Raw genomic sequence first — 72,089 nt, 5'->3', positions numbered from 1 at the left:
GGTTGTTGTAACATTAGCGATGACATTTGGAGTTGACTTGGCTGGATAAGAAGTCGGTAAATTTATATTGGTGTCTGATATGATGGGTCTCGTAAGAGATCTTTTATTATCCAAAATTACTTCCCTTAATCGGCTGTTATCTATGTATTCCAATACAATAGAAGGTGGGAAATGAAGAAACCATGAAAATAAAACATACGATTCAGTTAAAATAAATATAGATACCAATATTGTAAAATGCAAGTTTAGTATTATATGTTAGTTTAAAGGCGGCTATTAAAAAGAAGCATAGTAATTAACATTCTGATAAAACCGATAAGTCTTTTGTAACAATGCGCGTACCAGACGGAATTATTATCGAATCATTGGTTGTGACATTAGTATTGACAAATTCTGATGGACATCCATGTAAATTACACCTCTTGTTATCCAATAATAATTTCCTTATTTTCCGACTCTGTTTTGCCTGATCTTGAGTAACAATGGGGATAACAGCTACAACACCAGCAACAGATATCACAATTAATAATTTAACACATAAGTGCATAACAATGATGTTTTTTAAATAAAAAAGCATACATAAATTGCAAAATATACTTTAAGAGAAAGTTAAAATTAAAGTTAAAAACACATCAAAGTAAAACATATTGTTAAGTAGTACCGTTTGTAATGGTCGATAGTGGTCTTCTTCATCGACGAACTGTAATGGAAGAAAAAGGATGTTAACTTTAGTAAAACACGCTAATTTTTAAGACATGGCTGATAATCATAATAGTAATCGTAGTATAATATATTAAATTTACTTTATTTTCTTTGGGAAATGGCAAAGCTAAATTATGTATAAAATACTAAAATCTATCATTAAATAATAACTTATATTATTGCGTAGTTAGATTCATACCGGATGTAACATTGGAGGTTGGATTAGTAGGTAGAAAAGTTGTAGCATCTGTAATTAAAATGATTATATAAAAGTTAAAGATGTTCATATACAAATATTATGAAATATGAATGAAGTGTTAAATTTACGACATTACCGCTTGAAATGTTTTCCTTTCCGGTGTTATTAGATACAGATGAAGAGACGTAAATTTTTCTTTTAGACATTCCTAAAATTCTGGTACGATGTAAGAGTACGACAATCCAAATTTTCACTCCATTTTAATTTAAACTAAGGATCAGATTGTCGAAATTAAGCTTAAGATACTAATTCATATGTAGCTTTTGTTATCCTAAAATACCATTATACAATGAAACAAAAGTAGCATGACAAAAGTTTGAAATAATATCATTCCATAAGACCAACATGAAAATATGAGTTACTGCATAGATTTTTTATTCATATGGAAAAATGCAATAGAGTAATAAGTCATTTTATTATTAACCATCCAAAAGCAAATAGCATCAGATACTTGAAACAAATAATAAAGTTCGAGAACCAAAACACAAAAAAGTATAAAATACAATCATAATTTCGATTCGATAGGCGAAACAGTGGTCTCGATAAATAAGGCTCCTTTCGGACCGTTGTAGTTGTCGACATGTTGAAGGTATTTGAAAGATTCATTGCACAAGTCAACTTCGACAATATCACCCCAAATACTTGTTATCAGCCACTTGTTGTCTTGAATTATATTTGTCCTTTGCTGCCTTGCCTGATAATCAACTATGTGAGGCTTATCGGAAGAAAAAACCTTGACCCAGTCATCATGTTCAAATTTGAACAAATCAGCAATTAGTTCATTAGCCCGTCTGACGACAATCACATGGAGCTTGTTCGAAATGGTTAGAAAATGTCCTTGGCAAGGATTGACTTCCATACGCTCGGGAAAACGAAGTACACTAAAAGATTCAGAAAGAACATCGAAAATAACTATGTTCCTCTCGCCCGGTGGAAACCAATAATTTGAAACCATGAAATATATGGTTTTGCCGGAATAAGTCCCAGGAGACCATGAATAAGACGATGAAGCAAATTTAGATCCGTTGTTGAAATTTATTTTTCTCCATGAATCAAGACGTCGTGAATAAACACGGGGCAGTAGCGACGTTACGGTAACATTTGATGTGAAGTACTTTGAGATTGTTGAACTCGTCAAAGTACATTCCACCGGTATCGGATTTTCGATCAAAACGATGATTAAAGTAGTCGTCGGATATCAAATTAAAGCGCCTCGTTGTTGGGTTCCAAAGGATAAGCTCACATAAAATCCTTTCATTGCAAACTAACAGCAGTCCGTTAAAAGATGATATAATACGTAAGAAGGAAGGATCGATATTGTATGGAAAAGTTATGGTTTTGCTTGTATCGACTTCCAAATTCCCACGTACTATGTCGTCGACGACTATCGACGTATGTTTCAAGGAGAGTAGTTTCTTTTGTAGTGAATTTCCAGTCCGCCGAGAATGCTTCAACTCAAAATTATGAGTTGATAGTTCCTTACGAAAATATTTCGAAACACTTTTGAAACGATCTATAGCTTTGGCAGGGAGCCTTGTGAAAATCTCGTCGACAACCATTTCCATGCCAATCTTTTCCATTTTACGATCTATTGTGCTAGATTAGAAAACCTAACAAATGAAATACAATTGATGTATGTTGATGTTTGTAAAAAAGAAATAAGTATTACTATATAAGAATATATTGAAAATTAAAAATACAGTTGTGATATTTGAAAAAATAAGTTCACATAAGGTTGATAGCATACACACCAAGATAAATTAAAAATTGTATTAAGATTGAAATCAATTTAATATTACACAATTAGTTAAAATTAAAAGGATGTATATATTTATATTGTAACAATAGGATGTAGCAATAATAAATTGTATATATATTTTAATGATATAGAATTATACAGCGAGTATTTCTTTATTTTAGATTCTATATAAAAATTAACGATTTACTACGTTAAATAATGAAAACATTTATATTATTGTCTAACAATGTAAAAACATAACATCTAAAATCTATCAACGTATAACGTAATTGATTATAATGGATCAACATAAAATAAAAATATATATATTTGTATATATAAACGATATTAGTATACGTATAGTAATTTTAGATTAGGTGACTAAGACAATTCAGCATATCTACATCTACATATTGAATAAAAAATAAGTGACGTTGAAATATATTTATTTTATATAAACTGATTACCACACTATCATTTAATTTTATATTAACATTAAATAAGATTAACATATACAACTTTGAATTAGCAATTCTATGAACATATAAGATTAACATATGCAACAGAAAAGAATACAACTATGAACATTCAATACTATAAAATCAGTAGAAACAATTTCATTATTATCAAAACAAAATGCAATATCAATGATAAAGAAATACATATTATATTACTTAGACAATAATATATAATGACGAATTATAATAACATCCATAATACTCATACCTCTGTGTGTGTATCGATGAAAGAAGGTAAGAAGGTTGGATCTTTATGAAATAAAAGGTAGGAGAAGGGTATTTATAATATATGTGGCCATGTAAGTTTGGCAATGATTCACCTAATTATAATTTCAAATTCGACATTTATTAAAATAGATAAATTTCCATATTGTATGTGATTGACCAATTTTCATATTTACATATAAACTATAAACTATATAATATAAAGTAAGAAAGTTTGCAACATGATGTAATTAATTATAATTTTAAATTCGACATTCGTTAAAATTAAAATAAATAAATATGTTAAGTCCAACTGTATATGTATAATCTATCGTTTCTTGAATATATTTTTCTGAATTAATGATATCAATCTATAGAAATCGTTTAAGTGATAAAATAAATTATAAAATTAACTAATTGTATCCATATATTATTTTCCTGAATTAATGATATCAATAGAAATAAATAAATTCGACATTCATTCAAATAAAATAAATAAATTCGACTTAACATATATATATATATCGTATAACAGTTTATACAAATCATTTGTCACTAATTGTATGTCATTGTGCAATTTCCATATAAACTATATATTTTAAATTAAGAAAGTTTGCCTAAATTTAAACATATGAATAGAAAGTTTGAAAATATTTACATTTACAAAATTTAATAAACTAAAATAGTTGAACTTAGTTAGAATATTATTTTGAAATTGTTTGTTTTAATAATTATATAGATTTGATCTTCTACTCGTTTGCTAATAAATTTTGAATTGTTTTTTTATATTTAACATGTCCATATGTATAGTATATGTATTAAATTTATTTACAAAAACAACCCAAGTTAATATGTTATTCTAGATTAAATGGAATACTAATATGCGTTTAATTTAATGTTTATTTTGATAAATAAGATACTGCATGAAATTAAGTAGCACACAAATGTCTATATAAAAGTTGACACTAAATTTTATCTTTAGACATAAAGTCAACTGCAATTTTGATAGAAATTTTTAGTCGTACTAATAAACATAAACATTCACGATATACACAAAAGTTAAGTAGCATACAAAAGTCTATTATCAAAAAGGTCGATGTCACACCCCGACGACGTAAAACAACAAAACGTGGCGGAATCGTCGGGGAGTGTTGTAACAGAATCATTGTTTCATAACACATGGGAAATTGAAATGCTGTTTTATTGATTTAAGAGTTACAATGTCTTAACAAACAAAGAAGTAATACAAAATTTAACTAGTCTTGCATCTTTTAATGTCACTAAGGCCTCGTCCAATCCTATGTGAGCATACGTCAAAATTATCATCAAATATAGTACCTGAAACACATGTGAAAATACATCAGCATAAAAATGCCGGCGAGTACATAGGTTTTATTGATTTAGGATTCATGACTTATAAGTTTAGAAAAAGTTGTTTAACAAAAGTCAGTCATGATCCTTGTAAAATGTTTTGTTTTATAAATCATTTGAAAAGCGATGATAGATATGTATATTTAAAAGAATAATGTAAGGTTAAATGAATAACCCAGTAAAATGAATTTGCATAAATCAAACTGTTTTGTAAAACAATGTCTTGTGAAAAATATGTTATTTGTATAAAATGTATAAGTCCAAATTGAATGATTTAAATAACGCTACGACATGTAATATAATACAAGCACTTATATATAGGAAGTACCAGCGGCGTATCCACCATGCTTGTATCACATTACACACGTCTCGTTACTCAAATCACTTACCCAAACAAACCATCAATGTAAATTGCCCATGTCTAAACCATTTGTCAAATGTCATAGTAAAAACCATGTCAAAAATGTCTATGTCAAATGTAATCATGAAATGTGTAAACAAAAAGTCATGTATGGCAAGTGAAATATGTATCAACTAAACCATAGGTGAAAATTCACAAAACAAAGTATTGAAGTAAAACTCAGTTTAAATCAATGTCATGTTTTGTGGATGTGCATGCTATATTGATATAAACACTTATGCGGTATGTTAAACGCAATACATTCAAGCCTTGAGACAGCAGGATAACCTTAGAGTAAAGGTTATCAAAGTGAAAATGTTCACGGATTCAGTCATTCCTTACACCCAAACAAACCTAGGATGTCAGGAACGGGATTTGTCAAGTCCTATGGTACCATTACTTACTACCGGGCGGCGTAGCTAATGTTAATGAATGTAGTAAAAGAACCGTTTAAACAAACCAAATGTTTTACCGAATGTAAGCATGTGATGTGATGTGAATGTACTAAGTATGGACTAAATGAACATACATAGCATGAAAAAGGTAAATGTAAATCAAATGTACTAAGTATGCTAAGTAAACATACAAAGTAGAAAAGTCATGTAAATCAATGTGCTAGCATGCTCAGTAAACATACATAGCAGAAAAAGTAGTGAAAACAATGTGCTAGCATGTTAAGTAAACATACATAGCAAAAGAAATGTGATGTAAAACAATGTGCTAGCATGTTAAGTAAACATACATAGCAAAAGAAATGTGATGTAAAACAATGTGCTAGCATGTTAAGTAAACATGCATAGCAAAACATAATGAAATCGTGTACTAATAGTGTACTAATGAATATAGCAAGTATATGATATAAAAGCATGAAATCATGAAAGTAACAAGTAGGCACATGTGTTTCACCCCAAAATGTTTGAAAAACAGTAAAAGAGGGGGACTATGTACTCACCTGAGGGTGCTTAGAAGTCTTGAACAACAACCAAGCAAAGCTAGAGGGATCACGGAAATCAAACGGCACCCTATATAGATAACTACATAAATAACCGGACCTAAATCGGGGGATTGGATAGTATGAGGTTTCGTAAACCAAATGAGTATTGGAACTCATATGATATGGTTAATCAAAGCCCACATACTAGAATGAAACCTAACCTAAGTGCTTACGACCCATTACGACCCGTTTAGGTAGCTTATGCTACTTTAACGCGTCGTTCGCGTAAAACGCGTTCGGACCGCTTAACTAGTCCTATGACAAGTAAAATATGCCTTAACATGTCTAATATAGTTACCTAATTAGTTTAGATGTCAAAATTTAGGTTACATATGCTTTAAATAAATTTTGGTGCAAAAAGGGCATTTTGGTAATTTACCTAAGGCATAAGAACTACTTATCATACAACTACTTAAACGACGTGACCATAAGGTATAACCTTAAAAGGTTATTTCATATACAACTATGGTCATCTGAAGTGTTTGGTCGGATCCTAATGATCGACCAAGTGGGTCGGGTTCGAAAGTATAAGCGATTGATTAGATCGCTTACCTTTACGACCCTAAACAAGCACAAATCTAAAAGCGACGAGCTAAACATGCTAGAACATGTTTAGTAAAGTTAGAAAACAGGTTTGGTATCAAAACAAACGGTTTTGATACCCTAGAGTAGTTTGGTTACAAAATACGCAAGAAAACGCATTTTGGCCGAAACTACGACTCGTCACTGAGCCTAGATAACGTGGTAATTAGTAGGTGTAGTCACTATGGACTATAACCATCGTGATTACGCTCACGTTATGAAGTTCAAACGAACTTCGCGTTGACCATAAACTGGTCAAAGCAGAAAGTCAAACACAGTTTGACTTTAACGATAGAGACGAACGAAAAGAATGAAGGAATACTTACAAATGGTCCCCGCAAGCTTTGACCCGATTCACTCTCAGGTAGGAAGCAATTACTTCCACTTAGAGAGCAAGAATCAGATCAAATGTGAGGAAACCAAGTGAAAGCAAGTGGGTATTTATAGGAAATCCACAACCGTTAGGATCGTTCCTCGAAAATCGAGCTTGAATCTCAACCTTACACTTGGGCCCAAGGTATTAGAATACAATGGGAACATGAAAACCATCAAATGGTATTGAAAACAAGGGATTAAAACCATCAAAACAGCTGGAACAGGCCAGATTCAATGTTTCTGCAATTCTGCTGATCTGGGGACTGCTTACGGACCGTAAGCACATGTCCATACGGTCCGTAAGGGACCTGCAGACCAGCAACTTTCAAAAATGACAATTTAGCCCCTGAACTTGCAAAACTTGCATTTCGGCTCATTTTTGACACGTTTAAGCCCCGTTAACCCCATTTCAAAGCTCTAAAATGAAGTTAAAGTATAGGGAACTTAAAATGTGCTCAAAAATATTCCGGATGTCGGTTCGTTTGGCCGTATGATTGCGTTGTTCGGTTAATTACGACGGAAGTCGTAACGAACGCAAAAACGATCCAAATTGCGCGACGAATGGATTTTTGACAAGCCAATCACTAAAACATAATATTTTAATGATTACATAAATTTTTGGATGTCCGGATGTATTCAGAACGTAAGATATGCGCGAAAATGCAAACTTATGCATTTTTTGACGCTTTTAGTCCCTGAGTGTCCCAAAAGTTTATTTTAGCACACCGAACACCTCAAAGCCTATTTCTAAGCTATTTCAAGGATATTTAGGGTATGTTTAACTTATGGTCAAGTTCCGGAATGTTCGTTAAGTACGAATCGGCATACTTTCGTAGTTTGTCAATTTTAGTCCCTGTAAGCGAATAAACTTGATTTCGGCACACCAAACCTTCCAAAACTTATTTCTAAGTTATGTAAAGGTTATTTAAGGTATGTTAAGCCTATGTCACTATTCCGGAGTGTTTGTAGCATTAAACTGGTTATATTTACGTATCAGTGCGCGTATAACCCTCTAGAAAGCGATCTAAAGCCCGAAATCGAACAAGAATTGATACGTGCAAAAGATACACATATTTATACAGATCCCAAGTATGAAATACAATATTTCATTGGTTTGGTATTTGTTTGATGGTTGAAGTGACACAGGTGTCACAGTCTCCCCTACTTCAGGAAATTTCGTCCCGAAATTTATTTAGAGGAAACTTGCGAGAGCTTGAAACATGAAGTTGAAAAGATCGAACAATACTGGTTAGAGTCCTGAACTTCTAGTAACTTTAAATAACATCATGCTTGCAATGTGAGAGGGTTACTTATATACAAGTATATAAAGCGTTATTGGTGCGTCCACCGTACCTCTATTACATTGTTCACATTTTGTTATGGTTGCCACTATTGGTTCTTACACATAACAAGTCTTACCGTGGTTTCCGTGCACTGAACTTCGTAATTACGTATGCATCCATAATTACGTAATTCCTTGCATAGTCACGTGGTGCATCTTATAATGTGTAGGGGAAGGAAACAATGGATGAGCCGGTGATGATTGTGCCTAGACCACCATAGGGTCTTTTAATTAATCAATGAATGATTTAAATAGACTACCAAGGAGTCTGTTCAGCTATATCACCATATGTCATTCTTAACCAGATTCTGAATCAATCTTTTGACTAGACCACTAAAAAGGGGTCTCTTTGAATTATGGAATGGTACTATATAATCCAAGGGTCTTAACGATTACGTAGAAGCCCATTAAGGATTTAAGGTAGTATCTTATGAATATCCTACTACGAATCCCTCATATGAAGATATGAAAGGTTCTACGAGGATTTGGATAACGAATATCCAGAGTATAAAACACAAAATATGCATAAAAGAAAACGCAAAATGCATAAACACATAGTCACATAACCACAAAATTGTTTATCTTGATTTTAAACTTGTCATGATTTTGTTAATTTGTTCTGCTAACTGAGCACATGTATTTAAAGCACACCAGGTATCCAATCAGTGGATTTTGATTGGTGCTTTAAACATTATCAAGAATCTAACTATGAAGATAGAAAGATCTTAAATAGGAAATTCGATTTCGATTATAAGGAACCGAAATGTTCAAATTAAGGTACACAAGGAATCCAATTAAGGATCCTGATTTGAATGACAATAATCCACAAGGATCTAATCGTGAAGATAAAAGATCCATATGGATTTTGGGAATTGAAGATGTTTTGAAATCTTGCACTGGGTGTGCTTAAGTCAAAACATGAAGTATAAATGCTTATGAAGTTGAGATGCTAGATATGCCAAGGTGACATATGAAGCGGAATTTGAAGGTTAAGTCAATGTATGAGGAAAAAAATATTTTTGAAAACTGTGCATGGGGTTCAAAAAAAATTGTGTGCAATGTTTTTGAAACCTTATATATAATACTTTTGAAATCATAAAGTAGGTGTATTAGGTAGGTAGATTTATAAAAATGTTTAAAAATTATGCGGGATGAATTTTGAAATTATGTATAAGGTTTTTGAAAATATGAATGATGCTTTTGAAATCATGCACTTGATATAAGTAACATTTTGAAATCATGAAGGTTGTTTTTGAAAACATAAAAAATGTTTTTGAAATCATGGAGGTTGTTTTGAAAACTTATGTTATGCATGTTTGAAAAAAATCAGAACGTAATGGGTATGAGATTTGAAAATACCCTTAGTTATCTAACCAGGGATTTAAAGGCACAGATGTGCAAAAGCACAATTACTCATAATGTCACTTTATTTCATGTACTTCGTCTCCTAGAATGAAACGAGTACTTAAAATTTTTGAGGAAATCATGAGCGATCACTTGAAAGGGAGAATCACAAGAGTAGTTTGTAAAGAGCATAGCTCCTTGATGTAGATATCATAGGGAAATGCCTACACACATGTAACTACATTTGTATATCAGAATTTCAAACAATGAATTTTATTTATGAACAAAACAGATTGTTTTACAATACAAGAAAACAGAAGAAACAAAAGCATAAGACAGCAACATCTTTTGCTCGGCCATAAGCTTATCCAAGGCTTGGATTTGCATCGACAACCTTCGGGCAATTCTTTCGGAAATGGCCCATCTCGCCACAGTTGTAGCAAGAACGAGCTTGTGTAGGATTGTTGCCAGCTTGATTTGGTGCTGCTGCAGCTGATCAAACTCTTGCTGTATGGCCAATAAGTCCACAAATTAGGCATTTGCGGCACTTTACACTGGCATGATGATGAAGGGTACATCGGTTGCACAAGGGTACAGTTCCTTGTAGGGCTTCCTAGCTAGTGGCGTTGCCACTTGGCTAGGTCCTGCTTGATTTGATGTGACAGCAGCGGGTTTCCTTGAAGCTTTACGCTTCCTTGATTTTGGTGCAGGCTTGACTTCTGCTTCCTTTGGTGACTCTTGAGTGGCTGCATTTTTGAGACGAGACATGGCAATGCCTAGATCCACAGTCTTCAAAATCACTTCGCCTATTTGCTGGGCAAATTTGGCTGTTTGCTCGGACATTTGACCGTTGCTGAGGTAAAGAGACATTCTAGGAGAAAATGAAAGACATAGGAAGCAACAAATGAAATGTTATCGGATAAACAAAACAGAAAGGCAATGCATACGAATTGCGATCATTTGTTTGTTACCTAAGGCGAACAAATGAGACGGTGACAAATCAAAGCAAACGGGTCATAATAATGCATCGCTGAAGACATGCTCGCCTATAAGTGAACACTCACCCCAAGAGTTCCCAGGTAAGAGTGACTGGTCCGATACTGCGGATTTGTACGAACACTCTAGCCTTAGACAGAAAACTCAGAGTACAGGCATTCACTCTTCCAGTTTGCACGTGTTCACATTATTTAGACCCAAACTTTGACGAGTTTGAAAACTCAAAAGGCACTAAGCCAAATATGAGTCAAACTGGAAGGGTTCAAAACCTTGTAATAAATCATCCTAGAACAGATGATTAGTTTTCAAGGCAGATCAAACTTATGTTCTTATTGTGGTTGTCACCTAAGGATAAGTGACGGTATTGTTTTATGACTAAACGCAAGTAAACTCGCGTTAAGGTCCTAGGAAGGTTATAGACTAGGTCAAAGCATTACTAATAACCTAATTCCCTATAACCATGAGCTCTGATACCAACTTTTCTGTCACACCCCGACGATGTAAAACAACAAAACGTGGCGGAATCGTCGGGGAGTGTTGTAACAGAATCATTGTTTCATAACACATGGGAAATTGAAATGCTGTTTTATTGATTTAAGAGTTACAATGTCTTAACAAACAAAGAAGTAATACAAAATTTAACTAGTCTTGCATCTTTTAATGTCACTAAGGCCTCGTCCAATCCTATGTGAGCATGCGTCAAAATTATCATCAAATATAGTACCTGAAACACATGTGAAAATACATCAGCATAAAAATGCCGGCGAGTACATAGGTTTTATTGATTTAGGATTCATGACTTATAAGTTTAGAAAAAGTTGTTTAACAAAAGTCAGTCATGATCCTTGTAAAATGTTTTGTTTTATAAATCATTTGAAAAGCGATGATAGATATGTATATTTAAAAGAATAATGTAAGGTTAAATGAATAACCCAGTAAAATGAATTTGTATAAATCAAACTGTTTTGTAAAACAATGTCTTGTGAAAAATATGTTATTTGTATAAAATGTATAAGTCCAAATTGAATGATTTAAATAACGCTACGACATGTAATATAATACAAGCACTTATATATAGGAAGTACCAGCGGCGTATCCACCATGCTTGTATCACATTACACACGTCTCGTTACTCAAATCACTTACCCAAACAAACCATCAATGTAAATTGCCCATGTCTAAACCATTTGTCAAATGTCATAGTAAAAACCATGTCAAAAATGTCTATGTCAAATGTAATCATGAAATGTGTAAACAAAAAGTAATGTATGGCAAGTGAAATATGTATCAACTAAACCATAGGTGAAAATTCACAAAACAAAGTATTGAAGTAAAACTCAGTTTAAATCAATGTTATGTTTTGTGGATGTGCATGCTATACTGATATAAACACTTATGTGGTATGTTAAACGCAATACATTCAAGCCTTGAGACAGTAGGATAACCTTAGAGTAAAGGTTATCAAAGTGAAAATGTTCACGGATTCAGTCATTCCTTACACCCAAACAAACCTAGGATGTCAGGAATGGGATTTGTCAAGTCCTATGGTACCATTACTTACTACCGAGCGGCGTAGCTAATGTTAATGAATGTAGTAAAAGAACCGTTTAAACAAACCAAATGTTTTACCGAATGTAAGCATGTGATGTGATGTGAATGTACTAAGTATGGACTAAATGAACATACATAGCATGAAAAAGGTAAATGTAAATCAAATGTACTAAGTATGCTAAGTAAACATACAAAGTAGAAAAGTCATGTAAATCAATGTGCTAGCATGCTCAGTAAACATACATAGCAGAAAAAGTAGTGAAAACAATGTGCTAGCATGTTAAGTAAACATACATAGCAAAAGAAATGTGATGTAAAACAATGTGCTAGCATGTTAAGTAAACATACATAGCAAAAGAAATGTGATGTAAAACAATGTGCTAGCATGTTAAGTAAACATGCATAGCAAAACATAATGAAATCGTGTACTAATAGTGTACTAATGAATATAGCAAGTATATGATATAAAAGCATGAAATCATGAAAGTAACAAGTAGGCACATGTGTTTCACCCCAAAATGTTTGAAAAACAGTAAAAGAGGGGGACTATGTACTCACCTGAGGGTGCTTAGAAGTCTTGAACAACAACCAAGCAAAGCTAGAGGGATCACGGAAATCAAACGGCACCCTATATAGATAACTACATAAATAACCGGACCTAAATCGGGGGATTGGATAGTATGAGGTTTCGTAAACCAAATGAGTATTGGAACTCATATGATATGGTTAATCAAAGCCCACATACTAGAATGAAACCTAACCTAAGTGCTTACGACCCATTACGACCCGTTTAGGTAGCTTATGCTACTTTAACGCGTCGTTCGCGTAAAACGCGTTCGGACCGCTTAACTAGTCCTATGACAAGTAAAATATGCCTTAACATGTCTAATATAGTTACCTAATTAGTTTAGATGTCAAAATTTAGGTTACATATGCTTTAAATAAATTTTGGTGCAAAAAGGGCATTTTGGTAATTTACCTAAGGCATAAGAACTACTTATCATACAACTACTTAAACGACGTGACCATAAGGTATAACCTTAAAAGGTTATTTCATATACAACTATGGTCATCTGAAGTGTTTGGTCGGATCCTAATGATCGACCAAGTGGGTCGGGTTCGAAAGTATAAGCGATTGATTAGATCGCTTACCTTTACGACCCTAAACAAGCACAAATCTAAAAGCGACGAGCTAAACATGCTAGAACATGTTTAGTAAAGTTAGAAAACAGGTTTGGTATCAAAACAAACGGTTTTGATACCCTAGAGTAGTTTGGTTACAAAATACGCAAGAAAACGCATTTTGGCCGAAACTAAGACTCGTCACTGAGCCTAGATAACGTGGTAATCAGTAGGTGTAGTCACTATGGACTATAACCATCGTGATTACGCTCACGTTATGAAGTTCAAACGAACTTCGCGTTGACCATAAACTGGTCAAAGCAGAAAGTCAAACACAGTTTGACTTTAACGATAGAGACGAACGAAAAGAATGAAGGAATACTTACAAATGGTCCCCGCAAGCTTTGACCCGATTCACTCTCAGGTAGGAAGCAATTACTTCCACTTAGAGAGCAAGAATCAGATCAAATGTGAGGAAACCAAGTGAAAGCAAGTGGGTATTTATAGGAAATCCACAACCGTTAGGATCGTTCCTCGAAAATCGAGCTTGAATCTCAACCTTACACTTGGGCCCAAGGTATTAGAATACAATGGGAACATGAAAACCATCAAATGGTATTGAAAACAAGGGATTAAAACCATCAAAACAGCTGGAACAGGCCAGATTCAATGTTTCTGCAATTCTGCTGATCTGGGGACTGCTTACGGACCGTAAGCACATGTCCATACGGTCCGTAAGGGACCTGCAGACCAGCAACTTTCAAAAATGACAATTTAGCCCCTGAACTTGCAAAACTTGCATTTCGGCTCATTTTTGACACGTTTAAGCCCCGTTAACCCCATTTCAAAGCTCTAAAATGAAGTTAAAGTATAGGGAACTTAAAATGTGCTCAAAAATATTCCGGATGTCGGTTCGTTTGGCCGTATGATTGCGTTGTTCGGTTAATTACGACGAAAGTCGTAACGAACGCAAAAACGATCCAAATTGCGCGACGAATGGATTTTTGACAAGCCAATCACTAAAACATAATATTTTAATGATTACATAAATTTTTGGATGTCCGGATGTATTCAGAACGTAAGATATGCGCGAAAATGCAAACTTATGCATTTTTGACGCTTTTAGTCCCTGAGTGTCCCAAAAGTTTATTTTAGCACACCGAACACCTCAAAGCCTATTTCTAAGCTATTTCAAGGATATTTAGGGTATGTTTAACTTATGGTCAAGTTCCGGAATGTTCGTTAAGTACGAATCGGCATACTTTCGTAGTTTGTCAATTTTAGTCCCTGTAAGCGAATAAACTTGATTTCGGCACACCAAACCTTCCAAAACTTATTTCTAAGTTATGTAAAGGTTATTTAAGGTATGTTAAGCCTATGTCACTATTCCGGAGTGTTTGTAGCATTAAACTGGTTATATTTACGCATCAGTGCGCGTATAACCCTCTAGAAAGCGATCTAAAGCCCGAAATCGAACAAGAATTGATACGTGCAAAAGATACACATATTTATACAGATCCCAAGTATGAAATACAATATTTCATTGGTTTGGTATTTGTTTGATGGTTGAAGTGACACAGGTGTCACAGTCGATAAAGGTACATGTTCAAAAGATAGTTAACAAAACAAAGACCAAACAGTTGTTCAAAAGACAGCTTATAAAAGATAGGTGCACTTTGGCTTAGACAGAGCGGACATTTTTTTAAGATGACGGTTTTTTTTGAAGTCACATAAGTGAAATTAAGCATGACGCCATCATTCAAATTATTTTCCGCCATAAATATAGGCCAGTTTATGACTGAATAGCGTGATGCACTTCCATTTTTTTCTGGTTTGACTTCATAAATACTAACCTGCCCCTGCAAGTTTTCAAACTTCAGTGTATGAAGCTTCTTTGTAAACCCTGCACGTTTTGATACCAGGACCGGAAGACGCTGCATGTAACAACGTGAATTAAAAAGCATAAATTTTAAACATCAAATAATAAAGACAAACAATGTAAATTCAAAGATTGATTAAGCAAAAATCATACCAGCCTGTATTCCCCTCTACGTGTAAAGTTACAAAACTCCGGATCTTCAGGAATAGTGTGTTTTCCAGATTTCTTTCCAGGTAAACGCTTCTTAGACTTGGAAGTACCAACAGAGCTTACATTTTTCTTTACCTTTATGATGGAAAAAGTTGTTGTTTTCAAAAAGATACCATATTATTGTTAACAAATGAAGATTATTTGTATAAATTCATAAACTTACATCTTTTGTGAGAGATGGGGATCCTTCAGCTATAACTCCCTTGGAAGTGCAATCAACGTCATGTTGTTTACAATTACTTGGTTCTCCAAGTCCCTCCTTAATGGTGATAGCATTTTGTTCTTGAATGCAAAGATCCTGTTTCAATGACACATTTTACATTAACATACTTAAGGTAAATAACTACTTGTGATTGTTTAAATTAATATGAATTTTATGTATACATAGACATTTATAAAAGTATACGATTACCTGGTGGACATTTGGTTCTTCATGTGAAAACATGAAGCCATAATCTTTATGTAAGGCCTATAAAGGACAGTATGCAAATAATTAGTGCTAGATAACTATTAAGAAATAATGTGTATACAGATAATAGTAGATTACCTCGTCTAGTTTATGAAAGAACTGATCACGAGATACTTCAACAACCTCATCATCGGAATTGTCTCCCATTATGAACACAACCAGCAATTGAACTAAAAAAACTGTTAAGTGAAAGTGAGCAATAGCAATGTTCTTAAATATCAATAGATATTCATCATAAAAAAAATTAATGAAAAGAATAACTACAGTTAAAGATGCAGTTTTTGGAACCGACATATTACAATAATAAAAAGACTTTTTATACTAAATAAGATTCAAACAATACAATCCGAATATAACAAAATAATATATCATTAATTAAAAAAATAATATTAAATATATTCAAGAAACTATAGATTATATCCATATAGGCCTAAAAAAATAATCTAACACTGAATAAACATAGTAAATTCTGAAAACATTCATCTATCATCTAACATCTAACATCTAACATTTAAAATAAAACAAAATTAATTCCGAGAGGATAGTAAGCATGAGATAAAAGATGCAGTTTAAAGGTATAAACCCCAATTTCGACTAAAGGTTAACCACATTTAAACATGTACTTTATGCAATTTATACAATACAAACTTCAAAAGACTTTCGTTAATAAGCATAAATGGAAACAAACAACAACATCTGCAAATGAAACAATAATTTCAAATTAATCGTGATAATTAATATTAGATATGTTCAACGAACTACAACTTTGCATCCATATAGACATAAAAAAAAATCATCTAAAACTGATTAAATAAATTATAATGTTAAAAAATAAATATATCACAATTTTTATGAAAAGAGTAACTAAAAAGACATTTATAACAAAGAATTTTCAGATCAAAAAACATGCATATCTGTGGATGTTAAACAAATACCAAAAATCTTGATTAGCATTATGATTGAAGAATTTATTACAAACTTCCCGGTGAATCGTAACAAAATAAGCGTCTAAACAGAGAGTAAGTGTGGTTAACTTACCGATTAGGATATGATGCAACGAAGGTATGATCTCCCGGAACTTGATTTTGCCTAGAACACCATCGGTTTCTTCAAGAACTAAAAAGATCTTTTTATGATAAATATAAAAATAAAGAAGTGAAATAGATGTTTGAGATGATGGTTGAGGGGTAATGATGCATTTAGGTTACCAATGTCAGATTTTTTCTTTGCCATTAATTTTATCATATTTTATTTTGAAGGAAATTATCATTACCATATTTCATTTTACCGAAAATTATCTTTAATAAAGTTTGATTTATTTATAACTGCATTAGAAGGAAATTATCATTACCATATTTTTTAAGGAAATTACCAAGACTTTGTAAACGTTAAATATAGTCAAAATTATAACATATTTTTGTTTATAAGGTTGTTAAATTTTCGAAATTAAAATTAAAATAACATATGTTTCCTACCTATCTAATATAAGTTTTGTAATTATGGTACGTTATAGTTAACAATAATGAAATCACGGTTAAATCTTACATCTTACATTTGATATATTACATTTATAAATACAATTTTTTACGTGTAATTTGATACCAATCATGTATTCTAGCAATAAGGGTTTGTGACCACGAATGAGATATAAAAATTGAGAACAACAAATATAAAAAAGAATTCCGATATAATAAATTCATGCCATTGTATTAAGATAATGAAAAAAATAAAACAGCGAACATTGTGCAAACTTAAACGAAAGAAATAAGTACGATTATTATCCATAAATATAAATAATAGATATTTATTCCAAAAGAAGAACACGATAAAATAAATGAAGGCCCACTCATATTATCAAACGAGATACGGATCCGGATGAATGCCTTCTTCAAGAAGTTCTTCCTGATACAAAAATCGGAAAGATTTTGACAATTACTATAAGCAGTGTTAAATATAAATATAAATATAAATTTAAATTCATTCTATTTTGTATATGACAAAAAGATATTACCAATCTATTACTAACGCGGGTCGAATGCTTCATCAGAAATTCAAAACTTCTTAGTGCTTCATACCAATCTTTACATACAGTTCTGAACCGACCAACTGATTTGAGAGGGAGCCTAAAAAAATTTCCATGAGCACCAAATCGAACGGGATATTCTCCATGATACGAACAAACCTAGCAAAAATATACACATATAATAATCAAATTAAATTAGTTATTTTTCATCCATCAAAAGACAGTGGGTATTAAGAAACGAAATACGAAATGTATAATCCACGAGTACATTTACCTCTATGTTGGCTATGTAAATGTACTCGTGGATTATACATTTCGTATTTCGTTTCTTATTTTGTTAAAAATACTATCAATGTTGTTCAAGATCAAGTTTTTACATTTGTCAAACAGTTGGCTAGCGAAGGAAACTTTCCTAAAGAGTTTAATGCTTTGCTAAATCGGAAGTTTGCGTTCAAGATAGCCATAGGTTCTTATAACCTCAAAAACAAAGCAGATGGCTACTCTGTTTCAAAGTTGACTGAAAATCCAACAGTCATGTCCGAGCTAGGTTGGACTTAACATATTTATTTATTTTAATTTTATTGAATGTCGAATTTAAAATTATAATTAGTTACATCATGTTGCAAACTTTCTTACTTTATATTATATAGTTTATAGTTTATATGTAAATATGAAAATTGGTCAATCACATACAATATGGAAATTTATCTATTTTAATAATTGTCGAAATTGAAACTATAATTAGGTAAATCATTGCCAAACTTACATGGCCACATATATTATAAATACCCTTCTCCTACCTTTTATTTCATACACATCCAACCTTCTTACCTTCTTTCATCGATACACACACAGAGGTATGAGTATTATGGATGTTATTATAATTCGTCATTATATATTATTGTCTAAGTAATATAATATGTATTTCTTTATCATTGCTATTGCATTTTGTTTTGATAATAATGAAATTGTTTCTACTGATTTTATAGTATTGAATGTTCATAGTTGTATTCTTTTCTGTTGCATATGTTAATCTTATATGTTCATAGAATTGCTAATTCAAAGTTGTATATGTTAATCTTATTTAATGTTAATATAAAATTAAATGATAGTGTGGTAATCAGTTTATATAAAATAAATATATTTCAACGTCACTTATTTTTTGTTCAATATGTAGATGTAGATATGCTGAATTGTCTTAGTCACCTAATCTAAAATTACTATACGTATACTAATATCGTTTATATATACAAATATATATTTTTTTTTATGTTGATCCATTATAATCAATTACGTTATACGTTGATAGATTTTAGATGTTATGTGTTGGGGCTGGATTTTACTATAAATGATCCTTATACGTGATCCTGACCAGTGATCCTTGTTTCTTTGGCAGATAGTGATCCTCAGCCAGACTTCAGGATCAGGATCATGGGACGATATGGTGATCCTTACACCAATGGTCACTTCCACTTGTTACAAAATTGTTTTGCAGGAACACCTAGCAGGATATGCCCTACACATCATGATCCAGGGACGCGTTTTCACAAATATGGCAAGAGCTAAATTGGAGATAGACGTTGTACCGGATATGGAAACTTAGCTTGATTAATGGGCAGCAATTTAGGCTAGATTATCTTTATTTCTAAAGGGGTAATGAGCTGATTAGTGGTCTATCTACCTAAAATAAGTTACCTACACATGTATAAATACCACTCTTCCTCATTCGGAAGAACACACACAACATATACGGCAACTCTCACACACTCAGACAATAGTGATCCTTGTACTCAGCTCATTATCATCCAAAGTTGTAACTACATTTTTATTATATTGAAGTTGGTGATCGGTAGTTGCCATCACCCGAGGTTTTTTATGCCGGAGATCATACATTGATCAAGGGCTTTTTCCTCGTATAAATCATTGTGTCTTTGTATATTTCACATTGAAGTGATCCTTTACTTTTTCTACAAACCAAGCATCATACCCCGTTTACTTAGAGTTTGGTTGCATTATCCTTGTGTGATTTTTGACCAAAACAGTTTGGCGCCCACCGTGGGGCAATTGGTGCTTCATTCATAAGAAAATCTTTTGTTCGAAATCATTTCAAAGAATTACATGGCTTCATCATTGAAGAACACGTCCACGGCGATGTCTGCGGTCACCTCATCACAGATCACCTTGCCTCCTCCACCGGCAGGATCTCAGAAAAATACTGAGAAGAGATCAACTCCCACTTTCTCTAAACCTCTATCTTCTTCTGCTATGAATTCTTCTATTCCCAGTACTAGTGATGTATTTGCTTTAATTTTGCAGATGAAGGATCGTATGCAGCGGCAAGATGAAACCAACGAAAGGATCCTCAGGGAAATTGGAGATCTCAAAAGACAAAAGAAAGCGGCAGAGGATCATTCTCCACTGATGCCCAAATCCTTGAGCTTCGATACTCCAATAATCACTTCCCAGCCATCAGGGATCCCGGACGTGCAAATCATAGGGGAGTCAAGAGGATCACGTCTCAACTCGGCAGCAATGACTCAGACATCAGATTCACATTTTCAGCCAATAGGATCCTATCCTCAATACACGGGATCCTTCATGAATCCGGGTGCCTATCCGGGGGCACAGCAGTTTCAAGGATCCTACTTTGTTCCAGGATCATTCCAGGGCCAAGGATCCTCCTTTGTTCCAGGATCATCCCAGGTTCAAGGATCCTCCTTCGTTCCAGGATCATCCCAGATACCAGGATCCTTACAGATGCCAGGATCCCTAAAAAGTTTGCAAACAGGAAGTCTAGATGTCCATCAAGGGGACTTCATTCCAATGCAGACCATTGCTTCCACTGGTCCCTCCGTTGTTCCAGAATCCCAGCAATGTGGATTCCCTAACCTGAACCCAATGGGAGGTAACACTTTAAATAATTATCCTACTACTAACCTTGGATTCATGCAGGATACAGGTACCAATCATGTTATGGCCAGAGAACTACAGAAACTAAAGGACATGATCTCAAGTGTTCCAGGGGTAGTCAAGCCTATCCCAGAGATTGCAGATGGGAGCCACAAGGTATCTCGCTTTGCACCACCAATTTGTGATGCGGAGGTGCCCAAAAGGTTCCATATCCCTACCATGAAGCTGTATGATGGCACAACGGATCCAGAGGAGCATATAGCACAATACAGGGAAAGGATGGAAATCAATCCTATCCCAGAAAAGTTGAAGGAAGCATGCCTATGTAAAGGATTTGGATCCACTCTAACTGGATCAGCTCTTAAGTGGCTGCTAAGTCTTCCCCCTTACTCTATTACTTCATTTGCTAATTTAGTTAATTTATTCAATAACCAATTCTCTTGTAGTAGAAAATTTGAAAAATTAACTAGTGATTTATACAGGATAACTCAAAATAATAGTGAATCGTTAAGGGATTATATAACTAAATTTAGTAAAGAATCCTTGGACATTCCCAACTTGGATATGGCTACGGCTGTTGAGGCCTTCAAAATGGGACTGCTTAAGGATTCATTATTCTATGATGATCTTGTTATGACACCATGCAGGAATTTAGATGAAGTAAGAACTCGAGCACTCAGGTTTATCCGGCTAGAGGATGACAAGAGGATCCAGGAAAGACAAGTAGGATCCTCAAAACAGGAGAAGCAAGGATCCTCCTTCAAAAACAACAAGTTCAAATCCTACCATAGAAACGAGAATAAGAATGTGCATGCTGTTGACCAAGAAGAGGATGATGAAGAATATCCTCCAATCTCAGAATATTGTTTTTCCGTTGATAATCATGAACTGATCCTTGCAATGCAGAATCTAGGTGAAAAAGCTAGGTGGCCCAGGAAGAATGATAAACCATCCGGGACTAAAGACAACTCCAAATGGTGTGCATACCATGAGGATTTCGGGCATCTAACTGAAGATTGCATAGCCTTAAGAAAAGAAATTGGATACCTGCTAAGCAAGGGGCATCTAAAAGAATTGTTGGGAAGAAAAAAGCAAAGAACCCAGGATCCTGAAAGGATCCCTGAAAAGGCTCCAGCACCTCCGGCAAAAGCACAAGTGATTAACTTCATATCCGGAGGATCAGACATTTGTGGAACATCCTTCTCAGCGGCCAAAAGACATGCAAAAGAATCAAAAATGGATAATGGAGAAAGGCCTATTAGAACCTCAAGCGTCTCAGAAGGGAAGATGATAACATTTGATGAGGATGATCGCGTTAATGTTCAGGATCCTCACCATGATAGCTTAGTTATCACTCTCTTTATCTCTAACCATTTTGTCCGCAGGATCCTTATTGACGGAGGGAGCTCAGTGAACATTATCCAGCTTGATGTCTTGAAGAAGATGGGAATCCCAGAATCAGACATCACACCAAGATCCTCCGTGCTTGTAGGATTCAGTGGAGAAACGAAGAAAACTCTGGGGGACATCAAACTCCCAATCTACGTGGAAGGATTACATAATTACCAAAAATTTTGTGTTATTGACTGTTTATCTTGTTGCAACGTTATCCTCGGCAGGCCTTGGATACATGACATGAAAGCAGTTCCATCTACCTACCATCAATGTGTGAAGCTCCCTAGCCCATGGGGGATAATCAAGATCGACAGTGATCAGCAAGAGGCTAAGGATTGCTATACCTCATCCATGAAGCCAACCTCGAAGCCAAGGGAGCAATAGCAATTACAGTATCCTCCGAGGAATGTCTTGGAGGCAAGGGAGCAAGATGTAGATGAAATCCTCTTGGACCCTAGTGATCCTGAATCAAAAATCTATATCGGATCAGGGATCCTTGGCAAGATGAAAGAAGACATGATATCCTTTCTCAAAAGAAGAAAATCTACCTTTGCTTGGAAACATGAAGATATGACAGGTATATCTAAGGATATTATTACTCACAAACTTGGCATTGACAGGTCTATCAAGCCAATCCATCAAAAAAGGAGGAAGTTTGCACCAGAAAGGAATGCCATTATCCAAGAAGAAGTAGAGAGACTACTTCGAGCAGGTATGATCAGAGAGGTAAAGTATCCTAAATGGTTAGCCAATGTGGTTGTTGTCCAAAAGAAAAACGGAAAGTGGAGGGTATGTGTCGATTTCACTGATTTGAATAAGGCATGTCCCAAGGATCCTTTCCCATTACCCCACATTGACTCCATGGTGGATGCAACAGCGGGGCATGAACTGTTAACTTTTATGGATGCATCATCTGGATTCCAACAAATCCAGATGGAACCATCTGACCAAGAGGATACAGCCTTTATGACCCCAACCGGTTTATATTGTTATATTGCCATGCCTTTTGGACTAAGAAATGCAGGTGCAACATATCAAAGGCTGGTAAATATGATGTTCAAGGATCAAATTGGAAAAACTATGGAGGTGTACATAGATGATATGGTGGTCAAGTCAAAGAAAGCTGAGGATCACCTAAGGGACTTGGAAGAAGCATTCGATATCCTTGATAATTATAACATGAAACTTAATCCTTCAAAATGCCATTTTGGTGTTAAGGCAGGAAAGTTCTTAGGATACATGGTAACCCAGAGGGGCATTGAAGCAAGCCCGGAACAAATCAAAGCATTGATAAATATCAAATCTCCTGCCAATGCCAAGGATGTCCAAAGACTGACAGGCAGGATAGCAGCTTTGAACAGGTTCATATCAAAATCCTCAGAAAAATGCAAAGAATTCTACGATATCCTAAGGAAGAACAAGAAGTTTGAATGGACTGAGAAACATGAGAATGCTTTACAAGCCCTAAAAGAGTATATGTCCTCAGCACCAGCATTAGCAAAACCGGAAAAAGGAGATGTGTTATCCTTATATCTGGCGGTATCCTCAACCGCGGTAAGTGCTGTCCTTGTTAAGGATCGCGAAGGTACACAATATCCTATCTACTATGTAAGTAAAAGTCTACTTGATGCCGAATCCAGGTACTCACACCTCGAAAAACTTATCCTTGCATTAATCATGGCATCCACTAAGTTAAGGCATTATTTTGAAACCCATACTATTGTTGTTAAAACTAATTTTCCAATTAAGAATGTCCTCAGGAAACCGGATATGTCAGGGAGAATGGCTAAGTGGGCAGTGAAGCTTAGTGCCCACGATATAAGATACGAACCAAGAACAGCCATTAAATCTCAAGCACTAGCTGACTTTGTGGCTGATTTCAGTAGTGATCTACAAAAGGAAGCAGAATTGGAGGTCCAGCAGCTGGATGAGACCAAGGATCCTTGGATACTACACACCGACGGATCCTCAAATATCAAAGGCACAGGGCTAGGGATCCTACTAAAATCGCCACAGGGGGACATAATACCCCACTCCATAGCCTGTGAATTCCAAGCAACTAACAATGAGGCTGAGTATGAAGCCTTAATTGCTGGCTTACAAATTGCTAAGGATATGGGGGTAAAGTATCTCAAAGTATATGTAGATTCATTATTGATCACTAATCACTTTAACGGATCCTATGCTGTTAAAGGTGAAAAACTAACAAAATATTTAGAGATAGTCAAAGAATTGGCACTCTCTTTTGTTTCTTTTAGCTTAACACAGGTACCAAGGGAGGATAACACGGAAGCTGATGCATTGGCCAACCTAGGATCATCCTTGAAGATTCCAGAAGATATAAGTATCCCTATCATCCATATCCTGGCTCCTGCTATTGAAAATCAGGTGGCCATGGAAATAGAAGAGGATACTGCAATGATCCCTAGTGAAGAAGCCCAATCTTATTCAGGATCATGGATCTCACCAATCATGAGATACTTGCAACATGAGGAGATTCCAACGGGAGAAAATCCTAGAGCTTTCAGGATTAAGGTATCTCAATTTGCAATCTTAAATAATGTGCTATATAAACGATCCCTTGCAGGACCATATTTAAGATGTATTGAAGATCCTGAAATTGAAGAAGTGTTGAGAGACTTCCACGAAGGAGATTGTGGAAACCACACTGGGGGCAGGGCATTATTCTCAAGGATCCTTAGAACAGGATACTACTGGCCAACCATGAAAAGGGATGCTATAGAGTATGCTAAGAAATGTGATCCTTGCCAAAGACATAGCAATATCCTTCACCAACCAGCTGAATTACTACACCCCATACCATCCTCTTGGCCATTCATGAGATGGGGAATGGATATAGTTGGCAAGCTTCCTAAAGCACCTGGTGGAAAAGTATTTATGCTTGCCATGACTGACTATTTTTCCAAGTGGATAGAAGCTGAAGCCTTTGCTCAAGTCAGAGAGAAGGAAGTTATATCCTTTATCAAAAGAAACATTATAACCAGATTTGGCATTCCCTCTGAAATTATATGTGATAATGGTTCTCAATTCATTGGAAGGAGAACCACTAACTTTTGTGACAGTTGGGGAATCAAGATGATAACATCAACACCAGTTCATCCACAAGCCAATGGTCAAGCAGAATCATCCAATAAGATCATCATCAACAATCTGAAGAAAAAGCTAGGATCCAAGAAAGGGAAATGGGCAGAAGAATTGCCTTATGTGCTATGGGCTGATAGGACAACTCCCAAAAACGCCACTGGTCAAACACCTTTCTCTTTAGTATTTGGGGCAGAAGCAGTGATCCCAACAGAAATGGTGATCCCAACTGCTAGAACAAGTGCTCGTGATCCTGAAGAAAATGCTGCAACTCTAGCTCAGGATTTGGATACTATTGAGGAAATCAGGGATCTAGCCAGAATAAGGATGGCAAGCTACCAACAAAGAATGGCTGGTGCCTACAACAAAAATGTCAGGATAAGGAAGTTCCAAGTCGGAGATATGGTATTAAGAAAAGCATTTCAAAATACTATTAATCCTGCTGACGGGAAGCTAGCACCAAAATGGGAAGGTCCCTACTTAATTGAAGCCGAAGCAGGAAAGGGGGCATACAGGCTGCTAACCATGGAAGGGAACTTGTTGCCAAGAGCATGGAATGCTGTTCACTTAAAGAAATATTTCATGTGAACATGATCCTTCATGCATGTGATCCTTACATTGGAGTATCCTTGAAGGATCCCGGTGCCATTGATGATCCTCATTCTGGTAATATGCTTATCCTAAAACTATTGCATTTTCTTACTTTTTGCCTAAGGATAAGGATCATGTATCCTTCATCCTCTACTCACAAACCATTTGAGTTATGATAGTTCAGGTATCTTCAGCAAATCGTCAAAGATCCCCAAAAGCACCTCAGATCCTTGGGTACAACCCCAGTTATCCTTGGGATTATCCCCAGTTTCCGCCAGCAGCGCACGATGATCCTGATATAGTTCATGTCTTTGGGATCAGTACCCATTTTCGGGGCTGGCGACCTCATCGTACTGGCTATACTTGGGATCCTACGTATAATGGTGGACGCACCATACATCCGTTCCTAAGGTTTCTAACGTTTTCACGTTAGCTAAGGTTTTGACATTTTCATGTCACTAAGTTTGGATAGTTGCCAGAAAGGGCCATACTCCAGTTTACATACGATCCTTTGGGCTTGTCCCCAGTTATCCTATGGGCTTGTCCCCAGTGATCTTCCGGGATCATTCTCAGTTATCCTATGGGCTTGTCCCCAGTGATCTTCCGGGATCATTCTCAGTTATCCTATGGGCTTGTCCCCAGTGATCCTTTGGGATTGTCCCCAGTTACCCTTTGGGCTTGTCCCCAGTTATCCTTTGGGCTTGTCCCTAGTTACTAACTTATCTTTTATATTGGCTTAGTCCCAAGTTATACTCCATTTTTCAGGTTTTCGAAGTTAAACAATTAAGGATCCTTAATCCTTATTGTTCATTAAGATTTTTACTTATGGTTATCCTGATTAAAGGTTAGGATCCTAACTTGGATCCTCAGGTATGATCCTTAACTACTTTTAATTTCATTATTCATTTGAATAACCTTTAGACCTTGACAACTGAACCTATGATCATTAAAATAAACTATCTTGAAAACTTTCGATTATAGGATATTTGATCCAGGATCATATCCTAAATTTCTTAAACATAATTTGCTCAACTTTTCAAACAAACATGTGTCAAAACAATTGAAAATCAAAAAGGATAATAACACAAGATAAGCGACAAAAGTTTAAGATTTTATTTATTAAACAAAAGGATCTTTAACCCTTTCAAAAAGTTGTCAAAATTACCTACCCAAAGCATCTACCAGCAATACGTGGCCCGTCCGCTGGGGTAGGTAAAGGGTGTCCATGATAATAGGTTCAAAAGTATTGCAGAGAAATTAAAAGGCGGCAGGATCACAACGGCTTCATCCCCCAAACAGAGGATCCCTCCACCATGTGTAATCCTACCTATTGTTCAAAGGATCCAGGATCCTTAACCCTAAGAAACTATTGTTCAGAGATTACAGACCATAATTGTTTCAAACATCAACAACCACAAAAAACCACTACCAATCCTAAAAAATTGGGCTCCGGCCTAGTCTCGAAATATCCATCATCGCCCAATCATGCAGCTTACTTCTTCGCTGCTCCATCACCACCAGCTTCTCCACCCTGATCCTTGTCAGCATCACCTCCCTCCAACATTGGGATGTCCTCAGCATCATCATCATCTTCCAATTCTGCTAGCCTTGCCTTCCAACCCTCAACATCCCATGTGCTCCTGTCAAAGGAAGGATCCTGAGCCTCCGTAGCCATCTGCAGTTGTATCTTGTACATGGTTACCGCGGCAGAGACCTTAGCGTCTTGGGTAATGTCATGCTTCTCATAATCAAACTTGATCAACGCTTTAACAGCCTCATCTTTGACTGCCCGGATCTCCTTCTCAAGATCGGCAATCTTAAGATCCTTCAGCCCACACGTCTGTTGAAGGTCAGCAATTTGACGATCCTGATCCTCAACCTGATTGACGTAAGTCTCCATTTCGGAGAATTTCTAAAGAAGACAACAGGAAAGCAACATCAGACACATGTGATCCTCGGACTTGTCGAAGACAATTAACAGGGGCAGTGATCCTAACCTCATCAAAATAGTCAAGGAATTGCTGACGGAGAAGAGGAAAGCCCTGAAGGTCGTCTGAAGCCTTCCTCTTTTTCCCTTTGCCTCGGGCAGGTGCTTTAGGGGCTGAGACTGAAGGGCTGGCAGTAGGAGCCTTCTTCTTCGAGGACGTAACATTGGCAAGATCACTGATCCCAAACTTGGAGGCAGATTTAACAGACCTGGCAGATTTTCCGGCACCTACACAATTCAAAAACAAGATAAGTTCCCTTGTTAAATTAAATACTTTTACATAAAACTTATTTTTTATGAGGATACTTACTTGACATTGTGGCAGACGCAGAGGATATCTCTTGAGAATCTTGGATAATAATCTGGAAGCTTCGAACTTCAGGATCAAGCTTCTTGAAAGCTAACACTCTTTCTTTGGCAGCAGGGGTCAACTTTAAGTGAGCAACAGAGATAGCTGCAAAAAAGAAAAGACATCAGTGATCCTCATCATATGAGACAGAACTGATAGTGATCCTTCGAGGATCCTCTATCCTACCATGAGTGGCCCATTCCTTGGGCAGATCCTTCCCATCCGGGATGGAATCCCTCTTAACAAAGAAAAACCGACGTTTCCAGTTTGTATCATTCTTGGTAACTTTGAAGATAGGGTGATCCTCTCCAGCTTTCCGTTTCAGCAGATAACGATGTGATCCAAACGTAGTAAGATCATAGAGCTCGGCCAGCTCTGCCATCCCCAGATCAATCCCTTCTTGCTCGATGATCCTCTCGAAGGTATATAGAACCCTCCAGATCATCGGCATAGCTTGGATATATGAGATGCCGGTAAGAGAAAAGAAAGATTGGGTGAACATCGGAAAAGGATATGAATACCCAATGAGGAAGGGAGTAGCAGGAAAAGCCACCCAGACATCTGAGACAAGATCGCTCAAAGCAGTAGGATCAAAGGGTTTGAAAACAACATTCGCTGGGAAACAATGGCGAATCTTGTCTATGTGGACATCAGTAAAGCAGCATCTCTCCACGAGAGAATCCTTGATAATTCCCTGGCTCTTTAAGGGACTCTCCTTCTTGGGACTCTTGTGCGGAGAATTACGGAGCAGCATATTTTGAACAAAAAACAGAGTAAAAGCACGAAAGAACAGAGCAAAGAAGAGAAAGAAGAAGATGATACCTGATCAAGAGTCTTCAATGATGGTTATAAAGGGAGATACTTCGAATTTAAATACAAAATGATCCTAACCCTATCTCCTATTTATAATGATGATTTGCAGGGATCGTCACATCAGTGACGTAAATATCACAACGGCTAGTCCATATGTAACGGCTAGTAACCCGGAGTCGCCCGTTAGAGATAAGCTCAAAACAAAATATAACTCATCTATTTACAATTAACTCCTTATATTTTGGGGGCAATTGTTGGGGCTGGATTTTACTATAAATGATCCTTATACGTGATCCTGACCAGTGATCCTTGTTTCTTTGGCAGATAGTGATCCTCAGCCAGACTTCAGGATCAGGATCATGGGACGATATGGTGATCCTTACACCAATGGTCACTTCCACTTGTTACAAAATTGTTTTGCAGGAACACCTAGCAGGATATGCCCTACACATCATGATCCAGGGACGCGTTTTCACAAATATGGCAAGAGCTAAATTGGAGATAGACGTTGTACCGGATATGGAAACTTAGCTTGATTAATGGGCAGCAATTTAGGCTAGATTATCTTTATTTCTAAAGGGGTAATGAGCTGATTAGTGGTCTATCTACCTAAAATAAGTTACCTACACATGTATAAATACCACTCTTCCTCATTCGGAAGAACACACACAACATATACGGCAACTCTCACACACTCAGACAATAGTGATCCTTGTACTCAGCTCATTATCATCCAAAGTTGTAACTACATTTTTATTATATTGAAGTTGGTGATCGGTAGTTGCCATCACCCGAGGTTTTTTATGCCGGAGATCATACATTGATCAAGGGCTTTTTCCTCGTATAAATCATTGTGTCTTTGTATATTTCACATTGAAGTGATCCTTTACTTTTTCTACAAACCAAGCATCATACCCCGTTTACTTAGAGTTTGGTTGCATTATCCTTGTGTGATTTTTGACCAAAACATTATGTTTTTACATTGTTAGACAATAATATAAATGTTTTCATTATTTAACGTAGTAAATCGTTAATTTTTTTTATAGAATCTAAAATAAAGAAATACTCACTGTATAATTCTATATCATTAAAATATATATACAATTTATTATTGCTACATCCTATTGTTACAATATAAATATATACATCCTTTTAATTTTAACTAATTGTGTAATATTAAATTGATTTCAATCTTAATACAATTTTTAATTTATCTTGGTGTGTATGCTATCAACCTTATGTGAACTTATTTTTTCAAATATCACAACTGTATTTTTAATTTTCAATATATTCTTATATAGTAATACTTATTTCTTTTTTACAAACACCAACATACATCAATTGTATTTCATTTGTTAGGTTTTCTAATCTAGCACAATAGATCGTAAAATGGAAAAGATTGACATGGAAATGGTTGTCGACGAGATTTTCACAAGGCTCCCTGCCAAAGCTATAGATCGTTTCAAAAGTGTTTCGAAATATTTTCGTAAGGAGCTATCAACTCATAATTTTGAGTTGAAGCATTCTCGGCGGACTGGAAATTCACTACAAAAGAAACTACTCTCCTTGAAACATACGTCGATAGTCATCGACGACATAGTACGTGGGAATTTGGAAGTCGATACAAGCAAAACCATAACTTTTCCATACAATATCGATCCTTCCTTCTTACGTATTATATCATCTTTTAACGGACTGCTGTTAGTTTGCAATGAAAGGATTTTATGTGAGCTTATCCTTTGGAACCCAACAACGAGGCGCTTTAATTTGATATCCGACGACTACTTTAATCATCGTTTTGATCGGAACTCCGATACCGGTGGAATGTACTTTGACGAGTTCAACAATCTCAAAGTACTTCACATCAAATGTTACCATAACGTCGCTACTGCCCGTGTTTATTCACGACGTCTTGATTCATGGAGAAAAATAAATTTCAACAACGGATCTAAATTTGCTTCATCGTCTTATTCATGGTCTCCTGGGACTTATTCCGGCAAAACCATATATTTCATGGTTTCAAATTATTGGTTTCCACCGGGCGAGAGGAACATAGTTATTTTCGATGTTCTTTCTGAATCTTTCAGTGTACTTCGTTTTCCCGAGCGTATGGAAGTCAATCCTTGCCAAGGACATTTTCTAACCATTTCGAACAAGCTCCGTGTGATTGTCGTCAGACGGGCTGATGAACTAATTGCTGATTTGTTCAAATTTGAACATGATGACTGGGTCAAGGTTTTTTCTTTCGATAAGCCTCACATAGTTGATTATCAGGCAAGGCAGCAAAGGACAAATATAATTCAAGACAACAAGTGGCTGATAACAAGTATTTGGGGTGATATTGTCGAAGTTGACTTGTGCAATGAATCTTTCAAATACCTTCAACATGTCGACAACTACAACGGTCCGAAAGGAGCCTTATTTATCGAGACCACTGTTTAGCCTATCGAATCGAAATTATGATTGTATTTTATACTTTTTTGTGTTTTGGTTCTCGAACTTTATTATTTGTTTCAAGTATCTGATGTTATTTGCTTTTGGATGGTTAATAATAAAATGACTTATTACTCTATTGCATTTTTCCATATGAATAAAAAATCTATGCAGTAACTTATATTTTCATGTTGGTCTTATGGAATGATATTATTTCAAACTTTTGTCATGCTACTATTGTTTCATTGTATAATGGTATTTTAGGATAACAAAAGCTACATATGAATTAGTATCTTAAGCTTAATTTCGACAATCTGATCCTTAGTTTAAATTAAAATGGAGTGAAAAATTGGATTGTCGTACTCTTACATCGTACCAGAATTTTAGGAATGTCTAAAAGAAAAATTTACGTCTCTTCATCTGTATCTAATAACACCGGAATGGAAAACATTTCAAGCGGTAATGTCGTAAATTTAACACTTCATTCATATTTCATAATATTTGTATATGAACATCTTTAACTTTTATATAATCATTTTAATTACAGATGCTACAACTTTTCTACCTACTAATCCAACCTCCAATGTTACATCTGGTATGAATCTAACTACGCAATGATATAAGTTATTATTTAATGATAGATTTTAGTATTTTATACATAATTTAGCTTTGCCATTTCCCAAAGAAAATAAAGTAAATTTAATATATTATACTACGATTACTATTATGATTATCAGCCATGTCTTAAAAATTAGTGTGTTTTACTAAAGTTAACATCCTTTTTCTTCCATTACAGTTCGTCGATGAAGAAGACCACTATCGACCATTACAAACGGTATTACTTAACAATATGTTTTACTTTGATGTGTTTTTAACTTTAATTTTAACTTTCTCTTAAAGTATATTTTGCAATATATGTATGCTTTTTTATTTAAAAAACATCATTGTTATGCACTTATGTGTTAAATTATTAATTGTGATATCTGTTGCTGGTTTGTAGCTGTTATCCCCATTGTTACTCAAGATCAGGCAAAACAGAGTCAGAAAATAAGGAAATTATTATTGGATAACAAGAGGTGTAATTTACATGGATGTCCATCAGAATCTGTCAATACTAATGTCACAACCAATGATTCGATAATAATTCCGTCTGGTACGCGCATTGTTACAAAAGACTTATCGGTTTTATCAGAATGTTAATTACTATGCTTCTTTTTAATAGCCGCCTTTAAACTAACATATAATACTAAACTTGCATTTTACAATATTGGTATCTATATTTATTTTAACTGAATCGTATGTTTTATTTTCATGGTTTCTTCATTTCCCACCTTCTATTGTATTGGAATACATAGATAACAGCCGATTAAGGGAAGTAATTTTGGATAATAAAAGATCTCTTACGAGACCCATCATATCAGACACCAATATAAATTTACCGACTTCTTATCCAGCCAAGTCAACTCCAAATGGCATCGCTAATGTTACAGCAACCCCACCATTCATTCCAAGAAGTAAGGACTTATTAACCTTGATATATTTCAATGTTATGCATGGTGTGTTAAATTATTAATTGTGATCTCTGTTGCTGGTGTTGTAGCTGTTATCCCCAGTTTTACTCAAGATCATGAAAAACAGAGTCGGAAAATAAGGAAATTAATATTGGATAACAAGAGGTGTAACTTACATGGATGTCCATCAGATTCTGTCAATACTAATGCTACAACAAATGATTCGATAAATACTCCTGGTACATGCATTGTTACAAAAGACTTATTGGTTTTACCATAAGGTTAATTATTCTACTTCTTTTTAATAGCTACCTTTAAACTAACATATAATACTAAACTTGCATTTTACAATATTGGTATCTATATTTATTTTTACTGAATCGTATGTTTTATTTTCATGCTTTATATATTTCCCACATTCTATTTTATTTGAATACATAGATAACAGCCAATTAAGGGAAGTAATTTTGGATAATAAAAAATCTGATACGACACCCATCATATCATACACCAATATAAATTTACCGACTTCTTCTCCAACTGAGTCAACTCCAAATGTCATCGCTAATGTTACAGCAACCACACCATTCATGCCAAGTAGGGATTTATTAATCTTGATATATTTCTATGTTCCTTATATAAATTAATATCTTTAGGATTTTTTATAAACTTTGTTTTTATATCTTAATAGGTAATGTTAGTTGTATTACGAACAATGTCACTCAACCAACAGACTGTACTCCGGGTCATATTTCTTTTAACCTGACATCATTCACCGGCTCTTCCAGTATGCTTCGAAATTCATCTTTGGAAAGGTTGTCATCCGGAAAACGAAAGTTAATTAGCACACCACGAATTACATCTCCAATACCAATTATGGATTTCAATACAGAGGAAATCATAGATCAAGATCCATTCAAGGGTCTTTCAAAAGGTACATGTCTAATGATTCGTAGTATAACCTCAGTAAACTATTAAATGTTACAAGTATATATTCTTTTTTCTTATTAAATCACTTATTTATTTGCTTTTTATTAATTCTCAAAACAGATTATTTGGATCATGGTGACCAATGTGTTACCTGTGAAGTATGTAATGCAAAGTTATGGAATGCAGAAAAAGGAAGAGGAAGAAGAAAGGATGGAAAAATGTGTTATTTCTTATGTTGTTCTTACGGCATAGTAGAGCTTCCAGATTACAAAGATGCCAGAGGAAGTTATCGGATCCTATTTAGTAACAAAAATAAGGAAAGCAAGCACTTTTTGAAAAGTATTCGCCGTTACAATTCCATGTTCGCATTTACTTCAATGGGTGGTAAGGTTGACTCAACAGTTAACAGAGGCAATGCTCCTTTTTGCTTTAGAATTAGTGGAGAAAATTATCATACAATTGGAAGTCTTATGCCAAACAACGGAGCGCAACCAAAATTTTGCCAACTATACATATACGATACTGAGAACGAACTTTCAAACAGGCAAGCGATATTTAGGTAATTTCCATTGAATATTATTAACATACATATATTTATTTACCTTATTCTTTTGTATTTTATGACAATCTTAATAATATTTGATAACATTTGTTAACAGTCGTTCAGAGGATGCATCGTCTTCTTATTCTGCTACTCTTGACCGTAAGTTAATAGAACATATAAAAGATGTTTTAGATAACGACAATGAGTTGGTCAAAACTTACAGAAGAGTTAGGGATTCTCTTCAAGACAGCCCTCATGTAAATTTGAAGCTTCGCCTAATCGGAACAAGAGAAAAAGATGGTCGGACGTATAACTTACCAACGGCGGGTGAGATTGCCGCTCTCATTGTTGGAGATATTGAAAATGTAATTGACAATAGAGATATTGTTGTTGAGACTCAAACTGGTACACTGAAGAGAATTAGTGAGTTGCATCCGTCATATCTCGCACTACAGTATCCGATTTTGTTTCCGTACGGAGATGATGGCTACAGAATTGATATCCCTCACAGAGGTGTCATTGATGTTGTTAATAAGAAACGTACAAATTGTACTATGAGAGAGTTCTTTGCTTATCGTATGCAGGATCGGAGAAATCAGTTTTCGTTAATCTTGAATTCTAAGAGGCTATTCCAGCAGTTCTTGGTTGATGCTTATACTATGATAGAGAGCGAGAGACTTAGCTATATACGATATCAACAGAAAGATCTTAGGTCTGACACATATGAAAGCCTCCGTAAATTAAAAACACACGGTCAAGATGATATATCTAAGGCTGGAAAACATATCTTCTTGCCATCTTCTTTTACTGGTGGAGCACGATATATGATGCAAAACTATTTAGACGCTATGGCTCTGTGTAAATGCTTTGGTTATCCGGATTTTTTTATAACCATAACATGCAATCCCAAATGGCCAGAAGTTCAACGCTTTCTCAAAGACACCAATCTCAGTCCGGAAGATAGGCCTGATATCCTTTCCAGACTGTTCAAAATTAAGCTTGATTCAATTTGCAAAGATTTAAAAAAGAATCATCTATTTGGCAAAGCTTCAGCAGGTACTATTTTTAAAATAATATTCAAATTAATATTACCATTAAATGTAACAATTTGTTTGTTTTTTGTAGTTGTTTACACAATCGAGTTTCAAAAACGTGGTTTGCCTCATGCCCATTTATGCTTATTCATGGAGCCTGAATCGAAATTACCTACGGTGGACCATGTTGATGCATTTATATGCGCAGAAATACCAGACAGAAATCAAGATCCAGAATTATTCATGCTTGTGAAAGAATATATGATACACGGTCCATGTGGTAATGCTAGGTTGAGCTCTCCATGTATGGTTGATAGGAAGTGTTCAAAAGGATTTCCCAAAGACTTTCAAGATCATACTACACTAGATTCAAACGGGTTTCCATTATACAGAAGGAGAAACAATGGCGCTTTTGTTGTGAAAAATATAATTGACCTTGATAACAGAAGTGTAGTACCGTACAACAAAAAATTATTGAAAAGGTATCAAGCTCATATAAATGTTGAATGGTGCAATCAGGCCGCTTCGATAAAGTATCTGTTTAAATACATTAATAAAGGGCCTGATAGAGCCACTATAGCTGTTGTGCAAAGCGATAATCAATCTGAAGAACAAGTACAAGACGAGATAAAAGAGTATTACGATTGTCGGTATATATCAGCTTGCGAAGCATCTTGGAGGATATTTGCCAATGAAGTACATTATAGAAGACCTTCTGTTATGAGGCTTCCGTTCCATCTACCTGGCCAACAACCTGTTGTTTTCGGCCCTGACGAGGATATTAACTATGTTATAAACAAACCATCTGTTAAATCTTCAATGTTTCTCTCATGGATGGAACGGAATAAAGACCCAAATGACACGTTGGCCCGTACACTTACATATGTTCAGTTCCCCAATTTTTATGTTTGGAAGCTTGATAAGCGAGTCTGGGAACCTAGACAAAGGAAAACAGCAATTGGCAGGATTCATTCCGTCCCTCCGTCACTAGGTGAAGCTTATTTTATGAGAATTCTGCTTAACGAGGTCAGAGGACCAACATAGTTTGATGACATTAAAACAGTTAATGGTCATGTTTACGATACATATAGAGATGCTTGCTACGCGCTCGGTCTTTTGGATGAAGACTCCGAGTATGTGGAGGCAATAAAGGAAGCAAGTTTATCAGGAAGCGCTTCATATATTCGTAATTTATTTTGTACCATGTTGTTATCCGGTAGTCTTTCTAGACCTGAGGTTGTTTGGGAAAGTTCATGGAAATACATGACAGACGATTTTTTATATAGACTTCAAAAATACCATCGAGTTACAGGTAACTTTTGTTTACAATAAATGTTAGTATTTATATTATCAAATACATTATTTAATGTTTTAGTTATTATTTAATCTCGGTTATGTTATTATGATGAATTTGATATATTTTTCGTATTGCACAGCGTTATCAATTCCGGAGCACCAACTGAAAAACTATGCTTTGTGCGAGATTGAGAAGTTTTTACTGCGAAATTATTCATCCTTGCGAAGATTTCAAACAATGCCATTTCCAAATATGTCGTCTTCAGGTAGTTCAGATAGTCGTTTGATATACGAGGAGCGGGCCTATGATACAACACACCTTGGAAATCTTTACGATAGTCAGTTGACAATGTTAACTGATGAACAACGCTCTGTGTTTGAAGAAATTATGGCAGCAGTTAATGGTGATAACGGTGGGATTTTTTTCCTTTACGGCTATGGTGGAACAGGTAAAACATTTCTATGGAAGACATTGTCCGCTGCAATTAGATCAAAAGGTCAAATCGTCTTAAATGTTGCTTCAAGTGGAATTGCATCGTTGTTGTTAGATGGTGGCAGGACTGCACATTCCAGGTTTAACATACCTTTGAATCTTACTGAAGACTCTGTATGTAATATAAAACCAGAAAGTGACGTGTCTAAATTACTGCATGAGACGAAATTAATAATTTGGGATGAAGCACCTATGGTACACAAACATGCATTCGAAGCGCTGGATAGAACAATGAATGACGTTTTCAACATCGACCCATCTCTCAATTCAGACATCTGGTTTGGAGGTAAGGTAATTGTTTTTGGTGGCGATTTTAGACAAATATTACCTGTCGTTCCAAACGGTGGAAGACAAGAGATTGTTAATGCCTCCTTATGTTCGTCTTACTTGTGGAGTAAATGTAAATTGCTAAGATTAACAAGAAACATGAGGTTAACCGTTGGAAGGTCGACGGCAGATATTGAAGAAATAAACAGTTTTGCCAAATGGCTTTTGGATTTGGGTGAGGGTAATGTTGGTGGTCCAAATGATGGGGAAGCAACTATTCAAATACCACAAGATCTTCTGATTACTGATGAATCTGACCCAATTGCAAGTTTAATTGATTTTGTTTATCCATCAATCTTGCAAAACATCAAGAACCATAATTATTTCAGTGAGCGCGCTATACTTGCACCGAAGAATGATGTTGTGCATGAGATTAATGACAGGTTGCTATCAATGTTTCCTGGTGAAGAAAGAGAGTATCTTAGCTCTGACAGTCTTTGTCCGACCGAAGATGTAAATGCTACACAACAAAGAATATACTCTCCGGATGTGCTCAATGGTCTTAAAATATCAGGCTTACCAAATCATAGGTTGGTGCTAAAAGTTGGTGTTCCAGTAATGTTATTACGAAATATTGACCAACGGAATGGGTTGTGCAACGGTACAAGGCTACAAGTAAAAAAGTTGTACAACCGTGTAATAGAAGCCGAGATAATATCTGGTGCAAATATTGGTACTTCTACATATATACCTCGAATTAATTTGATTCCTTCTGATAAAAAGATTCCTTTTGCTTTTCAAATGAGGCAATTTCCACTTGCCGTATGTTTTGCAATGACAATAAACAAAAGTCAAGGCCAGTCGCTTTCGAGAGTTGGTTTGTTCCTGAAACAACCCGTCTTCTCTCATGGTCAATTGTATGTTGCTTTGTCAAGGGTGAAAACAAGAGATAGGGTCAAACTACTCATACTTGACAATAATGGAAAACCGATAGATAAAACAACTAATGTTGTTTATAAAGAGATTTTCAACGAATTGTAATTGCTAAAGGTATAGCATTGCTTGTAATTAATTTCTAACATTTGATGATCACCAACAAAATACCAATAAGTCTATTAATGTTTTCTATTGTTCTATAATGTTTCTTTAAATAAAAGAAAACATACAGGAATAAATCACATTTATTAGTGACTTTGTTTTTAGCCATAATATGACATCGATGATAATATACTAAATCTTTTTAGCCTATTGTTTCAGGACTCTGCTGGTTAAATACACCCGCCCACATCGTCAACACCGGTTAGTTTCAAATACTTACGAATAGGTTGATTTGGTCAATGCATTAACTTTGGATGGGTCATATTTTCTTAGTACAAGTTGTTTAAATTACTGTAGCCATTTATGTGATGTTTTTTTCAAAATGTTATTATAGGCTGATACGTTGATGGTATGATTAAATTTAAAGAAAGAATGTTATTTAACTACTCTGTTTAGTTTATATATTTTTGTAACAATATATTCACATTATGTTCTTATTCATGATTATTATCAATATATTTAGCTTTTTTTAGTGCATTTAGCTTATGGTTTTCTGTTCTATTCGATCTGCTATACATTGGGCTAAGGGACTAAGGGTAAACTAATATTACTATTTGTGAATATTTATTTTTTTTTTCAAATTAAACAAAGTAAGACGCACTTCTTTTCACTGCTTATAAATAAGTATTATTTTTTGTTGTTGGATTGTACAAATATGACTATACAATTCTTCACATCGTGTTCATGTTACTTGATTTTCTCATAGTATTTTTACATTGCTTATAAGAGACAAAACACTAATATGAAATATAGTATTTATCAAAGTATAGTTCGTGTTCATTATTTTTCGTAATATCTTTATCATAAAGTAATATAGGAACTCAATCAGCCGATAAAATCGTTAGTATATTGAAAAAATTCATATTATTTACATTTTATTAAAGCCATTTACAGCAGTACATTTCTTATTTAAACACTTTTCCTAATAAATTTTATTTCAATCAATTGATTTATTCGTTATCCATACACAACATTAGAAATAAAACAACTAATATCGTTTATAGAGAGATTTTCAACGATTTGTGATTGTTGCGTATTCATGTATTTCAATTTGTGGTTGTAATCTTATATATTTGTTCGTGTTTTAACGTGTATGAAATTATAATATTTATGTTAACGGTGATATTAAAGATATTTTGTTTTCGCATCCCGTGAAATTCACGGGTACTTAAACTAGTTTTTTTAATATATTTAGAAGTGATTGTGAGTTGAAAAAAGAAAAAAAGGTAATGATAAAGTTAAAAAAATATTGTTTAACTGAAAATGAGAGAGAGAGAAAATAGTTGTTTTTAGTGTAATTATATGGATATGAATAAAGAATCAATTGTGGGTGCTTTAAGGGTATGGTAATGACCCAAACCACTATCCCTTTTATTTTTTTAATATATTTTTGTCTTAAAAACGTCCTAAGTCGCTTCATTAGAAATAAAAGATTTTATGGAACATATCTGACCGTATACCTTATTTAGAATTACTAGTATGGTGCCCGCACGATGCAGCGGGGACGACACTTTGCATTGGGGCACTCGTTTCTGGTAGTTTTCTTATTCATATAATATTTAGGCAAATTGGATTTAAATAATCCTAACTCACTGTTATTGGCCAATAATAATCCCAACTCATTTAATCACCAATAATAATCCGAACTATTCACTTTTGTTTGTAAAATACTCCCAGTTAAAAAAACACTAACTAGGTTAAAAAATTGCTGACGTGGCAGGTGATGTGGCATGCCACATCAGCAAATTTGCTAATGTGGCAGTTGATGTGGCATTTTTTGATGACGTGACAGCTGATGTGACTGTCTACGTGGCATTTTTGATGACATGGCAACTGATGTGGCAGGTGACGTGGCATGCCACATCAACAATTTTTTAACCTAGTTAGTGTTTTTTTAACTGGGAGTATTTTACAAACAAAAGTGAATAGTTCGGATTATTATTGGTGATTAAATGAGTTGGGATTATTATTGGCCAATAAAATGAGTTGGGATTATTTAAATCCAATTTGCCTAATATTTATGATAACATTATTGTGGTGGATATATGTCATAAGTGTTACAAATATGTAAAGTTTTGTTTTTTTATAAAAATTAATAATCAAAGGCAAAAAATATGGTTTTTTATAAAAATTACTAATCAAAGGACAAAAAATAAAAGATAAGTTATTATAATTGTAAAGTATGTTTATTTTATTGGTTAAATTATAAAGTATAATTTTATTCTTTAAAGTTAATAACTTCTTTTAAATATCCACATAGTACTCATCCAATAAACTTTAACTTTAAAATTTTCACTTTTATAAAAATAAAAAACAGTGTTTCACTTGTAAGTACATTTTAGAGCTTTAACTTAAATTGTTAAATTTCGTTTTTTTACATATATAAAAAAATTATATTTTTATAAAATCTCAAGAACCGTTTTTATATAAAAAATAAGATGTTAAGAGTTTATATCTTTATTAACTTTATATCATACTAAGTCCAGATTTTTAGTTCCTAACTAATCTTATTTATTTGAGTCTACTTTTAACTTATAATCCCTAAAAATATGCAACACAATCTACTATGTATCTAGTCAAGTTAGGCTATAGGGTGTGGGGATCATGGTTGGGACATGATTTGCCACCTAGGAACATGAATGGAAGGTTACACCACCCCCTTAATTGATCCACCATGGTTTGCATGGATTAAACCATGGCAACCATGGTCCTCCTTTCCATTTTTCAACAAATCATTTCCTTTTTTCTTTAGACAAAGATAAATTAATAAAATAAGGGGCTAGTGGTTTAAGTTATGACCACACCCTTAGGGTAGTGGTTTTGGATGGTGAATTAGAGGTGTGTTACATAACACTAACATGGAGGGTCATGATGGTTATGAAGGTCATTACCACACCATAGCCTTAGTAAAGAATTCTTTTGAAACTGACTAATATTATCTATAAGAATATAGTTGAATTTATAATTCCTAAAAATTTGCAACACAATTTAGTATTTATATAGTAAAGATTATAAATCTCTGGAGTATTTTATTTATATTACTTGTTATAAAAGTGTTTATAAAAGAAGTATTTTTCTTATAAAAACAAAATGTTTTGTTTATAAATAAAGTAAAAAAAGTGTTTTACACATGTAAAGTTTCGCTTTTAATAAAAAATATTAATCAAATGACAAAAGTAAAAGATAAGTTGTTATAGTTGTAAAGTAAGTTTATTTTGTTGGTTAAATGATAAAGTTTATAATTTTATTCTTTAAAGTTCATAACTTTTTTTAAATATCCACATGGTACTCATCCAATAAACTTTAAATTTAAAATTTTTGCTTTTATAAAAATTAAAAATTAGTAGTTGACTCATAAGTACGTTTTACACTTTTAACTTTAGTTGTTAAATTTCGTTTTTATATATATAAAAAATTTATATTTTTATAAAATTTTAAAAACAGTTTTTATAAAAAAAATAGGATGTTAAGAGTTTATATCTTTATTAACTTTATATCATAGTAAGTTCAGTTTTTTAGTTTAGCTTTAAAGTTTATTACTTTATTATTTTTTAATTAAAAAATGCAAATTATTAAATTAATATCCAAGAATAACTGCAATATTTTATAATTTTAGCTTGACTATATCTAACTGTCATATCTATTTATTGCAACTTTAGGATATGAAGTTATGTAAGTCCAGTTGATTTGTAAATTTAGGATACTAACTTTATTTTGAACTTTATTAATATGGTCAATGGTGTGTGTCGAGTGTGATATGTTTTTATTGATATTTTAAGCCCATTTTACACATTATTCAAGTTTTAAATTTATAAAACACGATATTCTACTAACACTAAACACACACATGGGCAAGTGAACCCATCGTGAGCGTAGTATAGCGTTGGTAAGATACCGAGGTCGTCCAAGGACACAAGAGCTTTTAATACCGGTTTATCATCAATGTCTAATCAAATCAAAATTTTTAGAAAAGGGTTTAAACATGAAAAATAAAACTAAAATTCTGAAAATAAAAATAAAATAAAAACAGATAGACAAGATGAATCACTTGGATCCGACTCGCCTTTAATGTAACCGTTGATGATTTCCGCACTTTTGCACTTTTTATGAGATTATCTTAGTTATAGTAGTAGGTCCCTCTTTTGAAGGTGACGTTACCCTCAACCCAGTGATTTGAGTCAGCAAGGATACAATCCCAAAGGGTTGGAATATTGAAAGATAATTAATTAAGTTATTAATGCGTAAAGTGGTAGGCCCCTCTTTTGAAGGCGATGTTACCCTCGGCTAAGTGGTTTGAGTCAGCAAGGATACAATCCCAAGTAGCCGGTTTAATGTATTAATAGTAGTTTACATATGAGGGGATCAAGCCATTCGCACCCCCGCCATCCAATACCAGTGGGTATTGAAGGAGGTCCTAGTAAGCTTGACCCAGGTCCTTGCAGGATCTATACACTGAACAAGGCAAGAACCTTACTAAACCATTCCCTTAACCCCCGACCAGGTAGCCAACTTATCTCTATATAGACCGTAGAGATATGAATTGTGAAAATCTTTTACTTTATATAGACAGTAAAGTAATGCAAAGACACCACGGACAAATGATAAAGAAGTTTCACCTTCAACATAAGAAACTAGTTATTAAAGTCATTAATACAAAACCAAATAAAAAGTGCGAAAAGATTAAAAATCAAAAGTATTACATTAAATGCTTGTCTTCACCAAGTGATGTAAGAGACTTAGCCAAACATGACCTTTGATTGACAAGAACTCTTACGACCAATCTTGGATCCCGAGACTAGTACACACACTCTAAGATGGATGATGGATGATGGTGGTGGATGTGTGTAGCACCCCGTGTTTTCAAATGTCAAAGTCAAAGTCAAAGTCAAAGTCCAAGTCAACTTTGACTTTCTTTGACTGTAGATAGTCGATTTTATGTTTTAGTTGTATTATGTGTAGTAAGTGTTGTAATCAGCAAGAATCGAAGTAATCGAATGTGTTTTAAAAGGGAACCGACCTACGACTGGGAATGATAGGAAGTAACAATGCGATAAAGTTAACCTAATCAGTAATCAAACCGATCTAACAATCATCGAACTCGAGACTCGAATTATGCGAATTTTGGTATTATACGTGTGTGTGCCTTATGTGTTACTTGTGCATGTTTACTTTATGTTTGGTGTGATATTCAAGCAAATCAATCGAAAATCGAATCGAAACTCGAAAAGCAATCGAACTCAATCGAAACTGACATCGAAACGTGACTTATAGAAGATTGTATGTTAGATATAGTGGTTGGGATTAAAAGTAATTTGACTAGGAACTCTATCGTATTCGTATCATCGTCCATCGAAATCGAAACGTCGAAAATCGTCACGAAATACTCAAGGTGTGTCGCGGATCGAACAGGAGGCAACCTGATCGAACAGGCCAGCCGATCGAGCAGCCCACTCGATCGGAGCTCCTGGCCGATCGGCTGCCACTTTCCTCTTTTGGAGCCTATAAATAGGGTTGTCATTGTCATACTTTCCATTTTTGGAAAGCTCTGACCGAACCAGCTATCTTCCTCACCTTTTCTCAGATTTCTCTCAATCCCGGTAAGTTTTCACTCTAATTCTTCTACGTTTTTTATCATTACTTGATTCTACACCTTTCTATCTTTCAAAACTTGGATTCTAACCGTGAAATCACCAAGATCTAAGTGTTCTTGGGTGATGTCATCATGGTAAGATCTATCAAAGATCTAAACATCTACAAGTTGTGAAGGATTGGAAGAAGGAATCCCAACTTTCTTTCAACTCTTTTACACTCAATGCCTTCAAATCAATAGAAACGGAGCTTGAACGGCTAACTAATCATTCAAATAGTTGAAAGGTTCAAGATTCGGGTTCTATGAACAAGGTTCACCGATTTCGGGTTGAACCCTAAACCGACATCCGAACCGTTCACCGGCCGGACTTGGGTGGTTCCTGTTCGAGCCAAGGGAACAAGTAGGAACGGAGGTTATTATAGTTCAACACGTTGTCAAAATACCTTGAAAGAATGGCAAATAGACAAACAGCCAAGTGTTAGACGAAAGGCCGACCAGGTCAGAAATGCTGGCCAAACGGCTAGGCTGTTCGAACAGCCCAGCCGATCGGACATGCCAGCCGATCGACCGGGCCAGCCGATCGGCTAGCACATGGTCCCACACTTTCAAAATTTCATGAGGTATAGTATTGACGAAGTAGTGTTCGATCGAACATGACACTCGATTGGTGAACACTACTGTTCGGATCATGAGATACTATGCTTCAACACTTAATCATTTTCACAACTCGTTCGTAGTAGAGAATGCCAGCCGATCGAACAGGCTGTTCGATCGAGTGACATTCAGTTGGGGACTAACCATGAAGCTCCTAGCCGATCGAGTGAGCTAGCCGATCGAGTGAGCTAGCCGATCGAATGAACCGTTCGATCGATCGACTTGAAAGGTAGGAACACTTCAGTGTTCTCAAATACTGCAACAAAAACTTCAAAAGTTCAAATCCTCTAACACAAACACACCAGAGGAAGAAACAATCCACTCGAATGGTCCAGCCGATCGAGCCTACCGGCTGATCGAACGGGACTGTCCAATCGGATATACCAGCCGATCGAACGGGCCGTTTGATCGAACCTGCCGTTCGATCGACCAGCCCATTCGATCCATCCATACTTGTTTACCTTTCCGCGTTACTTATTGTTGTGCTATCGAACTATTCAGGCTAATCTTACTCTCAGCGCTCCCTTCAATCCACAATCAATCACTGTGAGTATACTCGATCCCTTTTTGCTTTTAGCACTTTTGGGTGTTACATACGTTACCTATCAAATCACAATCAAACACAAACTATTTGAATGCTGACCATTTGCATGTGCTACTTGACTAAATGAATGTTGTTTATTATGTTTACACGTGGAATGCTATCTACCTGCCTTAGCAACATAGTACTATAGTTTGGACTCAGCACCCGTTCACACGGGGGTTGTTAAGGACAATTACTTGCATGGATTACGGTGGTAATCATGTATTGCGAACCGTCTCGGACGGTCAACCCGCAGTCGTTGGTATCGATGGTCCCATGTCGATAATTAACATGCATCGTTTTCCTCTGTGTACGTGCCTGGTTATGCGTAAACTATTCGAACTCTATACGCTACTATTAAACTTGTGTGCTCATCTTTACATTATATGTATTGACTTTATTTTAACGTATGTGACAGGTGCTTAAGTTGCTAGGATGCTTAGGCGCATGGTGATGAAATCGAGGCTAGGGAGTCTAGAAATAATAAACATTTGTCTATAATAATTAAATCTGAGTTGTCGGAACGGAATTACTTGCCTAGTTGCTTTCTATGATAACTTGTTATTTATTTGGGATACGGTATGGGACGTGTCATGTAAACTGAATTTATATAATAGTTGTTGTGGAAACTTCTAGACAATCTGTTTCGCTCAGTGCCGCGCCCCGATGATTCCGCCATCGGTTGAGGTGTGACAATGTGGGTGTTGTAGTGGTGGTGGAGTGGTGGCAAAGTGGGAGAGAGGTGGTTTGCCAAGGGATGCCTTTGAAGTAAGCCAAGCACCCCTATTTATAGCCAGAACAGAAGCCCAGCCACGGCCTCGTGTCCGCTGAACACGGCCCCGTTGCCATCCTTTCTCTCTTCCTTCATTAATTGCTCTTGTCTGCATTAGGCTTCAAACGGCCCCGTGTTCGCTGGGCACGGCCCCGTGTGCAGAAGCGTATCTGTACTATCAAGCTTCGCAAGATTCTGTAAATCTTAGCGTTGACCACACCCCGTGCTGAGCTGGGCATGCCCCATGTCGGGAATAGAAGCTTCCACAACTTTGTCCATTTCTGCAGACACCTGACCACGCCCTCGTGTCCGCTGGGCACGGGCCATGGTCAGCCTCCTGTTTCTTGTTTTTGCTTGGGGAAATGCTGTCGAGGGGTCTGGCATGCCACGTTTATTCCTTTTCTTTGTATTTATGTTAGTTTTTGCTGCATATTTGTTCCTTTTGTTCATTTAAGCTCGTTTGGTCCTGAAAATACAAAAGGAAGACAAAAGCACACTTTTTCCAACATTAGTACTAAAAAAGGGTTAGTTTTATGCCTCATTTGATGTAATTTATATGTTGCATTTTACACACATCAAATGCCCCTACACTTGAATCTTTGCGTGTCCTCAAGCAAAACTCTTTATTATGTGGCTTACACACCCAAAAGGAATGGGTAGAAGAGAAGTTTTGGGTTTGTCTTAAGTGTCGGGAATCCAAGATCTTTATTGGGTTTTATTTCTATATTATTTACAATCCTATTCGTTATGATTTATTTAGAACGTTTCATAAGAGAAATTACTTATTTGGGCATAACATGCCTTTTTAAAATTCCATTTATATACAAGTTCACATACCTCATGGGAGATTACTCAATCACTCGGCCGAAGATATATTTTTGTGAAACACTAGAGACCGGCATGGAACTTACTTCTGCCATATGCTTGTCAAGCAATCAATCCTCATCCTTTTTAACTATAAACCTTTGTAAATATCAAGAGGACTTGGGGAAGGGTTAGGCTTGGGCTAAAAGTAGGTGGTTTTGGGTTAGTGGTTAGTAAAAAAGGCTAAAAGCGTAAAAAGCATCGGTCGTCGTAAAACCTTTTGTTTTTGTGACTTTTATTCAAACTAAACATTTTCAAACAAAGTTTCTTTGAGGAATTTGTTTGTTTATTGCTAGGCTTTCATTTTTTTTATAAAGAACGTTACAAGAGAACCGAGCTTTCTACTAAAATAAAGGGTTGAAAATAAAAAAGGTTTTGGTGGGTAAAGGGTGTTTGTTTTGTGGGTTTAGAAACGAAAAGGTTTAGGCTCAAAGGGGTTAACTAGGGAGATTTTCGGTAAGTGATAAAAAAAAATGAAAAATAATGGTGTTGAAAAAAAATGGGTTAGTCCTAATGCCTCCATCATTTAGTTACTTGGGTTTAAGTTGGTAAGGACCGGGAATGTATCGTCGTGGCAAGTTCTAGAGTCGTAAGAACCAAGCGGCTATTCACATTAGAAACGTGTCGGAAATAGAAGCTTCCACAACTTTGTCCATTTCTGCAGACACCTGACCACGCCCCCGTGTCCGCTGGGCACGGGCCGTGGTCAGCCTCCTGTTTCTTGTTTTTGCTTGGGGAGATGCTGTCAAGGGGTCGGGCATGCCACGTTTATTCCTTTTCTTTGTATTTATGTTAGTTTTTGCTGCATATTTGTTCCTTTTGTTCATTTAAGCTCGTTTGGTCCTGAAAATACAAAAGGAAGACAGAAACACGCTTTTTCAACATTAGTACTAAAAAAAGGGTTAGTTTTATGTCTCATTTGATGTAATTTATATGTTGCATTTTACACACGTTAGTCAATAACTGCATTATATTAACACCAAAAATAAAGTTCAAATATATATTAAACTTTATTCATACGTCTAGATCAAACATAACTATGAAAATGAAAAAAAAAACATAAAAACACTTGATAGATTTTATATTAGACTACATGAAATCTATTCCGCTTCTGAATTGACACTCGATGTATTTTTAATCGGGTTTTCTGGTTTGTGCTTGAATCGGTAGTATCTTCTAATTCATCTTCTTTGTCATTGTCCTAAGAATCGTCTAAATTAATAACTTTACTCCATTTCCATTCAGAGAGTCTCTTGGATCTCTTCGTTTGAGTCTTAAACTTTTGATCCTTAAAAAGGACAAAAATTGAATACAAAAGTCTAAAATTCATGTTGAAAATTAGACTTGTATGGACTAAACATTGCACCATAAGAAATAATATCAACACTTTTATCACCATTATCCTGCAATAAAATACACATATAATAACATAATGAACATGTTAATATGAAAGATTTACACAAAAATAATACTTAAAAACCAGCAAAATCAATACCTTAGAAGCTTGTTCGACAACTGGGTTGTTTAAATTGGCATGTTCATCATGCAACTGAATCTGAAAAATCAAAGAAATTAACATTCACATAAAAGTAAATAAAAGAAAACAATTATTCACTGCTGCGATATAACACAATTGACCTTAGAATTTTTAATCTTGCATGCTTGGTTTTTTGCAACAATTGAATTCAGAACTGGATCCATTTTTTAACTTTGTTTAGCAATAGATATAGGGGTGTCCTGCTATGTATTTATAGTAGTAACTATAGAAGTGCATTAGGGTTTAATTTTAGATTTGTCACCCTTTTATTTAGGAAGTTTGTTGTGGTTAGTTTTAAGTTTTTATAAGATATATCTAAGTATAGATATTAGGCAGTTTTAATAAAATAAAATGTGACACATAACATCTTCATTTTATGTTACGGTACTTTTAATTCTTTTTGTTTTTGTTTGCATAGATGGAGCCCATCTTTGTAAATTAGGCACATTAGATCACAAGTATTAATTACTTGTATATTAATGCATTATCGAGTTGTACATTTTAATCTGTGCGTCGATATTGAACAAGACAACTACCGAAACGTCGACAAAAATGTGTAGGTCATCATGCTATCTTTGGATTTTTTTTAAACATTATAGTTTATAAGATATGTCAAAAATACGTACAAAAATTATAAGTTTGTTATGGAGGGGTGAATTATAACTGATTATCTATAATTTTGTTAAAACCTCAGGAATTTAAGTGTAATAAGTCTAGGGAGTAAAAAATAAACAGCGTTTAAAAGATCAAACTACCCTCATTTTATGGGTCTTTCTATAAATAAAAAAGAAGAAAGTTTTTATTTTTTGAGTATCTTAAAATACCACTCCCTAATGTATTATAATGTAGTATATACAGGTGAAATAGTTAAACAATATTAGAGCAACTAGTTTAGTTAGTTACTATTTCTGTTATGTGTTGTAGCACCTCTATATAATATATAAATAAAGGTGTATGTTTCAGAATTGTGTTGAAAGTATAAAGCACAAAAATACTTAACGTTTTCCTCTCAATTTTATATTTCTATAGACAACGGACCCTAATTACTTACAGTTAATTACACAAATAGGTCCTGTGGTTTATACCTAATTTCGCTTTTAGGTACTAACTTTTTTTTTAACAGGTTTAGGTTCTATGGTTTCAATTTTGTAACACCTTTGGGTACTAACACCAAAATTAGTTAAATAATGACTAAAATACCGTTGCATTTTTTTAACTTTATCAATGTAACACATTTGGGTACTAACACCTAATTTTATTTAAGTTTAAATCAATTTTACAAAATCTATTTATATTTTTTTTCATCTTTTTATTATATCTCTTAATTAACATAAAATCTATTTATTTTTTTCATATTTTTATTAAATTTCTTATTTAACATAAAATCTACTTGTTACACCAATATTTTTTTAAATAAAATCTACTAGCTATATAGTTTTATGTAAATTAAATTTCTTACTCATTTTAAATAATGTAAACCTTACTCGTTTTCAATTTTGAATTGAAATGATTGATAATAATAAATATCTTTCATGTAAAAAAAAATTAAGCCTTTTTTTAACTCCGTTTTTTGTTCATTTACATTTTACTATTTTAGAAAGATATTTAATTTACATAAAACTATATAGCTAGGTATTTTAGATAAAAACTATATAGCTGGGTATTATAGATAAAACTAAAAAAATTTAAGCCTTTTTTAACTCGTTTTTTAAAAGATATTTAATTTACATAAAACTATATAGCTATTAGATTTTACTGATGCAACTAGTAGATTTTATGCAAATATAATATCTTTCTAAAATAGTAAAATGTAAATGAACAAAAAAAACGAGTTAAAAATGGCTTAAATTTTTTTTACATGAAAGATATTTATTATTATTATTATTATTATTATTATTATTATTATTATTATTATTATTATTATTATTATTATTATCATCATCGTCATCAATCATATATATCCAAAATTGAAAACCAGTAAGGTTTACATTATTTAAAACGAGTAAGAAATTTAATTTACATAAAACTATATAGCTAGTAGATTTTATTTAAAAAAATCTATTTAAAAAATACTGGGGTAACAAGTAGATTTTATGTTAAATAAGAAATGTAATAAAAATATGAAAATAAAAAAATAAATAGACTTTATGTTAAATAAGAGATATAATAAAAAGATGAAAATAAAAAAATAAATAGATTTTGTAAATTTGATTTAAACTTAAATAAAATTAGGTGTTAGTACCCAAATGTGTTACATTGATAAACTTAAAAAAATGCAAGGGTATTTTAGTCATTAATTAACTAATTTTGGTGTTTGTACCCAAAGGTGTTACAAAATTGAAACCATAGAACCTAAACCTGTTAAAAAAAAGTTAGTACCCAAAGACGAAATTAGATATAAACCACAGGACCCATTTGAATAATTAACTCAATTACTTATGAATGGTACATATATGAAGAAAAAAAATACTTAAAAAGACACGTTCCAAATGGCCCAGGTGGATCAAAAGACGCATGAGGTTTATTTTATTGTATAGAATAGAAAGGGTCCTATTTATATCAAACTTTTTTCTATTTACATATGTGACATTGTACGTATATGTGTCTTTCTTTTATAATTTCCTATATATGCTTTATTAAAAAACGAATATGGTTTTGCGATTTACTTATTTTTATCTACGTTTTGATATAAATTTTATTAAAAACAGAGCCGTATCAAATTTAACGTTTTATAAGTCGTTTTAAAATTTTATATTTCGCTTTTTATAAAATTTACATCAAAAAAAGTAGATAAAAATAAACAGTGGCGGACTTTGACCAAAAGTTGCGTGGGGGCGGAAAGTCATGGGACCGAAATTTTTTTCCTATAGCCATGTTTCGGGTTATATGTCTGGGTCGGATATTTGATTCGGGTTGGGTCAAACAATAATAACTTCAAATAAAATTACATAATCCTCATTCATTCAAATGAGGCGCTCTTACTCATCAAAAAATGTTATATATTGTTTAACAAAAATAAAGACCAAATATTTATTATGATGCGAGATAAATGTTAAGTACCTGGACGAAAAATTACAACTCAGCCCAACGATCTTTAAGATAAATGGTAAGTATCTTTAAGATTTTTAAGATAAAAAAGAACCCTCAACTTTGATTTATATATAAAGTAGTAATAAACTTTACTTAAAGTTTAGTCCGTTCACATTTTTTTAACTCAATACGAAAATATGTATAAATATTTTTTACAATAAACTTGGTAGGGTCAGGGGAATTTTAGGCAAAATAATTGACGGGGGCAGACCTATATAATTTTAAAATTTTCGGATGAAAAAATGAAAATGTTACACTTTTAACCGAAACATTCGGGGGGGGGGGGATATTTGTTTTTTTTTAACAGAACTTTATATATCGGAAGTTATAAAAGAAAAACACAAATATGTACTTACTAATGTCACATCATTTGGTGCAAACAACTAAAAGTTGGGTCTATAGAATCACCCGAATAGAAAACATCCTAAACCGTTTTCAATTTTAAAAGAGTAAAATACCAAAATGGTCTCTGAGTTTAGACTACTTTTGCCACTTCAATCCACAAATGAAACCTCTTTGAAAGCTAAGCAGTGGTAATTCTAAAGATTCCCGGGGGGGAAAATAGAGATGTCTCCTACTTTGTATGTGGATCCCTAAGGTTTCATTTTTGTTTCAATTTTTATATCCAATTGTCAGACTGGGTTAGAATATTCCCGTTAACTTCTCTCCTTTTTCCCGTTTTCCTCATTAAAAGGAAGGGTATAATCGTTATTTTATACCATATTATATTTTAATTAAATGAGGAAAACGACAAAAAAAGGAGAAGTTAATAGAAATTTCTAACCCAATTTGCAAGGCCGGCCTTGAGAATTCGTGTACCCTGTTCGAGCTCGAAAAAGAGTGCCCTTAGGCCTTAACGAAATTGGGTACTGAGCTCACTAAAGGTCTAAACCTAATGCCAATGACCTAATAACTAATCCAAACCATAAGAATAGTTTTGTAAACGGGCTTATGTTGGTGTTTGTATGGGTATATTATAATAATTTTTTATTTTTATTTTTACATATACATATCGAGTTTCTTTAAAAACGTGTCCTCTGAGATATCGGACCCTGGTCGATGGTCCTTCCCGCCCATCCTTAGGGGCTTAGGGTCGTCCCTACCAGTTTGTCAATTAGATGAAAATGACAATAAAAATGAAATCTCGGGGATCCAGATACAAAAAGTTTTATCTTTAAACTAAAGTGACAAAAGTGACCTAAACTCAGAGACTATTTTGGCATTTTATGTAGATTATTATCCTAACATATTTTACAAACTAATTTAATAAAAATAAACAATTGGAGAAAATGTGTTATGGGCTTTGGGTTCATTCCGATTCAACCCGTTTTGACATGCACAGAGTTTAACCAGTTACCCGACCCGCATCACCTCTACATTTTCGCACCTTCACGTTGCACCATCCTTTTACAGAAATTGTGGTTTTTTTTTTTTTTTTTTTTTTTTCTGATTGCAGGAAGCAACCATTGCGGCAATTGCAAGTGGAGATGCAGAGATATACATGAACTTGGATTAATAGAGTCCTCACTTATCCGAATGCGATTTGTGAAACCGGTTTGGGTGAAACTGGTTCGCATCATTTCCACCAGCTGTTTGAGTATATAAAATTAGAATGCGGTTTTGAAACTGGTTTGTGAGAACAACTAGTTTAATAATACGTTGAAACTGGTTTTATTAAACCAACCCCGTATGGTTTTCCTTTAGAAACTGGTTTACAAACCAACCGGATTCAGGTCAATCTGGTTTTGCCTTTGATTGACTCAATCCGAGCCAGTTTCAAAACTGACCCGATCTGGCCCAAAACCGCGCAGGGGATTGTTGCTCATTCTTGGGTAATTTTCATGAGAAAATCATCTATAAAACCTTTTACTCTTGATCTAGGGTCGTTGTCCAGACTCCAAAGTTATATTTGTAATCTCCCAGTTAGTTTTTAATAAAGTGTCAAGTGGCAGTCGGTAGTATGGTTTTCCGGGGGAACGTCCAAAGCAAAATCTGAAGCCAGCGTGAGCTCAGCTAAGACAACACAGTCTGGCTAGAGTAGGGCAATGAGGCTCTCCAATTTAAGGAGTGCGGTAGACTAATATAAAAAACTCGTCCTTCTAAAAAAAGTTATTTTTAGTTAACATATTCTACTTTTATTTTATTTTTTAAAAGTGTATTATTACATAAAACCGGATTTTGTTTAATGAGACTCGGTATAAAATTTTCAAAGAGGTATGCATTAGAAAAGTCAAATTTGGAGACCATAAAGTCAAATTAAGTTCGCAAGAAAAAAGCATCATACTTTTTTTTTTTGAAAATTAAAAAGCATCATACTTAATGGGCACTTTAAACGCCAGAAATTGACTTGTTACAAACATCATTTTCATCTGAAACTACATAACGTCCCATTTTAATATGTAATATGGTTGATATAATAAATATACATTATTGGCCTCTAAGTAGATCTGCTAGCTAGAAGCATTAACAGGTTTATGAGTAAATGATAAAGTTTAGAAATCATGATGACATTAATGAATGCTTTTATAACAATCTTTAATATATGTTTATTTACTTTTTTTCTGAAGCAAAAGTGGCATACCTCACTCTCTTGTTTAATATCCAAATAAGTGATGTTAGGCGGTGTAACACCCGACCTCCTTTGTATCAATTAACATTGTCTGCTTTGCCCATAAAAAAAAACTTATAGCTTTGATAGAGAGTTTCTTGGATTACCCTCACCCAAGTATGTTTAAATGTGGAGTTCTCTTATCCAAAGCCAATGCGCCCAAAAATGTGGTAGTGATATTTAAGACAAGGGATTCTTTATGGTCCGGTTTCTCTCATGTGGACAAAACCAAATGATGTGAGATTTGTTTAAGGTGTCACAAACACCCCCTCTTACAACTCATTGTCCTCAATGAAGTTTGCACCATCATCGTAAACATAACAAAAGAAAATCAACTATGATACCATTTAACACCTAACCCATCATACCAACCGCTATTGCCAGATTTGTCCATAAGAAGCTCACAAATTTCAATTAAGTATCCCCGATGAAGACATTCTTGGATGTTACCCATCCTTCGATCGCCCTTATCCGAGCAGACTTAAATGTGGATTTCTCTTTTTATCAAATTTAGAACTTAGTCCATTGACGAATAAACTTCAAGGTATATAACACTTGGTGTAAATGTGTCTTTGCCTAAATATGTCATGGCTATAAATTTTGGTACATGTATGTCAGGAGATTTGTATTGACTTTTAGGTGGCGAACTACACATATATATTTGTTGGTTTTTTAGGTTCGTTGAAATGTCATAAGTCCTAGAATTCATTTTAGCGTTGGGTAAGACTTCCAAATTAGGATATAAAGGTTGTTGAATTTGTGATCCGCATGGATCATCCGGTCATGTATATAAGGTTGCACGGTATGGAGGACCATCCTGGTCCGTCCTTTACCGGCGACGAAGCAACATCCACGCCGGCCCCCTCCATCCCCGTCTTCAGCGTCGAGATGTGGACGTTCAGAACGATCCAGATTGGTGGGCCCCCTTTATTTGTGTTTGTGTTAATGAAGCTTTAGTGATTTGTACATTAGGCATTACTACTTGTACATAGTTTTGTGGGGTATCATCTAGGACCATCCTCCCATACCCTCTAGTTTTGTGGGATGGACCATCTTGAGAGGACTATGACGTGGCGCCTACGTGGCGGATCATCGTCCCTTGGAGGACCATCACCATACCCTCTAGCCTAATGTATCCTCCAATCCTCAAAAAAGAGATATCTTCAAAGTGAGTTGCACGCCTATGTCATCTTGGATCACACAGCCATATGTTTTGTTCGATGCCAATATTGGTTGCACATTTGAATACTCCTACTGGCAGTCTCACCTTTCAAGTATTTTGTTCTAACTGGATCTTCGTTAAAAAAATCTTAAAAGAGTTAAGTTTTTTTTTTCCGAATTTTAAACTGATGTTTTAGGGCTTTTAATCAGAAGAACAACGATACCAGTCGATTAATGTAAAACGATGCTTCAATTCGGGTGTTTAAACTTCCAATTAACAAAAATCAAACAGTTTGGTGCACCGATTCAAGGTAAGTTTTACATCAACCGACTCGTAGCATTGCTCAGATAAAAAGCCCTAAAACGTCAATTTGAAATTCGAAAAAAAATGTTTTTTTTAACGGAGGTCCAATGAGAACTAAATAATTAGGGGGGGGGGGGGGGCTGAACAACCAAGGCTTTAGGGTTTTTCTCTTTGCTTCTCCGTAGAAAGATTCTACGGCAGCTATTGTTCAAGAAGGGCCCACCTTTGAGGAAATGTGGGCAGACAACGTGCAACAGGTTCCTAATAGGCCCAGAAAACGGCCCAGTTGTGATGACCCATTTGATCTAAATTTGTTAGGTCTTTTGGGCCAAGACAAGGAGCTAGGCTTAAATGTTAGTGACAATAATGAAGAGGGGGCCCATTCGTCTAAGTCCAAATCTATGTATCTAAAATACGCCTGCTGCTTTTGAAGTTTCTTCTCAAGGTAAACTCGCTTTCAACGGATAAGAAGACGGACGAATGGGAGATCGTCGAAGAAACTCAGGAATTCGATACAGATAGGGTGATTTAGATACAATCGAGTTTGGAAAAATAATCAGCGCAGATTTGGAGTTAATTCCAGAGGAAGTGAAAGAAATGATTGTGGAAGCAGGCTGGATGGATTAGTGAGATTATTGCAACCGGAAAGGTGTCATTCATTTCTTTTCAAGAGATCAACAGGTTAGACATTGCAGACAAAGATGTTGAGACGTTTTGGGGAAAGGGTAAATGGGAGAAAGAGTTGGTCAATCTGACCGCCCGTTCAGGTGGAGTTCTGTGCGTGTGGGATCCTGGAGTGTTTTCTTTGAATTCGTGTGTGAACGACCCCAATTTTCTTCTTATAAGTGGGTTGGTCAAAGAGTGCGATGTGGTTGTTAATGTAATTAGTGTTTGCGCGCCTCATAAAGTTACTGAAAAGCGGAGTCTGTGGTTGCGAATTAAAGTGGCCATGGATGGGGTGCAAGGTTTTTGGTTGGTTCTTGGGGACTTTAATGTGGTACAATGCACCGATGCACGGAATAACTCCATTTTTAAACTAAGGTGTGCGAGGGATTTGAATGAGTTTATTTCGGAAGCCGTGCGAGTATCTTATGAAAGGCAGTAAATACATATTCATGGTTGACTCGAATAAAGGTAAGAAACTTAGTAAAAACGATAGAATTTTCATGTGCCATGAGTTTCAAAATAAATTGCCCGATGCTATGTGTTGAGCCTTACTGAGAACGCACTCAGATCATAACCCGTTGCTCCTCTCGGTGGAGGATGTGAATTTTGTTTCGAAACTGTCCCGCTTCTTTAGTTATCGGCTTAATCGACCGGACCTGGAGAAGGTATTGACGTTCTCCTTGGAGTTGTCGGTTTTTGAAGGTCCTACGAACTTGTTGCTTTACTTGAAGTTCAAAAAATTAAGGAAGCAAATTAAAGAGTTGAGGGATAAAACTAAAAGGGAAGAGGGTGAGGAGGAGGAAAGGTTGTGGAAGGATCTAGAAGATTTGGATATTGTTATGGGGGATAGATATTTAGATGTAAAGGAGGAGTGGGTTCGTATGCAATGCAAGAAAGGGCTATCGGAGATTGAACAAAACAAGGCCAAAGACTTAAAATAAAGATCGAGTGTTAAGTGGGCTTTTGATGGAGACGATAATATGGCATTTTTCACGGTGTCATTAACAAAAGAAAAGTGTCAAACGCTATTCCTAGTATTGCGGTTAAGGGAGAGTGGGTCTCGAAGCCTAAAAGAGTTAAAAAGGTGATTTATAATTCTTTTTAAAGATCGATTTTCAGAAAGCTTGATGTGCGGCCAATGCTGGAGTGTTTGTTTGATAATAAAGTGCCCAAGGAAGATGCTGATATGCTGGTTCAGCAGTTCATGGCGGAAGAGATTAAAGCTGGTATTTTCGAATGCGGTTGCGACCATGCTCCGGGGCCCTGACGAGTTCAATATGAGGTTTATAAAAAGATTTTTGGGGTGTTTGTAGCTGATTTCGTAAACATTTTAAGGTTTTTTTCGATCCCGAGACCATAAATAAGGGTTGGAGCTCATCATTCATCACGCTTATTACGAAAGTTAAAGACTTGGTGAACCTAAATTAATATCGACCAATCAATCTAGTAGGTTTAATTAATAAGGTGATCTCTAAGGTTCTTGCAAACCGTCTTAAGAAGGTGACTGGGTCGATAATCTCGGTTAATCAATCCGCCTTTCTTAAGGATAGGCTTAATCTTGACGGGCCTCTAATTATTAACAAGGTCCTTGCGTGGGTTAAAAAGAGGCACAATCAGGCTTTCATGTTGGAGATTGACTTTAAGAAGGCCTATGACAACGTTAATTGGGGTTTCATTAAGTCTGTAATGGAGCAATTGGGTTTTCCTTCTATGTGGTGTGGTTAGATTCATAGGATTTTATTGATCGCCAGATCCTCGGCTCTCGTGAATGGCTCCCCTACTTTCGAATTCCCGTGTTCGAAAGGTATGCATCAAAGTGATCCAATTCCCCCTTCCTTTTTATTATGGTGATAGAAACATTTACTGCTATGATTACGAGAGCTAGCAGGGTGGGTGCGTTTAGAGGTATTATCCTTCCTAAAAACGGGCCTATGCTTACTCACCTTCTTTACACGAACGATTGTGTGGTTATGGGAGAATGTTAAGGGTAAATATTAAAAATATGGCTAAATTGTTGAGATGATTTTACCTTTGCTTGGGGCTTAAAAAATAATCTAGGGAAGTCTAATGTATTCGGTATTGGGGTGTAAGCGGGAGAAGTTGGTAATATGGAGTCGGTTATTGGATGTCGAGGTGGGGTCAGTTCCTTTCGTACACTTGGGGGTGTTGGTGGGAGCAAACATGAATCGTGTTGGGAAATGGCAATATCTTTTTGACATCTTTGAGTCAAAGCTCTCGCGATGGAAAGCTTCCACTCTCTCGATTAGATGACGAGTTATATTGATTAAGTCCGTTTTGGAGAGTATCCCGAATTACTTTCTCTCTCTTTAAGGCCCCGGTCAAGTCATTAAGGGCCTTGAGGCAATTATGTGAAAAATTATTTGGGGTGGGGTCGGTAATAGTAGAAAAACTCATTAGGTTTCATGGGATAGGGTGGCCTTACCTATTTAGATAGGAGGTATTGGCTCGTTGAGACCAAAAAATGTTAATGTTACGCCTTTTATCTAAATGGATTTGGAGATACAAGACCGAAGACAAGAGCCGAAGTTAGTTATTGATGTTATTCATAATACTAAAGTGTGTTGGGAGAAAGTACCTATAAATAAGAATATCAACGGGACTTGGAAAAATATTGTGAGCATAGTCGAAAACTAAAGTTGTTGGAATAAACTTTCAGCAATTGGTTAGAGGCATTGTTGGCGATGGTGAGAGTATTCGCATGTGGCTGGACCGTTGGGCAAGTGATGTTCGTTTCACCATTAGTTTCCCTAATCTTTTCAGGTTAAAAAAATAAAAAAAATGTAGAGTGATTGATAGGTTTAACAAGAAAGACAAAAGCTTTATGTTTAGTTTGCTTGTTATTTTAACGATAGGTTTATTTTTGAGATTTATGGATTTAATCTTTTTAAATGTTAATAGCTGATCATGTGCTATGAACAATCTAGTTACGTGACTCGCCGACTTTTCCGTCGTTGGTTGAGGTGTTACGTTTGTTTCCCCCATATAATGGGTCGTAAGTGAGAAACTTACTCTTTGCGGATGATGAATTGATTATGGGTGAATTGTCGGTGGGTAATGTTAAAATATTAGCTCGTTTAATGCGTTGTTTTCACATGGATTAATCAACCTTGTGAAATCTATCTTATTTGGCGTGGGCACGAGGATTATGAGCTGAGCAGTTTTGCTTCTATTCTCCATTGTAGAGTGGGTAAAACCCCCTTCGTATAGGGCTTTGAACATAGGGGCCAACATAAATCATGTAAAATACTAGAAACTCATATTCTACTTCTCTCTATAAGTCACTTCAAATAAATTTTTGAGTAAACTGCAATTTTACCCCCTGGGGTTTGGGGTGATTGGCATGTCTACCCCCCCCAAGGAAATAATTGCAATTTTACCCCCCAACGTTTGCTGTTATGTCGCAACTTTACCCCCTGACGTTAATTTGGCTTAACAATCAACATAAGAAGCTGATGGTCAAAGGGTAAATATGTCGTTTTGCTATTATTGTGAAGCTTCTTCTCTACAATACCCCTATAAGTAACATAACAAAGCAGAATTAACCCCCCCCCCAACCTTCCCACCATCCTCCTTCGAACCTGTGATCACCTTCTCCGGCGACATCATGGTTCTCCGGCGATCAGTGATTCTCCGGTGATCAGGCTTCTCCTCCGATCAGGCTTCTCCTCCGGCGACATCAGGTCCTCCGGTGATAACAACTCCTCCATTGACAACTCTTCAGACCTTACAAAATGCCGGTTGTTTGTTGGCTAATCCGCTATCTCATCCGCCACACCGCAGGTATAATCGGCCAATGTTAGTTAATCAGGGTCAGATCTAGTCATTATCATGTTATAAACAGGGTTAGGGTCTGATTTGGTTCACTGTTGGTTTTTTTACAGTTGACCTGACGATGAGCTTATCAAGCTCATCATTGGTGGTCCACCTGGTGGTCTCCGTGTTTGGTAGGCCTGTCCTCAACTTCCATTATCCACCGGAGAGTTGAGCGGATGATAAGTTAGTAGTTATGTAGGAATAGTAATGTGTATTTTGTAGGTTAAGTTGTAGGTTAACTTAACTTTGAAGTAGGATAATCCCAGAAGTGTTGATGTTTTGATGTTAACTTAACTTTTAAGTAGGAATAGTAATGTGTTTTGATTTTTTGATGTTTGATGTGTTGATGTTTGATTAGGATTACATTTTATCCATTTGATCAAAATGTGCAGCATGTTAGTTGTTGATTAAGATTACATTTTGTCCATTTGATGATCATACACATGTTAGATCTCCATTTGATGACAGTGGTTAGTCCATAACTTATAACTCAATAAACAAGTTCTTTATTATAAGTTTATGAGTTGATCATGAATAAGAAATAAGTCCAAGTTCCTTTTTGTTGATATTTTCACTCATTTAATCTGTTGTCTAGTGTAAATAACACACACTGACCCATTTTTAGAACACCCATTCTAGAATGATGTAGCATGAGAGTTTGTATTTAATTATGAGCTAGTCAAATTTTGACTTTCTTTTAGACCAATGAAGTCAACATTTGTAAAATTATAGAAGCTATGATGCAGAAAAATATCATGGAAACATGGAATAATGTGTTGTTTTTGGCCCAGATTCTTGACATTATGTTGGAGGGCAAAGGTGTAAGTATCCACTTTCCTTTCCTTGTGTCATAAAAACAGAAACTATTTATGATGTATATTTCAGGTTGTAGGCTAGTAACCTGCTAGCCATATGATCATACAGATGCTAGGGCATAAGTCCTGTTAATCAGATTGATCAGCAGATCTGTAATTTTTGCATAGTGTCATTTTTGTAATAAGTTTGTTAATCAGTTGTTAGGGCAGTTGTTTGCTGTTATTAGCTGCTGCTAATCAGTATATAAGGAGAGATTTGGCAGTTGTTTGCTGTTATTAGCTGCTGCATTTGCATTACAGTTGGGTCAGGTATGTGCCTTTCATGTGCATTTGCATTACAATGGATACTGATGCTAAAATGACAGTTTGGGTCAGGTATGTGCCTTTCATGTGCATTTGCATTACAGTTGCTGCACATAGATTATATATGCAGTTGCTGCAAATGAATTGAATCAATATGTGAGTTTATTAATGAATTGAATCAATATGTGAGTTTATTAATGGCGTTGATGTGTTTTCGATTATTAAGTTATCAATGGGTTGATTATGCATCATAAGTTATCAATGGGTTGATTATTAAGAGCAGGGCTTTATAATAATCGAATATGGGTAGTGGCGGGAAAGGATTTGGATGTCCCAGGGGGTAAAATTGCTTCTTAACAGAAAGTATAGGGGGGAATAAGAAAGGGCATTTTAGTAATTTACCTGTGGGGGTAATTATGCAACATAACAGGAATGTTGGGGGGTAAAATAAAAGGGTAAAATAGTCATTTCAAATTAAATCTAACAGATCAGTTAGCCAAATTAACGCCCGGGGGTAAAGTTGCGACATAACAGCAAACGTTGGGGGTTAAAATTGAAATTATTTCCTTAGGGGGTAGACATGCCAATCACCCCAAACCCCAGGGGGTAAAATTGCAGTTTACTCTAAATTTTTGTTTCTGAATCAACCCCTAAGATTCATCTGATTTATAAAATTAGTCTCCTAACTTCAAGTTTCTCCCTTTTTTCCTTTAAGTATTTTTTATTTATTTCTTACTTTTTTAACCTTTTCATACTTCTGTTAAAGGTTATTTTACTGTTGCGTTTCAGTCGGCGTCAATAAAAAATTGGTTTGTTCCCGTTGCGAAGCAAGGTTGTCAAATCTAACATTAAGGATCACCGATTCATTCGATTTATGTGTAGAATGCCACTTAGGAACCTTACTATAAACCTCTTATGAGATTTACGGAAGTGGTCTTCTAATATACCTTTAACGTAACCTTCTGTAAAATTTCTCCCTTAAATAACATGGTGTTTGAATATAAATTGAATGTCAGTCTAAACTGTAATATAGACTGGCTGTAATCATATTTATACCAATTGTTTTAAAACAATGTTAAGATGTAAACAATGTTTATGGAAGATTATATGATGAAATCTATTTTTAAAATCTTAATTGTATTAACTTTCTATTTTAAAAACCTTTTTCTATATAGAAAATATAAACTATTTGTCAAGACAACAATTAGTATTTTCGAGCTACATTGACAATGTATTAAACATCAAGGGTTAAACAGATAGTTTCATAAACCTTAGGGTTGTAGGATACGTGTTGGGTGCTTTTAATGCGCGATTTAAGCTTCAACGTAAACGTCTTTTCTCTTCGGTTTCGTTTTCTTTTTCTTTCTTTTTTTTGTTTTTCAAAATATAATTTTAGTAAATTAAAGCATTTTCCATTGACCAGACTTAGCACCGTAATTTGCGGGAACCTGCCGACGGTAAGACTCAATTTGTCGAAATTTAGTGACTTGTTAAAATATATTGGTATTATATTTGTTATTTTATATTGTAATGAACGACATTTCAGCGTTGAATTAAGGCTTTATCTTGGAAACAATTATTTGTTAAAATATGAAAATAATTAAAAGATAAACAAATAAATATACGAGTAAATTACAAAATGAAAATAATTAAAGGATAAACAAATAAATATACGACTAAATTACTAATGTTCGAAATGTACCGATTTTAAGTTTAAGGCCGATATAACGTGGTTATGCATAGTGCTTGACATGCACAAGAAGAGTTAGAAAATTAGTCTTTTAAGCGGTTTAGTTAAATTAGAGATGGAAATTTAGCACCGAATATCGGTACTGTATGGTATTGATTTTTGTTTGTGGCGGAACCAGTAGCCTATTTTTGTGCGGGGATATGACTAAGTTATCGAATGCAAATTAAGTTAAAGCTAATCTCGTAAGAATAGTAATTCTGACATCAGTATAATTTATTTTTATAAATTTGAATCCATATTCTAATCAATCTCAAACACATTCTTAATAACAAATAATATCCATATATGTTAATTAGTCTCAAATTCTCAACTAATATGCCATATAATCATCTTACGAGATTAGCCTTACCTTAAGTTATATGCTTACGAGGGTTACCTATAATTGTTTTGAACCTTCGTTGCCACTGTTACCGATTTAATATGAAAGCGGTACTACACTGGTTTAATATGGAATTACCATTGTCGTACCATTACCGAATGTATTTAAACGGCACAATATACGGTATTAACATCTATAGAATTTCGATATTAGTTTGGTGCGCTACCGATACCAATTCCATTGCTAGGTTACAAATCTGTGAAAAAAAACAATTATATGCGATTCTCACAGTTCTATACTAAAAATGAAGTTTGTAACAACAGACATTGTTCGGTTTTTGCACCGCCCACTAACCGGATCAACAACCATACATAAATTTTAAATTTAATTTTCATTTTTCTAGAATTAATTTTAGTTTCGTATTATATATTCTCAAATTTTAAATTACAAATAACATTATTCGTTTTAAAAAAACAATAAATAACATTATTCGTTTTAAAAAGCAATTCATCCGGTGGACTGATTACACATGTCCTGTTATAAAAACATTTCTTATTTTTGGTACACGTCAATTCGGCAAATAATTGTGAAAAACCACGTTGTGATTGAAAACTAATTTATGAAAGTACATTTTGTTTGGACCTCACCCCACAAGTAAACCTCACAAGTTAGGAAGCTAATAAACAAGGTGTCCCGTTATTTCTGGTCTAGTGGTAAGAGATTTAGGTTTTTTTAATAATGGCTTAAGTTCAATTCTCACTTGTTTCATATGGGACGGATATAGGTAATGAAAGATTTGAATTAGGGTTTGTTTGAGGTTGTCAGTTCGGGTTTTTGTCCCACCGTGTGTTACGCCAGAGAGTTTTGCTTTTGTGGTGACACAACGACTGTCAAGTGGCAGCCGGCGGTATGATTTCCCGGGAAACGCCCAAAAAAGCAAAACTTTAAAGCAGCGTAAGCCAGATATTTGAAGAGTGTGGTAACCATATATATAAAGTTCACCGTTCAAAAAAAAAAAAAAAAAAAAAGAAAAAACATAAAAGATTTAAAGCCACTATCATTTTTTTAAGGAATATTGGATTTTAATACTCCCAATTATTCGCCGTTGGCCGCCAACAGTCCTAACTTCAAAAATAACCATTAGCAGTCCCAACTATTGACATATTGGCCACTAATGGACCATTACTAACAGAACCCTAACGTCTTAGTCTCCGGCCGCTGGAAAACTGTTTTTAGCCGGAAAACTCAACATTTCGTCCCAAACCTCTTTGTAACCTTATTATGGACCTTTAGGAACCTTTTTCTAGTAAAAGCCCCAGTTATTAAAGTCGCCGGAAACCTTCTTTGTGGCTGGAAAACTTCACATTTTCGTCCCAAACCTCTTTGTAACCTTAGATCGGTCCTTTAGAAACTTTTTTTTGGCCAAAAACGGTTTTTCGGCGACCGGAGACTAACTGCGTTAGAGTTACGTTAGTCAGTGTCCATTGGTGGTCAATATGTCAATAGTTGAGACTGCTGGTGGTTATTTTTTAAGTTTGAACTGTTAACGGCAAATGACAAATAGTTGTGATTATTAAAATCCAATATTCATTTTCTTAAAATATTATCTTAAAACTTCAAATTCAAAATACATAGCGGTTAAATTAACTTCCGTACATACCCATATGGTTATGACTTTTTACAACCGTACCTCACTTCACTCTTTCCCACCAGTATAAAGACAAACAACATATTAGCCCCCTCTTCAACCATTTAAACCCAACCACCACCTTCACCACCACCACCGCAAAACAGTCCACAGTACACCGTACACAGAGTAACATCTAAAATTTCTTATTATTATCATTATTCTCAGTAAACTAGCTTCTCGAGATCACCAAATTATTCTCTACGTCAACCGTTTTTTCTGGATCTGAAAACGAATCTAACTTTTTTTTTTTCTCAATTGTAAGTTTCGGCTTTGAGTTTATTGAAATTGATTTCTTGTGTATTAGCATTTATGTTGTATTTTCGGTTACTTTTGGTTACAGATTGAAGAAACAAAACGAATTCATTCCGAATTGGTGAAATGAATCTCTCGTGATCTACAAAAAGAATGTATGCTACACTTTTTTTAAAGTCACTTATCTTTCATCTGGAACTGATTTTGTTTATTCTACCCTGAAGTTGCAGATTAGATGATATTGGAACTATTTGTAACCTAAGTTGAATTTTGAGATAATGGGACGAGTAGGAAGAGATTGGACTCAGATCTACACAATATACGGTTTGGAAGACTGGCACACACCGATATTTCTACTGATCCACGCAATTGTATTCTCTGCATCATCAATAACGTTTTTATTACACTTCAACTGGATCTGCAACTCGTTTGAGTATTTTTTTCCTTCATTAAGTTTCGCCAGATTTGCCGCCGGCTTCACCGGCTCCGTCATGGCTCTCTCCGCCGTCTGCCTCTTCTACGCCGCCGGCAACATGTTCTACTCCTCCGTCGCTCTCCGCTGGGACATGGCACAACGCATGCTCACCGCAGTTCATGACTGGTCTGCCGTGAAGACTGTTCTCGACGTCGGCTGTAGCCGCGGCATCCTGTTAAACGCCGTTGCGATGGAGCTAAAAAAAGAAGGCAGCTCCGGCAGAGTCGTAGGGTTAGACCGGAAAAACACGACGTTGTCGACGCTTCGTACGGCCGCGATTGAAGGCGTGCAGGAATACGTCACGTGCCGTGAAGGTAGTTAAATACCACTGGTATTCATTGTTGTAAAAGTCCCGTCTAGGCGTCAAGTACTCTCCCTAAGTAGTTGCTACAAGATAGACCACCGAGGCCTGAGTACTGTTCGCCTAGGCTGATTATTCCCGAGTAATCTTCGCGTAGGTCGAGTACTTCCCAACTACTCTCAAATTCGACTAGAGAGCGCCTAGCGACTTTTGCGACCATGCTCATATTTATGTATCTGTACCACTCATTATACCAATATTTTTAGAACCAGACCGGACGTCGAACCTATTTTCTCATCTTTTGAGTTTTTTACCGGTTTTTAAAGGAAGTGTCGTAAAAATTATAAAAATTAAATGGGTTAAATCTGAAAAATGTATTAAAAAACGATCCTACCGCTTTAAAAACCGGTTCAACCATGCCGGCCGATCCAACCGCCAGATCAACGGTTAAACCTTCTGTTCAATGTTATTCTGGTCCGATACCTTAACCTGGACCGGCCAAACCTCTGGTTCCTGATCCGGACCACTCATTGATATTTACATAATAACACTTGTAACTAATAATATTGTGTATAATTAGGTGACGCACGGCGGCTTCCGTTTCCGGATAACTATTTCGACGTGGTGGTATCGGGAGGGTTTGTGCATAAAGTGGGGAAAGAGTTCGGATCGAAAACGGCTGCGGCGGCGGCTGAGCGGATGAGGGTGGTGGGGGAGGTGGTTAGGGTTTTGAAGGAGGGAGGGGTAGGGGTGGTGTGGGACCTTGTACATGTACCGGAGTATGTACTCCGGTTACAGGAGTTGAAGATGGAGGATATCAGAGTGTCGGAGAGAGTAACGGCGTTTATGGTTAACAGTCATATTGTGTCGTTCCGTAAGCCCAGCCAGCATGTGATTGGTCCCAGTGAAGTGAGATTGGATTGGAGATTCAGCAATATCTTTTGAGTTTTTTACAATATCCGTTTTTTTTTTCCCTTTTTTAAATGGAAAAAAATATAAATATAATACACATAAATAAATGTGAGAGTCTGGTGAAGCAAAGTGGAACCAGGAAGCTTAATAGTTAATAGTGAAAAGGCTTGTCTTGTAATTTATTTATTTAAGGTTATGAATGAATGAATTACTGAGTATGTGTTGTGTATAATTATGTGTATAATGAATGTATGAAGGTGATGAACATGAGGCTCTGAATTGTTTACTGTGGAGTGAGGTGTGATGGGCATTAATGGTGATGCCATGTGATATGATTGCTGCCCACATGACAATATTGCTACCACATCAAACCAAACCCAATGGATACATATATTAAATATGTATACACATGCTACATACATGTAGGCATGCCTCATGCACACATTCTAGCTTATCATTTTGTTTTAGAAGGTTGTAGAAGATTAAGAAAAGAAAATTTATCATGCATATATTCATTATGAAAAGTCTAGGAGTGTGGTTAGTTATTATGTTAGACTTTGCTTGAAATACAACCAACACAATTTGTACGCATTGATTGTTGATGAGAAAAGTAATGAGGTGTACGTAATTAACCTTTGTGTTCGAGTAAGAGCAATTCATGATAAGTGTGATGCTATAGAGTTTTCAACTACACGAAAGGTTAAGGGAGGCGGGGTGGTCCGTGATGGACCATATATCACGAGTGATGAACCTTAGAACACCGCCGCCACCTATTACTTCCACGCGTGAAACTTATAACGTGTGTGAAGGGGTAAGGTCCCAAAAACCTCATAATAAGTGTTTGGGACCATACCACAACTTTAACTTTCAGCCTGGCACCTTGCGCAGCCGCGCACTGGTCTCACAAAAAGAAAGGCTTAAAAGGCCTACAACAGTCAACACTTGCGCCCAAAGGGAACCATTAAACCTTGCGCCTTTCCTACACAAAACAAAGGATAAGAGTCCGGAGTTAGATACTTCCGCTTAATATCCAGATTTGAATATTATCTGCCCAGACTTAGTATTTATTCACCTGCTTCCACACGATAAGTTGTCACACCAGATTACAGCAGCAATCTTCTAGAAATAATACAATCGTGCACCACCAAGACGGTTACAACCGTCTGGACACGTGTCACTATATCAGTCGTCCCTAAATTCACAACGGATGCATGCAAAAAAAGAGTAATCTCCTCTTAGTCACTTTACACGTGGCCAATCCCTAGCCCTTGATCTAAACCACGATCCGTGTGCTATCACATCGGATCAAGGAGTATTAACGGAAGGAAACATAACTGCTTTTCCGTCTTCTTTTTACTAACGGGTTTTCCCGCCTTTAAACGACTCCCGGCTATAAATATGAGAAAAATCAGGTATGAACACAAGTTACTCACACTTCTCAAATACACCTTCTTCTTCATTACCAATACTTATTCTCACACCGGAGTTGGGTCAAGGAGAGAACCCTCTTCTCCCCTTGGCGAGGCTAACGGTGTTCTTTTTTGCAGAATTATCGGAGAAGAAGGTCTGTTAGACCTGAATCGATCGAGTGGAAACCAACCTTTTTTATGCGGATTCAAACCCCCTAGATATCTCGGTTCCGACCATTTATCTAGTGTTTCTTCATTGGCGCCCACCGATTCCTCTGTTTTTCTAGTTTTCATCTCGTTTCGATTTAGTTCTTTTCATCTTCTGTTTTGCACATGGCAGAGGATTCATTATTCCACTCATCAGATCCCCGATCCGAGTGAGAAGGTTCTACAACCCAAAACACTCACAACAACGGTTATTCAGATAGGGAGAATTTCTCAGATCTAATCATAAAAAGATCCCCATCACATTGGTTCAACAGATGCCAAGTTGCTTTAAACACAATCGTTATACAAATCGCCAGATCTGAGGTCCTAAACATCAGATCTGGTGAAGAAAGCAACATTACAGTATTGGACCCACCAACACCCTGTCGGGGGGACATCCAATCTAGTCGTAACATTGAAATACTATTCAGAAATAGCAGCCATCAGAAAGTTAAGCCAAAACAAATAAACATGATTCAAGGAGGTCCATCGCGAAGGACAAACAAACGAAGTTATGACCAACATTGGAGGGAACAGCAAGTCATATTTCCCGTCGTTCCAGGAGGCCCTCAGGAAGAGCGATCAGTAATTATTACTGGCATCTTCGGTCATTACCGGGCAGACTACATGTTTGTAGATCCGGGAAGCTCGATGGACATCATATACGAGCAGTGTTTTAAACAACTTGACCCAGATGATAAAGCACGTCTAGAACCGGTCGATTTTCCCCTCACCGGATTCTGCAGTGAAGCTGTATTCCCATTAGGGCAAATAACTTTCCCTGTGACTTTGTCGGATGGCGAACATTCACGAACAGTTACAGTCAATTTCATGGTCATGCCGGCAACATCACGTCATGATGTTCTGCTCGGAAGGAGATCACAAAGAGAGTTCAGTATGATCACATCTATCCCACACGCTGCATGTGGGTTCCTAACGGAAACCGGAGTTGCAATTCTGTACTCAAGCTAAGAAGTCATGTACGTGGACGACGAGCCACCAGCAAAGGTAGTCAAACCTTCAGCATCAAACGAGCCGGAGAAATGAGTCCTGAACGAAGAATACCCAGAGCAGACCATCTCACTAGGACACGTGTCACGGCCCTCGGCCCCGGTTTGACCCGGTCTAGAGCCGCGAGGCAGGAAATCCCGTGGTATTTATTTAAGTGACAGCGGAAGTCTTTTTAAGCAGGATCATTTAATATTAAAACTGCTCGTTTATATATAATATAGGGATAAATCCCATAATTTACAATGAGGTGATTTCACTGGGAAATCTTTATTTCGTAAAACATGTTTCTTTATTTATTTACATTGAGCCACTTTTCTAAGCTTGTAGTGCTCCACGGCACTTTTTCTTTGCTCACAACAGATCACCTGAAACATGTTTGAAAAAGGTTTTGTCAGCAGGGAAATACTGAGTGTATCATTCAGTTTACTAAAACGACTCATTTGTTATAATTTACAGTATTAAGAGAGATTACAATGTTTCTGATATCAAACCAACTACCCACAGTATTTGTCACTCGACTCATTTCGGTGACTGTGGTCATATCCCCCATTGGCTGCCCCAATGGTGACGAATATCACTAATTAGGTTCGTCCACCTAACGTGATAACAATAGTAGTAATGTGCACAATACCCCACATACCGGCTGTAATTTGGTGATTACATAAACTTAATCACTGTAATTATAACTTTGGAAAAATACCTTGGAGTATTGTAAAACAGTTGATAAAAAGAGAATGACTCACATTGCAGATTTAACGAGCAGAGTATAAGCCTACTGATTAGCCTTGATTAACCTAATTTAAACAATAATGCACACACACAGACGAGTTAGTAACTAATACAGTATTTACGACAATTCACGAGATTAAACCCTCACAACGATATACAAGTGCAATACTTTATCAATTCAGCGGATTCACAACGAATGACAGAGTATAGTCCGAGTTCGAACAGCACTCAAACATTCAAGTCGAAATCACAATGAATAACAAAGTATAAGCTCAATTCGAGCAGCACTCAAGCAATCGTTGGATAGTTATAATCGATCGGACGTTGAATCGTAATAGCGATCGAGTTATTACCCTGATTGCGGCAGCGATTCGTGATCGGTGTGTGTTTTAATAGTATACAGAGTATAACTCCGTGTGTATTTCGACTTTTAATGTCGTTTTTGTGCCCAGATTCAAGTGCCAATGCCCTCTATTTATACCCAAATTTTGATCCCCCTCGCGTGACGCGAGGGGTACCCCTATACGCGTCGCGTGACACGAGGGGTCACCCTACTCCATAGGGTAGCCCTTCGTGCATGTAGGCTGGCTGAGTCGACAGTTTTATAAAATTCAATTTCGACAACAAGTTATTTAGATAACCGTTGGCTAGGGTTTATCCCCCCCTGAGTTTTAGGGGCCCTGATCCTGATTCTGATGATTCTGAAAATTTTAGGGTTTATGCAGAATTACTTGGGTTTCTTAATTAGGGTTTTCTTAAGAGACAATTAACATACTAAGTATTGGTTTTAGTGAGAGTTGTTACATCCTTCCCACCTTAAGAAAAATCTCGTCCTCGAGATTTACTGGAATAGATGAGGATATTTCCGCTTCATTTCTGATTCCAGCTCCCAAGTGTATTCTGGTCCTCTTTTTGAATCCCATTTGACTTTGACTAGCACTAGTCGCTTATGTTTGAGAAACTTGACTTTCTTGTCTTCTATTTGCAGTGGTTTCTCTATGAATTTTAACTTTTCATTTATCTCTACATCTTGAAGAGGTACTACCAGGGATTCGTCTGATAAACATTTCTTGAGATTGGATACATGAAGTACATCATGTACTCCAGCTAGTTCTTCTGGTAGTTGTAAGCAATAAGCAACTGGTCCTATTCGTTGGATTACTGGAAATGGTCCTACGTATCTTGGACTCAGCTTTCCTTTTTTACCAAATCGTATTACTCCTTTCCAGGGAGAAACTTTCAAAAGTACCTTGTCTCCGACTTGAAATTTTAGTGGCTTGTGGCGATTATCTGCATAGCTTTTCTGGCGATCTCTAGCAGTCTTCAGTCTTTCCTTAATTTGAGTTATCTTGTCTGTGGTTTCTTGTAAAATTTCTGGACCTGATAATTGACTTTCTCCTATTTCTGCCCAACAAACTGGG

At 35.5% G+C, this 72,089-nt stretch overlaps 4 protein-coding genes across 5 annotated transcripts; all 4 read left to right on the top strand.

Moving 5' to 3' along the window:
* The first annotated feature begins 30,615 nt into the window (after positions 1 to 30,615).
* On the top strand, positions 30,616 to 31,668 carry LOC110897667 (putative F-box protein At1g12855). The gene has a single exon (XM_022144406.1). It carries the CDS (start codon positions 30,616 to 30,618, stop codon positions 31,666 to 31,668), a length of 1,053 nt encoding a protein of 350 aa, XP_022000098.1.
* Positions 31,669 to 32,048: 380 nt separating this feature from the next.
* LOC110897674 lies at positions 32,049 to 38,687 on the top strand. Its single transcript, XM_035979822.1, has 13 exons — positions 32,049 to 32,118; positions 32,207 to 32,254; positions 32,660 to 32,812; positions 33,114 to 33,173; positions 33,260 to 33,409; positions 33,612 to 33,767; positions 33,862 to 34,104; positions 34,221 to 34,659; positions 34,760 to 35,700; positions 35,770 to 36,669; positions 36,742 to 36,990; positions 37,115 to 38,556; positions 38,670 to 38,687. Exons 1-13 carry the CDS (start codon positions 32,049 to 32,051, stop codon positions 38,685 to 38,687), a joined length of 4,869 nt encoding a protein of 1,622 aa, XP_035835715.1.
* Positions 38,688 to 57,799: 19,112 nt separating this feature from the next.
* Positions 57,800 to 58,386, top strand: LOC110897683. Its single transcript, XM_022144419.1, has 2 exons — positions 57,800 to 57,887; positions 58,112 to 58,386. Exons 1-2 carry the CDS (start codon positions 57,800 to 57,802, stop codon positions 58,384 to 58,386), a joined length of 363 nt encoding a protein of 120 aa, XP_022000111.1.
* Positions 58,387 to 65,418: 7,032 nt separating this feature from the next.
* On the top strand, positions 65,419 to 67,530 carry LOC110897266. Of its 2 annotated transcripts, none has more exons than XM_022144017.2 (4): positions 65,419 to 65,629; positions 65,713 to 65,779; positions 65,855 to 66,413; positions 66,981 to 67,530. In XM_022144017.2, the coding sequence occupies exons 3-4, from the start codon at positions 65,903 to 65,905 to the stop codon at positions 67,343 to 67,345; spliced, it is 876 nt and encodes a 291-aa protein (XP_021999709.1). In that variant the 5' UTR covers positions 65,419 to 65,629; positions 65,713 to 65,779; positions 65,855 to 65,902; the 3' UTR covers positions 67,346 to 67,530. The 2 variants fall into 2 exon arrangements, with proteins under 2 accessions (XP_021999709.1, XP_021999708.1); XM_022144016.2 differs by having other exon boundaries at positions 65,849 to 66,413.
* Positions 67,531 to 72,089: the final 4,559 nt, after the last annotated feature.

The sequence above is a fragment of the Helianthus annuus genome, chromosome 11 (assembly GCF_002127325.2).
Source record: "Helianthus annuus cultivar XRQ/B chromosome 11, HanXRQr2.0-SUNRISE, whole genome shotgun sequence".
NCBI lineage: Eukaryota > Viridiplantae > Streptophyta > Magnoliopsida > Asterales > Asteraceae > Helianthus > Helianthus annuus.
This window is presented reverse-complemented; position numbering and strand designations above follow the sequence as displayed.

Bases quoted from the DNA above. Each gene is read 5' to 3' on its own strand.
- LOC110897674 (XM_035979822.1), top strand. From the start codon at position 32,049: ATGTCTAAAAGAAAAATTTACGTCTCTTCATCTGTATCTAATAACACC. The intron at 34,660-34,759 runs GTAATTTCCATT...ATTTGTTAACAG, and splicing joins AACAGGCAAGCGATATTTAG to TCGTTCAGAGGATGCATCGT. The intron at 36,670-36,741 runs GTGAAGCTTATT...ACATTAAAACAG, and splicing joins TTCCGTCCCTCCGTCACTAG to TTAATGGTCATGTTTACGAT.
- LOC110897667 (XM_022144406.1), top strand. From the start codon at position 30,616: ATGGAAAAGATTGACATGGAAATGGTTGTCGACGAGATTTTCACAAGG.
- LOC110897683 (XM_022144419.1), top strand. From the start codon at position 57,800: ATGCTGGAGTGTTTGTTTGATAATAAAGTGCCCAAGGAAGATGCTGAT. The intron at 57,888-58,111 runs GTATTTTCGAAT...TCAATCTAGTAG, and splicing joins GGCGGAAGAGATTAAAGCTG to GTTTAATTAATAAGGTGATC.
- LOC110897266 (XM_022144017.2), top strand. From the start codon at position 65,903: ATGGGACGAGTAGGAAGAGATTGGACTCAGATCTACACAATATACGGT. The intron at 66,414-66,980 runs GTAGTTAAATAC...GTGTATAATTAG, and splicing joins ATACGTCACGTGCCGTGAAG to GTGACGCACGGCGGCTTCCG.